The sequence below is a fragment of the Rhincodon typus genome, chromosome 30, assembly GCF_021869965.1.
Source record: "Rhincodon typus isolate 14 chromosome 30, sRhiTyp1.1, whole genome shotgun sequence".
NCBI classification, from domain to species: Eukaryota; Metazoa; Chordata; class Chondrichthyes; order Orectolobiformes; family Rhincodontidae; genus Rhincodon; species Rhincodon typus.
In genome coordinates this window covers 16,673,001-16,745,089 of record NC_063361.1, presented here as the reverse complement: position 1 = coordinate 16,745,089, position 72,089 = coordinate 16,673,001, and positions in this window count along the sequence as shown.

Below are 72,089 nucleotides of genomic sequence, written 5' to 3'. Positions count from 1 at the left end.
CCTTTTACCTTCTTTACCGCCTGCTGTACCTGCATGCTTACCTTCAGCAACTGGTGCACAAGGACACCCAGGTCCCACTGCACACTCCCCCTCTCCCAATTTACAGCCAGTCAGGTAGTAATCTGCCTTCTTGTTTTTGCTTCCAAAGTGAATAATCTCACATTTATCCAAATTATACTGCATCTGCTATTGATATTTCCACTCACCCAACCTGTCGAGATCATGCTGAAGGATCTCTGCATCATCGTCACAGTTCGCATCCCCCCCCGCCACCACCCAACCTGGTATCATTTTCAACCTTGGAGATGTTGCATTTTGTTCCCTCATCCAAATCATTAATATATATTGTGAATAGCTGGAATCCCAGCACCGATCCCTGTGGCATCCCACTAGTTACTGCCTGCCAATTTGAAAAGGACCCATTAATTCTTACTCTTTGTTTCCTTTCTGCCAACCAGTTTCCTATCCATCTCAATATTCTTCCCCCAATCCCATGCACTTTAATATTGCACATTAATCTCTTATGTGGGACTTTGTCAAACGCTTTCTGAAAGTCCAAATATATTACATTGACTGGCTCACCTTTGTCAACTCTACTAGTTACATCTTCCTAGAATTCCAATAAATTTGTCAAGCATGATTTCCCCTTCATAAATCAATGCTGACTCTCTCTGATCCTGCCATTGCTTTCTAAATGCTCTGCTATAAAATCCTTGACAAGGATTTGAGGATTTTCCCCACTACTGTTGTTAGGCTAACCGGTCTATAATTCCCTGTTTTCTCTCTACCTCCCTTTTTGAATATTGCAGTGACATTATCCACCCTTCAACCTGCAGGGACTGTTCCAGAATCTATAGAATCCTGGAAGATGACCACCAATGCATCCACTATTTCTAGAGCCATTTCCTTAAGTACTCTGGGATATGGATTATCAAGTCCTGGGGACTTACTGGCCTTCAATCCCAACAATTTTCCCAGCACCATTTCTCTACTAATATTGATCTCCCTCAGCTCTTCCCTCTCACCAAATCTTGCATCCCCTAACAATTCTGGTATCTGATTTGTGTCCTCCTTTGTGAAGACAGAACCAAAGTATGTATTCAGTTCTTCAGCCATTTCTTTGTCCCCAATTATACATTCCCCCATTTCTGTCTGTAGGGGACCTACGTTTGTCCTTACCAATCTATACCTCTTCACGTGTAGAAACTCTTACCGTCAGTCTTTATGTTCCCTGCAAGCTTACTTTCGTACTCTATTTTCCCCTTCTTAATCAATCCTTGGTGCTTCTTTGCTGAATTCTAAACTGCTCCCAATCCTCAGATTTATTATTTTTCATTGCCAATCTGTATGCATCTTTCTTTGATAGGATACTATCTCTTAATTCCTTTGTAAGCCCTCTTACCCATTCTGTTTCTGCGACAGACAGGAATAAACAGTTTTTGCAGTTCCCTCATGCGTTCCTTGAATGTTTGCCGTTGCCTAGCCACTGTCATCCCTTTAAGTAACTCTCCCCCATTCATCAAGGCCAACTCATGCCTCATATCCTCATAATTTCCTTTATTAAGGTTCAGCACCATGTCCTCTTTGCTTGAAATTCCTTTCCTAGGCCATAAGCTGTTCACTTTCCCAAGTACTCTTTATTATCTTTATTATATCACATTGCTGTAAAGAACTTTCAACTAAAGCCCGTATAGTTATTTTCTAGATCTGTAAGTCATTGCCCATTTGGAATATGAAAGCTTTGGATGATCGAGTTTCTTTAGAAAAGGTGTTGAACGTCAGTTTCATTTAATTGCTATCTAGTATGAACGTGCAGGAATGGGGTCTTTAACTGAGATAACTATGTCTCAGGAGATAAGCTTGATTTATTACACCTTGAATATAATACTCAGGGCCAAGGAGTACAGTGAATGCTACTGGTGATGGAACAAGTTTTCTTGAGTCAATTAGTGAGCTACGTAGGCTGTATCAATTTTTCATGGCTTCTAGGGGACTTGAGAATATAGCTGACACTGTAGGCCACTAAACCATTACTTTCAATCCCAATGCATGACTTAAATGTTGCTAGCAATTGGGTTGCTGTTCTCCCTAGACATCCTTCAGTAACACGTTTTGTTTTAATTTGTGCCGGTGAGTCTCTGTTGTTCACACTTGATTCTGGAATAGTTTCCTTTGTAGATATTACTTTCATGGCATATCTTGATGACTTAGCTTTATTGTCGTAGTGATTGTTTCCAGATAGCTTTGAGGTAGTTGCATCTGATGTAATATATGTTGATTCCACCGTTTCAAAGGAAACCTCCACAGAAGAGTTGGACATGATTGGAGCTGGTGCTGAGGATGATAAACGAGCATACGTATTTTGGAATCTATCAAGTTGTCCTAAGGTAACATCTTGTGATGCAAATAACATTTTGTCAAGTGCAGTTTCTTTGGAAGTGATGTTTGCATTGGATGTCACAGGGAACACGCCTAGTACACCAGTTGATGATTGTATGGTTGCTGCAGATTGCCTTGGCTGAGTATTTTTTTCAGGTGCTCTTTCAGCAGAGGGGGATGATATAAGCACAGCAGGTGCAGAAGGTGACTTGACAGCTATATTTTTGGTTTCATCGTGCATTGATGAACCTGGGTCAACTACTTTTGCTGGCAAGGAAACAACATACATCTGCGTTGCTCGAATCCATGCACGTCTGGTGCCTCGGTTAACTTTGGATTTACGAGGAGTAGGAACATAGTACTCCAGCATCTCATAGTTAAACCATTCATCGCCCAACGTTGCTTCAGAGCCTGTGCTCGGTGTGTGCTGGCAGCTGGTAGAAAATGATTGGTCATCACTGTCCTACCAGCAAAAATACACAAAGATGATATAAATAATCAACTAGTTGATGTCACAAATGACACAACATAAAGAAAATTTTAAGGAAGAAATCCAAGGAAAAGTAAATGATACAATATAAAGCTACATTTGGACTTAAAATCTGAAAGTCTCCTCATATTAAAAGGCTACAATGTTCCATCTCTAAATAATCTAGTAAACAAGCATGGTTGTCTTTATTTGGTGTGTACCTTCCTCTATGAAAAAAAACAGCATCAGTAGTGCACCTAAATTATTTTATCTTTAAAATAAAATTTTAAAATATAAAATTTAATGTGTCCCCCCACCCGACAGAAGATGTGACTATTGACAACTATTGCAGATATTTGCGAATTTACCTTTTCGGAGATGGAATTCCCTCCCTAAGGACATTGTGGGTCAACCTACAGCACATGGATTGCAGCAGTTCAAGGAGGCAGCTCACCACCACTTTAGTGAGAGCAACCAGGGATGGCCAATAAATGCTAACCCAGCCATTGATATCCACATCCCATGTATGATTTTTGTTTTAAAAAAACATGTCTCTGGAGAAGTGGGACTTGAACCCAAGCCTTCTGGCTCAGGATTAGCGACATTACCACTGCATCAAATTAACCTTTTGACAACTATTGTATAAAGGGTGGAATTGAAAAATGTATATAACAGTATGTGTGGTTGTTTGGTGAGTGGTCGAGCCGAGGCCTGCATATGTCACTTATCACCCTGGGTCTCAGTGAATCTTTAACAGGCTGGTAGTGCAGGAATCTCTTATTCTGGGAATTCTTGTTCTGATCCAACACCTTTATGGTCTTGTTTCAACAGCAACCACTTCATTAATAACAAAGTGCATTTACGTGGTGCTTAAGGGACCTTACAGAAGCATTACTGAACCAGCTCATGTGCTGCTGAAACTCTTATCCCTGCTTTGCTACCCCAAGACAGTTATTTTAACACTCTCTGGACCAGCTTCCCATATTGTGCCTTTCTGAATTGAGGCCACATACAGAAATATTTGGACAGGTGACCAAAAATTTGGGCAAAGAGACAGGTTTCAGGGATTATTGTAGAGAAGGAGAGACAGGTAGAGAGGAAGAGACGGTTGGTGAGTGAGTTCCATAACTTAGAGGCTAGGAGCTGAAGCCACAGTCACCAATAATCGATCAATTACAAAAGGGGATGTACAGGAATTGCACATTGGAGGAGGGTAGATATTTTGGAGGGTTATAGGGTTGGAGGAGATTTCTCATCCATACGGAACCCGAAGCTGTGAATAGACTTTAAATCATGGATGCAACTTCAAAATTGTGGCATTATTTATTTGGCTGCCAATGTAGCTCACCATGCGGTGAGGTAATGGAAAAACAGGATTTTGTGTGACTAAGGATACAGACAGCAGGATTCTGGATGAATTCAGAAAGTCACAAGATGGGAGGCTGGCCAAGAGAGTGTTAAAATAATTGTCTTAGGGTAACAAAGCAGGGATGAAAGTTTCAGCAGAACATGAGCTGGTTCAGTAGTGCTATTGAGGTGAAGGTAGGGAGGCTTGGCATTGGGACAGTGGTCAGAACCCTGCTTTGGGTTAAACAGGGTAATCTGTCTCTCTACAATAAATTATTGCTGGAAAACTGTCAATGTGGATGCCATGTCTGTTTGTGAGCAACAAGTACACCTACATCACTTTGATATTGGGCATATCACTCAGGAACACAGGAAACGGGAACAGGAGTAGCCCCTGGGACCTGCTACACTATTCATGCTTGATTTTCTACCTCAACACCATTTCCCACAGTATTCCCCATATCTCTTGACACTTTAATATTTAGAAATCTATTGATCTCTGCCTTGAATCCTCAATGACTGAAGCTTCCATAGCCCTCTGAGGTAGAGAAGTCCTAGGATTCAGTACCCTCTGAGTGAAGAAATTTGTCCTCATCTCAGTCCTACATGGTCCAACTCTTATTCAGAGACTGTGTCCCCTGATTCTAGTCCTCCAGCCAGGGGAAGCATATACAAAATTCCTGGTAATCTGTTGTATTGCAGGCAATGGCATTAAATATGGGACTAAGTATAACAGGTGGTCAGGTGCTAATATCTGTTTTACACAACGACATGAGATGAGTTTTTACTGACTTTGTTTTCAGGGTCTAGGAGGCAAACCGTTGGGAATTCCAATGGATCACAGAACCCATCAATCTCACCTCCTTGTTTCACAACAGGGCAGTAAAAAAACATCTTATCCTGTTCTGTACAATTGGACACAAAGGGACTGAGACGTGGCAGAACTAAGCTTGAACTCAAATTTAGGCCCCTCCCCAATGCCACCAACTTTATGCTCCCCCAACCAATGGGGTTGAAGGCAGGAGATGCTTATGAACTGCAATGGGTGACCTTACTGCTGTCTAAACACCTGCCTTGTTCTCTACTGAAGTTTTAAGAGGATAGCTCTCCCACCTATGAATCTACTGAGGTCCCTAAGTGGTTAATTCATGGCCACTTAAGGCCCCAGTCCTACCCTGACAAGTGTTTTGCCCTCTGGAAGAGCAGACCCATAACATGCAGCTGGGCTATGGCAAGTTGCAGTGGGATGGGGTAGATCTCCTTTCTACAGCCCCTGGGCCCATCAAAGACATCTATTAGCCCTACAAGTTCACCCTGCTGCTTTATCCTCTCACTTGTCTCTCAAACTACGGTTGACCCAACTAAATATAACTCTCCCCTACTTGAGTTGGGTCCAGGCTAGCCCCTACACTACCTAGATTTGCCCCTTGAGTTTGGGCTACACTTTGTTGAGACTAGCTGTAGTCCCAGAAGTGGCCACTGGTCCTTTCTAGTGCTGCTGAGCCTACAGAATTGTTAATCATTTGGTTTGCTGGTAGTTCTCTAAGGCAGGACTTACTGCGAGACAGAGGTGGTAATCTCATATTAAAGCAATCAACATAGCTCCCAGCATTAAACTAATGTGGGCCATCCATCTGGATTGTAGATAGCCTCACTACTTCCTTGGAGGAAAAACTAGTAAAACTTGTGAATGTCACATATTGGTCTGGCTCATCTTGTAGACTTCAAAATGGAGCACCAGTATGACAAGTAAATTCATTTCCAAGTATTACTTTTATTCCCTACCTGCCTTTGCCCTCTGTGGGACCTTTTAGTCTGGAGGTGGCTCCAGAGATACCAGCAGTGCATAAAATCTAGCTGATGGTGTCTATTCTTACACAAACCTCCCAGGGAATTAAACTTCAGAGAGTTTAGGGTTAGAGCTAAGAAAAAGTGGGAGATATAGAGGAGCCAGATTATATGACAGACTTTCACATGTATCCTTTCTTGGTGTGTGAAAAAGATTTGAAAATTTTATCTGTCATTGATTAATTAATTGCTCTGGGAAAGGATGTGAATTATAGAATCCCTACAGTGCGGAAGCAGGCCATTCAACCCATCAAGCCCGCACCTACCCTCCAAACAACATCCCACCTAGACCCACCCCATCCCTGTAACCCTGCATATTCCATGGCTAATCCACCTAACCTACAAATCCCTCAACACTATGGGAAAATTAGCATGGCCAATCCACCTAAACTGCACACCTTTGGACTGTGGGAGGAAACCAGAGCACTTGGAGGAAACCCACACAGACAACTTGCAAACTCCACACAGACAGTTGCCTAAGGCTGGAATCAAACCCGGGTCCTTGGTGCTGTGAGGTAGCAGTGCTAACCACTCAGCCACCATGAATAATGCGAGTCTTTAATCTGAAACAGACATATCAATAGGATTTGACGATAAAGAGGAACCAATGAAGGAAATGAATCATAAAGGAAGCCAAGATGCTGGAAACATTGGAAATACAGTTAATGGATGATCCTTCTACTTAGAGGGATCTAAAAGGAAGTAGTTAGGTTTGATCGAATAGCTGCTAATTGTTACATTTTAAAAAATGACTTGTCCAAGGCATAATACATGAATCAGCAAAATATTTAAGGCCTCTATAGGCACGGCAAATCCTCTCGAGGGTAAATTGCAGAGGCCTCGTGCTAAAAAACATATCACCATCACCGATGAGGTTATAAATATTAAGGTTATTAATTATTCAATAGCTGACAACTGCTTCCTTGCTCTTTGAAAATATCAGTGTCAATGCAATAGATAGTAATATGCATGATAATAGATTACAGAGTTAAATACAGGATATAAACAAGAATGACAACTACTTCATGAAATAATCTACTTACTCCGTTGGAAGGAACAAAACCTTTGTCTGTAGGTAATCTCTTGGCATCTAGGCTTCTAAAAAAGTTTGTTGTGTAGTTTCCCATTCCACCTAATTGAAAAAAAGAAGTACTAGAAAGAGAATCAAAGATAGTAGGAACTGCAGATGCTGGAGAATCCGAGACAACAAGGTGCAGGGCTGGATGAACACAGCAGGCCAAGCAGCATCATAGGAGCAGAGAGAGAGTACTAGAAAGAGCTCTGTCTCAAGAAAAAAGTCACCAATATGTGCTAATGTGAGTATCATTTCCATTTTTCACAAACATTCTGCCTATAGGTGGAATTTTTAATGTTGATTCCATCTCTCTACAACAGAAACTTTCTTTGTTTGGACAGCATTAAAAGGAATGAATGAATGGTTTTATTTAAATTTATATTTGTGTTTGAAATAACGCCACATAGGCTGGTATCTTGTCACCAAGTCACCCTTCATTTATATGTGCATAGCACTTCACACTGGTCTGGCTTCCTCAGAGCCAGCTCTCAGAGTGAACAGAACCTCTGACACCCCTGTTTATATCTGTCAGCCAGGGCTCCCTGATAGGACCAGATTAACAGCCCCAGTAAGGGAACTCATATTCTATGGGATAACAAGGTGTAGAGCTGGATGAACACAGCAGGCCAAGCAGCATCATAGGAGCAGGAAGGCTGACGTTTCGGGCTTAGACCCTTCATCAGAAATGGGGGAGGGGAAGGGGATTCTGAAATAAATAGGGAGAGAGGGGGAGGCGGATAGAAGATGGATAGAGGAGTGCAGTGGGAGAGAGATCCCCTGAGGTTTGTCCGGAGGGAGGAGAGTAACTTCTTCAGGCTAGGCATCCTTAGAAGAGGCTTCGCAGTGGGGTTAAAATTGTATCAGAGATAGTAGGAACTGCAGATGCTGGAGAATCTGAGATAACAAGGTGTAGAGCTGGATGAACACAGCAGGCCAAGCAGCATCATAGGAGCAGGAAGGCTGACGTTTCGGGCCTAGACCCTTCATCAGAAATGGGGGAGGGGAAGGGGGTTCTGAAATAAATAAGGAGAGAGGGGGAGGCGGATAGCACCTGCAGTTCCTACTATCTCTGAACACCTTGTTATCTCAGATTCTCCAGCATCTGCAGTTCCTACTATCTCTGATACAATTTTAACCCCACTGTGAAGCCTCTTCTAAGGATGCCTAGCCTGAAGAAGTTACCCTCCTCCCTCCGGACAAACCTCAGGGGATCCCTCTCCCACTGCACTCCACTATCCATCTTCTGTCCGCCTCCCCCTCTCTCCCTATTTGTTTCAGAACCCCCTTCCCCTCCCCCATTTCTGATGAAGGGTCTAGGCCCGAAACGTCAGCCTTCCTGCTCCTATGATGCTGCTTGGCCTGCTGTGTTCATCCAGCTCTACACCTTGTTATCTCAGATTCTCCAGCATCTGCCATTCCTACTATCTCTCATATTCTATGGGGTCTACCTGGTTCACCTCATTACAATCACTACAGTGTTGTTATAAATTATTTTTGTATGCAATTTTGTGCTGTTGGAGCTGGCACTTGGTAAATATTCTAACTTTCAAGAGGCTGACAGTTCCAGTTGTTAAATGTGAATGTTCTAAAATATTTGGTATACAGAATCTTGCCTAGCAATAAGGGTGGGGCTTGTTACAAAGTTTTCAGCAAATCACCCAAAACAGTTCAGGAGTCACAGATGGGAATGGTCATAGTTGGTGTGAGAGACATGAGTAAGCTCAATGCAGAAAAGACTGTTAAACTGTACTGCTAAAAAAGTAAGTGAACTAGACTGAATCTGTATAGTTGGGAAATCAGTGAGAAGTCTGGAAGGCTCTGTGCTTTTAGAACTTAGGAAGATGCTCGAGGAGTTAGTAGGCTGTTAAGTGTTGGTTTCAGGGCTTCCAAAAGTTGTGGGACTGTAAGGGTTCATAAGAAGTAATGTACCACTATTATTTCAGTGCATCAGTCAGTGAGGGTGAAATTAACCCATAAGCAGTGCTTGCTTTATGCAACTGAGCCAGATCAGAGCTCAGGAAACAAACACAGCAGCAGTACTGGCTTGACTGAGCTTGCTTTCTTTGTGAAAAACTGCAGCTGTGCTTGTAAGTAAGTGCTGGAATGTAGTTTCCATGAGTCCGGGGGAGTGTAGTTGCAGGAAAGGAGGGTAAGTGGCCAGAACATGACTAATCACTGGGACCGTCCACGACAGGATAGCTTTTGAGGGAGTTTCAAAGCCAGCTTGTTAAAAGTAAAGACTGGTAACCCCTTGTGAAATTTTATTGAGATTTAGTGATCCACAATGTCACTAATCTCTTGGTGGGGAATGTCTGGGAAATCTGTTTTGATTACAATTGCTATTTGATGTCTCCTGTGGGATGTTCAACCATGCTTTTTCTGTTACCCAAGTTTGCCTCATGTTAGCTTTGGGATGTTGAAATATAAGTCATATCAATCCTTGCTCAATGTAAACCTTTTTTGTCAATCATCATTGCTTGTTTGTTTGACAATATTTTGTTTAACCTGTTTATTCTTTGTGGTCTAAAGAAACCTGGCTAAACTGTTTCTTATAATAAACAAATCACAGTTTAAAGCTATATAATTGTCTGCAGCATCACCCGGTTAAATTTAAAATTTGTTGTGATCAGGCAAGGAGTGGGACGAGAGAGGAATTACGTACCCATCCAAAATAGGGTCACTGAACCCAAAATGTTAACTCAGCTTTTTCTCCACAGATGCTGTCAGACCTGCTGACTTTTTTCCAGCAATTTCTGTTTTTGTTACTGATTTCCAGCATCTGCAGTATCTTTTTTTAAACCGTAGTTATTTATCTAGGTTATATTTTCTGATTGCTCCTTTGCTAGAGTAGGAACTGAACTGATTGCAGGGGATTAGAAATGCACATTGATCCACACTGTTGTAAGTATAGCCTCCTGGCCATGCTGATACATTCTTACGCAAAAATGGGAAAAGCTTCATTAGGGTTAAATCGGCCTGAAACCCTTCAAGCATTATTCGACCTGTTTGCTTTCCCTAGCCTTAGCTCAGCACTATGTTGCAAGTACAGGACCACTTTTTCTTATACATGGGTGACCTCTAGGATTGCTGACTGTTATGGACCAGAACAAACCCCCTCAAAATATATTAAGAAGACAGCCTAGACTCTAACTTTTTCTTATTTTAAAGATGCAATTCAATCAGTCAAACTACCAGATTTGAAACAAAACATACTTTATTCAGAAAGAAAAACTACAGTTATAATAGAACAAAAGAAAAAAGAAGTTGGAATAACTTAGCTGTACTGGAAAACTTAACAGAATAATTGATTACATAACTACTAAATAGTAACTGTTTCAATACAGTAACATCTCATAAACACACCCTTGACAAAGACAAAGTCAGTAAAATAGATTGTCTGACAGGCAATTCTTCAGTCCAGGAGGAAAATCATCAAGAGAAAACCCCTGAGAGAAAGAGTAGAAGGGAGAGATGTACTGCAGCTTCCAAACACAGCTTCAAGACCCCAGCAGCTGCTACTGAAAGCTAAAATGAAAAATCCTTGTTCTGTGGGAGCTTGACCCCACCCATTCAGGCTGCTTTTATTGTTCCACCTTTAAAGAAAAACTCCAAGGCCTCACAAGCGGTTTGCTTTATTGTATTCAAATAGATAGCGCATCACCTGTCTTAAAACCTCTCCAAAAAAAATGACAAAATATATCTCTTAAAGCCACAGTATCATCATACAACTATAGTTGGATGGATTCCTGAAGGTTTTAGTCATATGACTTTCCACTTCCTATCACCCTGACCTTTCATCATTTGACTGTGATACCCTCCCTTGAGGTTCCTGACTTATCCACATCATTTGGAAAGGCAATGGATTTTTGCTTCTAAGATTAATGATTCATGACAGCAATCAAATAGCCTTTCTAATCATCTGTAATATTTGTACAACTAATAAGTAAGTGTCTAAAGAAACAAGAAAAAATATACCTCTTTTCTTAAGGTGAGCTGTGCCGTAATCTTTAGTTTGAAATGTTCTTGATGAAATTGCTATCACTGATTGCCTTAATTTAATTAGCTTCTGGGAGCTTCATGACAGTTAAGAAAGATTGGAGTCCTTAACTGCCACCTATGATATTGCTCGTGTTCCCTATTTCCCTGTTCCATCAGAGACCAGGAACCTGGGGCTGGATTTTGTCAGGGTAGTGGTCACTCATACAAAGGGCCAGAAATCCAGGGTCAATCGCAGCTCAGCTCTTTGCAATTGTTGCTCCTGCATTCTCTACCAATCTCTCAGCTAACGAGCTGCAGTTAGGGCTCAGATCCTGGGCATGGTGTTCACTGGGACCAGTCACTGGGAATTTGCCCAGCTGCAAGACTCATTGACGGACTCTGGCCTCCCAGCAAGGTAAGTGGATTTGGGGATCACCTGGGTCTTGTGAAAAGGAGGGACAGTATTGGTGATAGCAGGGGTGATGGAGGGACCAATTACCATGGGAATGACCACTCCATGGGTCACAGGCTGCCTGAGAAGGAGACTCATTGTTTTCTAGACAAACATAACAGCCAGTTTGTGTACCGCAATACCAACAACAGCAAATGGGATAGACAGGTCAAGAGTTTTTGGCTGTGTTGAATATTGATCAGCACATTGGAGAGCATACTGTTCCTGTTGGTTTTATTAAATGGCAGGACAGGCTTGAGGCACCAAGTTGGCTACACCAGTTCCTGATTCTGGAGATTATGCCCAGTTCATCTATCACAGCTTTAGTTCACCACCTCAGTTCAAACATGGAACGGCAAACACTACTTTGCATTAAAGAAGGGTAAACATCCCCTGCTTTGGAATCTTTTGCTTTGGATTCTCTTGCTTTGGATGTGATAGAAAAGGGCTGCAGCAATACAAATCAAGTTTCTCCAGTATCGTTAGCGTACACCAACAGACAGAGGACTTTGTAAACAGGTGCTTTGAACATGTTTGGACATGAAATAACAAGAATATTATACTGGATAGCAGCTTATTATACTCATTAATAGCTTAGCACTGAATTGAGCTGTGACTCTGCACATGTATCCAAGTTTTGGACTGAATTTTAAACTCCAAAATGTTGAAGCACAATATCTATTATTGAATCAAATTGAAAATGCTGTACGTTTAGAAAATAATTTTCCAAAATGTCAGAAATGTCAGGCTTCGCTAATCTGCTTTGCCCAATTTTCCATAGTGTCCTGCTTCATGGAGGTACATTGGAGTCTTTTGGTCTTTACTCATTCATGGGATGTGGGTGTCTTTGGTTAGGTCAACATTTATTGTTTATCCCTAATTGTCTTAGAGAAGTTGGTGAGCTACTTTCTTGAATTGCTGCCGGCCTTAAAGTGTAGGGACACCTGCAGTGAAGTTGGGGAGTTCTAAGATTTTGACCCAATGACTGTGAAGAAGCAGTGGTGTAGTTCCAGGTCAGGATGGAACGTGTAATGGATAGGAACTTCCAAATGGTGGTGTTTCCCACATTGGCTCCTGTTCATTCACATGATCATGGTTGTAGGTCTGGAAGGTACTGTCGAAGGAGCCTTGGTGAGTTACTCCGTAAATGATCTGGCTGCTAACACAAAGGAAAGGGAACAAATGAGCCTAGTATGTTAGAGTCCTTTTGGCCAGTTTTTACAGTTAAGGAAATGGACAGGTTGAAAAGTGAATTACTTAGCCTTCTATCATTCAATAATATTAAAATAAAACACAAGGAGATTTGGCCAGATAAGGAGGAAATTGGCCAGATATGTGAGAAATGGGAAAAACATAAAGATTACTCTAGGACTGTACAAATTTCCAACTTGAGGCTGTGACATAAATTGAGATTCAAAACTGTCCATTATTTATTACCATCAATTTGCCGGATCTCATAGTGAGTCTTTTAGGAAGTAGTCATGTAGGTATTTCAAAGTAAGTTTCCCATGTGTTATCTTTATTCCAAACTATCTCCGTATATTTAAAATCACTCAACATATCCATTTATCACTGAATTGCCTACAGAGCTCCGCTGGCTCGTTGTTCTGTAATGTGCACAAATAACTTTGCACATCCAAGCCTTGATTGTAACTCTATCTTTACGCAACCCACAGGACATTTATGCATTATATTGCAGTGAAGGAATCATTTATTAACTCAAACAACCCACGCCACTTTATTTCCTACCTATCCTTTTCTGTTACAACTTCAAATTAGTTTTCTCTGTCACAAACAAATCCAGTTAACTCTGCTTTGACTCCACCAAGATCAGACTCACCAACTGCATTTAAGTCTCATCTCTTCAAGTACGACCCTCACCCACTGTTGACTGTAATCCTGCTACAGTAATCGACTGGAAACACCCCATCTCCCATTTCTGCTGCCTATCTGTGTCAAAGTGCCCTTGACTCCCCAACACTTTAAGCCACTGAGGTGCCAACCCTCACCGCCATGGATCAGAAATCCCAAAGTACTGTGCATATATCAAACTTTTCATTCTAACCTTTTTTGTTCTTCAGAAAGAGGACTGTTAATGCCAAAAGTGGACTGTAGGGTTAAATTAAGTGACTGTCTAATAGAGTCTTGTGTGGACCCCTGGAATATCACACCTGTATAGAGCCAGGGAAACTCCAAACAGAAAGATTAATGAGGAAGAGATAACAGCAGGTTGACTATCAAACTCCTGTTAGAAGGAAGCCATACTCTGCAGATTATTTTTGTGTTTTGTCCTTCCAGAAAGATACAAAAAAAGGATTAAAAACTCCCTCCAACCACCAGGCACTGTGTGCCCATAGTCTGATGAGCCAGTATGTGGATAAGTGTGTTATGAATGTCACAGTTTGTGAACAGCCATTAAACACCCCTGTAAAATAGGTGAAGAAAGGAAAATAGATACCTCATTCTGAATAGTGCGAGCCAGCAGCCATTCAAAAGGAACCAGGACTAAAGAATTTCTATTAACCCTGCAAAGCCAAGAATCCTGAAATCAATTGCTCGATGAACATCAACTTTACTGGTATTATCTAATGTAATGACCATAATGTTCTACTTTTTTACTTTTCATGAGTGACTCAGAGGTTGATCGGTTTTTTTAAAAACAACTTTATCTTTGTTTGGACTCATTACTTATTGCTAACATGGGTGTATGTGTACTGTATTATTATTTTTTCTCACATTTAATAAGTAATCATCTCTTTTTTTTTAAACTCAAGAAAGCCTGGCTCCTTTAAAAACATAAATTCATTTGGTCTGGGAGAAGGGAAGGGATCCTTTAACATTAACCTTGTTGCAACCAACTGAGCAGAAGGGTGGATAAGTAAAGAAAAGGAAATTGTCCTCAACGATTTGAGGCATCTCATCTGGAACCAGAACAACTTGTGCACCTTGGCTGGGGAGACTGGTTGTAACACCTGTTAACTCTACTCAGGCAGCATAAACATTCCCTACTCAACAGAAAAATGAGCCTGTCAAATCTTTCTAAAAAAAATACAAGCAAGCTCTGGAGTGAAAATGCACCCAATCAAAACTTTTTCTCTCCCTTGCAAATCTCATATTGATGCATATTGGAGCCATAGTTTCTTTCTTTCTCTGTCTTCCTTGACAGAGTATTTCCACACCATTTATTTCAGCTAAGTATTCTGCAAACACATTAACAACATTATTAATCCTGCTCTGTATTCTCTACATGATGTAGCAGTTAATAAGATGTGAAAACTTAATTAAGATTATTACAAGAGATATTAAATGAATTATATCAACTTATTTGCTGCCATTAAAATTCGGCAGAAATCAACTTGATACACAAATGGTCTAAAGTAATGGGTAATACTGTTACGATTAAAGATGGCAAAAGGAAAATTAATTAATTTAGTTACAGAATGAAGTGAGCTGAGAAGCGAAAGTAGCCAAAATGCACAATAGTGCACATTGGGACCCCATTGCCTCAGTGTTTTGTATTGAAATAAACAGGCCTGAAATGTAACTTTTTGATGTTACCATTTAACTCTGAAAACAGTCATATATCAGTGTATGAAGGATATTAGGACATTTGATAAATTCAAATAGGGTGCTGTCATATATATGATTAGCCAGCAGATTTCTGACACATTTAGATCGGTGATTAAACTGGTAACATTTAGCTGATGCAGTGGCTATGGAATAGCATCATGTTAAGACTGCAAAATTCGACAATTCCTGGAAAATGTACTGTGATCACAATGCAAGATTAATCCTTGGCCAGAGCTTCTGATGCAGATGGTGCAAAAATTGGCAGGCTGATTTTACCATCCTTGCCACAGGTACAAAGATGGGGACATGCTAAATCTAGTGAAACAGCCTGCCTGTCTTCTACTCAACCCAGCTCCAGCCCCATTGCAATTCTAACGGTGGAGATTGATATATTGCTGATTACCAATGGCATCAAGATTTCTGGAGATAGTGTGGCTAAAAGACGTTGAAGTGTTTAATCAGCCATGATCAATATTAAATAGCAGAGGAGTCTTGATGGGCTGAATAGCCCACTCCAGGTCCTTTGTTGCTATGGCGATAGAGTCTGGTGGCCATTACCCTTCCTTAACCACTCTAGTGAGACAATAATGCTCATTTAATAAGTTTGTCCTATTGTTGCTTCTGGGACCAAACCAATAGTGAGAGAGATCCATGCCAAATGGCCAGCTCTGCTGGTTACCCTATCAATTACAGTTAAAAAGTTAGAAAAAGCTACATGACATTTAAACTGAAAGATCTAAGGTTAATCTCATTACATATTTGCGTTTTCATCAGGAACGTCAATCATCTCTCATAACTTTCAAAATGTGAGTTTTGCCTTCAATTTACAGGAACATTAATGACAATACCATGTTCCTGCCTCAGAGGGAAACCTTGCTTCTCATGTTCCAGAATTGACAATATGGCCTGGAATATAATATTTAAATTATGGTAGTACACTTTGTGTAGCTTAACACATATCCAGTTGACCTTCTATTGATCTCTTCTATGTTGAACACCACTTGGAGCAAGCACTGAGGGTGGCAAAGACCCAGAATGTTTCCTGGTTGGGAACCTCAGTATCCATTTGTAAGAGTAGCTCAAAAACACAACTGCTCAGTGAGGTGGATGAGTCCTTCATGACATAGCTGCTAGCCTGGGTCTGCGGCATTGATGAGGAACCAAGAGGAAAAAAAACCTACTTGATATTATCCTCAACAATCTGCCAGTCACAGATGCAGTTATGCTTGACAGCATCAGTAGGAGTAATGATGGCACAGTCCTTCTGGACACAAATTCCCAACTTCACATTCAGGAAACTCTCCACGGTGTTGCATGGTGTGACCAATGTCATAAATGGGATAGATTTCAAACAGATCTAACATTGCAAGAGTTGGCATCCATGAGGTGCTTCAGTCATCATCATCAGAATTGTCTTCCACCATAATCTGCAAATGATGGCCCAGCATTTCCCCCATTGTACCATTGCCATCAAGCCAGGGGATCAACCCTGGTTCACTGAAGAGTGCAGGAAGCTTTTCCAGGAGCAACCTTGGGCATGCCTAAAAAAATTAAATTTTCCAGGCATGACAATCCACAAATTATTTTTGTTTGACCTGATTTGCAAGTCACTAAACATTTATTTTCAAGGGAAAAGTTAATGCCAAGTTTGATTTTATATTTTGAGTTTTGTCTTATCCCTGCTTACTATCACTGTAGCTCCTACTAATGATCTTGAAATTGTATGTATTTAGAATGGAGGTTTATCACATTTTGAAACAGTTTCTGTTTTGGAGAGCTAGTGTCTGGCAAAATAAATCAAGTTTGGCCAGGCAAGTGTTAAAATAACATGCTGAAGAGAAACCTGTAGGATGCAATACCAAGCCTAAGGAGTTGGAAGGATCAGTGCGTGGTGGAGTTTGCTGGAGAACCGTGAACCATCGAAAATTTGTCACTCTTGAAAAAGGATCACATCGATGTCTCGTTGTTGTCAGTGAACAACGATACAGAGCAGCATTTATCTATGTTCAACATGAGTTCCAATGTCCAAATGTTTCTGACTCTGTGTATCCAGACTGTGGCTGCAAACAATCTTCGTATTCATTGGTGATGAGTCTGCACATCCATTATCTTCTTCAAACTCGAACAATAACCATCAATCAATCATCTAATACCATTAAACATTGGCTAATGCTGATTGTGAAAAGATCCTTTCTTTGTGTCTTCTTTTGTCATCTCTTATTCAAGCTCTTTTGCACATTGGATGTGCAAAATGCCAAGAAGCAGAATAAATGGGCTGCATTTAAATGTATTCTTTTTCTAAAAATCTTGCTGTAAGAAATCGTTCTTAAATATTTGAAGAGTTGTACTGTGGTGGTGTTTGATTAATATGTCTGAAAATGAATTTATTATTACAGAATGTACATCCATTTGTGCTATCAACTCCACATTCCTAACTGCCTCCTATAATCCTTGAGATAACACAGTGTGGAGATGGAGGAACACAGCAGGCAGGCAGCATCAATGGAGCAGGAAGGTTGACGTTTCGGATCGGGACCCTTCTTCAAAAATGGGGGAGGGGGAAGGGAGCTCAGAAATAAATAGAGAGAGGAGGGGTGGGGCTGGGGAAGGTAGGTGGGATGGTGATAGGTGAGTGCAGGTAGGGAGTGGTGGGGATTGGTCAGTGAGGTGGGAGGAGTGGATAGATGGGAGAGAAGATGGACAAGTTGTGTCAGGTCAAGGAGGCGGGGATGAGAGGGAGGGTTGGTCATTGGATGAGGGCAGGGGTGGGGAGATTTTGAAACTGGTAAAATCCACATTTAGGCCATTGGGCTGTGGGCTCCCGAGGCAGAAAATGAGGTTCTGCTCCTCCAGTTTCCAGGTGGCGTCATTGTGACACTGGAGGAGGCCCAGGATGGACATGTTGCCCAGGGAGTGGGAGGGGGAGTTGAAATGGTTCGCAACTGGAAGGTGTTGTCATTGGTCATGAACAGAGCGCAGGTGTTCTACGAAGCGGTCTCTGAGTCTCCGCTTGGTCTCACCGATGTAGAGGAGGCCACATCAGGAACAGCGGATGCAATAGACCACATTGACGGATGTGCAGGTGAACCTCTATCTGATGTGAAAGGTTTATTCGGTGCCTTGAATGGAGTTGAGGGGCTGCTACACTGGCACTACCCCCACCTCTTCCTCCGCTACATCGATGACTGTATCAGCACTGCCTCATGCTCCCATGAGGAGCTTGAACAGTTCATCAACTTTAATAACACCTTTCACCCCAATTTTTCTAATTTATTCCTGTGATCTATAATGTTGGACTATTTATTTCTTTACTTTTCTAAATTATTTTTGTTCCTAAGAATTAGATCTTAAGTATACCTTTGTACCTAAGATGGTGCTGTAATGCGGCGACTGTAAACTTTTCACTGTACTCATTTCAGTACATGTGACAATGAAGCTAATTCTAATTCTAATTCCTATTTGTTCCTTTCCAGTCACAGGGAGTTGTTCTTAATTCTGGCATCAGACTGGCAACACTTCCTTTGAGATTCATGTGATTAGATGTAGAGAACAGTATCTATCCCCAAGCTGTGCTGTGTTGTGCTAAAATATTCCTTTCCACTCACTCAACTTGAATGGCCTCCATTGCCACTGTGCTACGGTCAGTTCTCTCGTTTTCTTAACAACCTCTGCTTTCATTCACACAAGCTGGAAGAACTTTAATTCGTTGGAGCAGTGTTACCTTCTGTATTCCATACCTGCCTCATTCAAAAGCGCACTCTCCTGCTCCTGACACAGATCATTTAGAAAGAATTAAGGAGTGTGACTGGATTCTTGATCAAAGTATCCAGCGCACTGCTGTGTTCAAAGGTCAGACTACAGCTCAATTACCCCTGAGCCAAAATTCCTTGAGCTGCATACCACCAGGAAATATTACTGTGGATCATTCTGGTGTCTCTGAGTTCACACATGCTGCAGCTGCAAGACATCATATGCTCTATCATTGCAATTGTATTTTGTTTACTAATATGGGTTTCAAGTTTTTAAACATCATTCAATCATTATTTGTAGCCATGTTAAGTATTTAACTACCTAAATTATACAATTAATATGATACTTACATCCTTCTAGTTCTGATTTAGAGCAAAAAATGAGAAACTCACTTTCCAGTTCCCCACCTGTTCACCTCATCAATGCCTTCAGCCCTAGTTCTAAGGATGCCTAGCCTGAAGAAGTTACCCTCCTCCCTCCGGACAAACCTCAAGGGATCTCTCTCCCACTGCAACTCTCTCGTAATCCTCTTCAACCTGTTTGTTTCCTCTCCACCTATCCTCTCTTCTATCCCTCTTCTATCCGCCTCCCACTCTCTCCCTATTTATTTCAGAACCCCCTTCCCCTCCGCCTTTTCTGATGAAGGGTCTAGGCCCGAAACGTCAACCTCTCTACTCCTATGATGCTGCTTGGCCTGCTGTGTTCATCCAGCCCTGCACCTTGTTGTCTCGGATTCTCCAGCATCTGCAGTTCCTACTATCTCTGATTCAATTTTAACCCCACTGCGAAGCCTCTTCTAAGGATGCCTAGCCTGAAGAAGTTACCCTCCTCAAACCTCAAGGGATCTCTCTCCCACTGCAACTCTCTCGTAATCCTCTTCGACCTGTTTGTTTCCTCTCCACCTATCCTCTCTTCTATCCGCCTCCCACTCTCTCCCTATTTATTTCAGAACCCCCTTCCCCTCCGCCTTTTCTGATGAAGGGTCTAGGCCCGAAACGTCAACCTCTCTGCTCCTATGATGCTGCTTGGCCTGCTGTGTTCATCCAGCCCTGCACCTTGTTGTCTCTGATTTCTCATTGTTTTTTATTCCCGTTTTTGGATGTCTTGACTTGTAAAAGTCCAGAAAAGCACCTCTTCGCTCACTGTGTCAATTCCGTCACTCCCCAAGTTAGGCACTTCATCAAAGATTGCCTCCTTTGAGCTGGTCTCAGTGCTACTTACTCCTTGCTCTTACACCCTAAAGAACCAACTTAATTTTTAGAGCTTCCTTGAAGTGCTGCAAGTGAGTGTATAATAGCAGTGGTGAGTAATTTACCCAGCGGTCCTATCCATTTGTACAGATGAGGATGTCTTCGAGTGCAATGTTTTCTAAGCCAGTGTAGAAGATTGCAGAAATTACATTCAGCACTAGTCACGTTTCTGCAATCTTCCACAGGTTACACTAATAACAGGCAATTTGTGCCAAGAAGTGACAGTGTAGCCTCATAGGAACTGTAGGCTATTTTCAATGAACAAGAATTTGAGTTTGAAGGAAAGTATGATTTGCAATTACCTCAGGATGTTCCAAAGTGCTCTGCAGGAATTGGAGTACTTTTGAAGAGTAATCATTATTGTAATGTAGGTAATGCAACAACCAAATTGAGCATAGTGATTCACTACACTGCACTGAAGTAAACGATCAGATAACATATTTTAGTAATGTCGCTTGAGATGTAATTCCTGATCGGGATAACTGGCAAACTCTTCCACACTTCTCTGAATAGTACATGATATCTCTTATATCTACCTTATATGATGTTCAGGTTTGAATATGTCTGAATTACAGCTGGTCTGACAGTGCATAGAACTGGATTATATATCTCTAGAGTGATGCTGCCCCATTGACTTAAAGTAATTTTCTTGATCAAGATTGAAGTGTACATACTGATTAAGTTACTGTCTGCCTTAAGGTAAACTTTTGTTAAATGAAAGATTATCAGTGTAACTTTGATATAGCCTCTATATCTCTCTATAGTTACTGCTTTAGGACATTTGTCACCTTCATCTTCATGTCATTGAAGATACATGGACCAACTTGTTCATGCTTCAATTGGTGCTGTCTAGGGAGAGGGCATCTTTTTCCATCTTTTTTCCTACTATTTTGGTCTTGAATTCATAGCAAAAAGACATTAAGTCTCTTACATTCTTGTACATGTTTTGTACTGGTTTGTTTGCCAGTTTGAACAATTCAGTCCTAATTGCAATACAATGTTTATGACAGACCATAAGATACTTGTAGTGGGGAAAATAATTTTTCCAATCTAACTCAACTTGTGGATATGCTACAATATGTATTTTCCAAGCATGTTGGTTATAATCCTGATAGGCTTCCACATCTTCATTTTCCAAGATTATGTTTGTACATGTTTTGTGAACAATTGGAGTAATGTACATTTCCAAGGTGGCTGTTTCTCCCAATCACAGTTGCCCCATTTGGTATTGTAACTTTGTAGGATCTAGCCACAATACAACTTGTCTGAACAGACTACTTCACAGTTTGGTAATTACTTTCATTCACTTATTCTCTACTATTTCACACTCAGTTACATCCACTGCTATGTTCTCTTGTCACCTCAGTATTGAAAACAAGTGGTAAACTCCAAAATGTCTCAAATTTAACATTTACTTCTCAGGAAGTGCCACATCCCTGTAGTTTTGCTCAAGAATATATATCCAATAAAAGGCCGGATTTTCCAGATGGCAGGAATGGAGGCAGTGGGGGGCTCATTAAGATACCAAGGAGTGGTATTGGGATGGCACCCTGATGTAGTTCCACCTATGGGAAAGATTCCCAGTAATGGAAATGACAGAGGCCTGGTTGACTAACAGGAGGAAGGCAACCCATACAGAGTATTAGTAACCCAATTGAAGGCTAACTTCCTGGTCAGCTAGCATTTTGCCAGTGGCTGAGTGGAACCTGCTGCTTGGGCAGGCCGCAAGCTGCGAAGAGCCAGCTTCCCAGACACTTCTTGGGAAGCCATTGGACCTCCGCGGTGCAGGGAAGGAGATGCCAACTTCATAACATGCCCACACAATCCCAACACTGCTGCTGGACAGGAGTCCCGTCCACTCTCTGGGCTTTCCCACTTTGGCTCGTACAAACATTTATTTATTAATCACCTTCCTGAGGCTGCCTCAAAGTGGAGGTTCCCTCATGTTCTTTACATTGCCCCAGCAGCAGCCACCTCTCTTGATGCTATTGCTGAGGCAACAAAGTTGCTCTCTCACTCTCCTATGTGAGAGTGCCATGGTGGCTCAGTGGTTAACACTGCTACCTCACAGCGCCAGGGACCCAGGTTCGATTCCACCTTTGGGTGACAGTCTGTATGGAGTTCACGCATTCTCCCCATGTCTGCATGGGCTTCCTCCAGGTGCTCTGGTTTCCTCCTACAATCCAAAGATGTGCAGGCTACGTTGATTGGCCATGCTAAATTGCCTGTAGTGTCCAGGGATCTGTAGATTAGATGTGTTAGCATGGGAAATGCAGGGTCACAGGGAAAGAGTAGGGGGATGGGCCTGGGTGAGAGGGACTGTGTTCGGAGGGTCAGTGTGGACTTGTCGGGCCAAAGGTCCTGTTTCCATATGTAGTGATTCTATGATTCTATACCTGAAAATCTAAAAAGGCCAAAAGACTAAATAGATCAGAGAGTGTAGACTTGATTGTTCTGCCCAGATGTGTTCAGGGGTGTGAAATAACTGCACAGAAGCCAGTATCCCTTCACCAACACAACCTTTATTTACATGTGCACAGTACACTGGCTGTGGCCAGCCAGCACAGAATCAGTCCCTGAATTAAGCAGATTCTGAATCTCCGGTTTATGTCTGTCAGCCAAGGCTCCCTGATTGGCCCAGGTTAACAATCCCAATCAAGGATTTCATAGTCAATAAGATTCATCTGGTTCCAATCACTAGAGGGGGCAAATTACTACACCAAAGTCAATGATCCAGCATGAAGCTGTCTCATTACAATCTAAGTAAAATAATTCCTTTCGGCAGGATTAATTTCTTAAAACATACTCATATAAATGGCAAAGCTTTTGAATGAAACAGTCAGGTTTGACACTGGGTTCACTTCACAAATGCAACACTAAGATGATTCAGATTTCACACTGAAACTAATAACAAGTTCCTTGGGGTTTATCCACTTTCGAGGCTTCTCAAGTCAAGATTGTCAATCGCCCTAAATCAAAGTACAAAAGCAGAATGATAATGCTGATAAGCAGATGATCATTCAGCTGAGTTCTGAGTTTCTGCCTTAACCATGTGCAATTTGTACAGAGAACAAAACCCCCTTGAGTGACTTAAGTTGATGATTAATCACCTTGACTGCTTTTATCAACAATTTTTTTCTTGTCCTACAGTTCGATATTTGACAGTGACAGACAGTTTCCATTTTAACTTGATCTATTTGAAAACTACAAAACAAGAACTGAGAATTTTTAAGATTCTGTCTCTGCTGAGTTTACTGCGGTTTTCCAAGGAGAGCCTTCTGCCTTGATCAATTCCCTCCGCCTTGTGTTACGTGTTGTGTGGAGAGGTTAGCATGATGGAGCCTGCTATTTCCAGAGTCATCACAAAAGTTAAAGATTTTATCAAAGTATGCAAAATCCCCCTATTTACTTGTCATCTTGGAGCCAAGCTAACAGAAAACATTGACCAGGTTTCTGTACTTTTTATTACAAATAAATAAATTATAGCCACAGGTAAACAGTTATGAACTGCCAACATGTAACTCTGCTAGTTAAAATTCTTAACCCCATTTAAAAAAAAATCTGCACAGACATAAAGACAGACAAAAACAAATCATTGATAGTGTGTGTGAAAGGAACAAACGAACAAAGCAGTTCAGTGGTTCCAGTTCTCAGCATTCACTGAGATGAACCTATTTTCTTTTCTCCTTACAGGAGACACAGGTATCTGTACATTAATAGCAAAGTCTCTTAGTTGCTGGTTATAAACCATAACAAACAGCAACTGGTGAGGGAAACTAAACTGGCTGTCTTCAGTCTTTTGCTGTTTGTTACTGCAGAGAGAAAGAGAGAGAGGGGGGGTGGGTAGAGAGAGAGAGAGAGAATCTCCCCTTCCAGAGGTCTGAAGACCTCCAGCCATATCATTCACATCCATAAGCTGTTCAAATACCCAATACACAGTTGTTGGTAGGCAGTTGACCTTTGTCATCTATTGCTGAAGACTATTCCACAAAAAAAAAGCCATTCAGTCATTGCTGCTGGATAAATCTGACTTTGTGCATTATCTTTGTTGCAACCAAACTCCCCCAATGCTTGAACAAAGCAGAAAGGTGAACACCACAGATTATGAATTTCAGTATTATAATTTTAAAAACAGCAGCAATCCCTTCCACAATCCTTGGTTTTAGAAACAGTCCTTTTCCTATTTGAGCCCACAATCAAAAACACAGAAAAATAACGAGATATGATCTTTACACGTGTAGAAATTTTTTTTGGAAGTGCAACCTATAGTGATTGTAATGAGGTCAGCCAGCTGGACCTCATAGAATATGAGTTCCCTGGTTGGGGCTGTTAACCTGGTCCAATCAGGGAGCTCTGGCTGACAGACAAAAACAGGAGTGTTAGACATCCTGATACTCTGGGAGTTGACTCTGACGAGGCTGTCAAGAATTTTCAATGTGTAAATAAAGGGTGACTTGGTGACGGGATACCAGCCTCTGTGGAGTTATTTCAGTGGTGATGAGAGTAAAGCACGTCCTGAAGAAATTTACACGCAACAGTTGTCTTTGAGTTGGGCCAAGCATTTCTGGCATCGTGTTGTCATTTGGGAAGCTTGACTTGTTCACCCTGCTGGGCCCAGTTTGTGAAAAGAATGTGTTATTTTTCCAGGCAAATGATATTGGGACAAATGAAAAGCAACTGTAATTCTCCTAAGAGCTTATGGACCTGCAGCTTTTTCGGTTATTAGGAACCTAACTTTCCCTGGGGCAGTGGATTCTAAAATCTTTCAAAGGCTGATAGATTTAGTTAAGGGATCTTATGACCCCAAGCTTCCTCTAATTCTGAGATGTTATTGCTTTTACCCAGCAATTTGAGAACCAGGGGATTTTTGACTAGTTTAAGATGACTGGCAGAGGCATGTGACTTTGGTTCAACCCTTAATGAGATGCTGAAGGACCAGTTGGTATATGGGATTAATGATGCAATAATGCAAAAGTTCCTACTAGCTGAAGCCCAACTTGACTTCAAACAAGCACTACGACTGACTTTATCATTGGAAATGCCGCAAGTGGAGCATATGAGTTGCAGGTTATTCCCACGGAAGTGGACACCCTTGTCAGTCCAACTGAACTTGCCTCACTCAGGACATATCCTGAATAGAGGGACTGTAGGTCAGCCCACAGAAAAAGCCCAAAACAAAGCCAAGCCTCGAACAAATGGTTAAAATTTTCTTCATGATCTGGGCCGGTAAGCCATTGTAATTGCTGCTGTTACACAGACGAGACAGAAAAGGAGTCCCACTAGACCTAAATTGAATAAGAGAACTCATAGGCCAATATCCAGGAAAATGCACGCCCTGGGAAGTCCACCTACATCTGGTTTGGAACGCTTGAATTGCTTAGCAAAATCCAAATCAGAACCAATCAAAGTAAACAGCTGGTTTAATCGTCATCCAGCTCTAATGGAGGTTAATACTGGCGCAGCTGTATCAGTGACTGCAGAACCAGTCTCTAATAATATTCACTCTGGACTCTAACTGTTAGGTTTGCACAACACCTTGGCCAGGCTGACAACTTATTTCATAAAACCTTTCCAGATTCAGGGTACAACTTTGGTTCCAGTCTCTTATAAAAAGCAGCTGGTTATGTTTGGAGTAAAAGGCTTGGGCCCAAGCTCGATGGGGCGAAATTGGAGAGAAAGATTTACCTAGATTGGCTCAACATTTTTTTGATTAGAAAATGGCTGCCTGATTGATGTCCTAATTAAATACCTGGAAGTTTTTCAGGAAGGTTGAGGGACTATTGTAGGAGCCGAGCCCACCTTGCATGTTGACCAGGAAGCAATTCCCTGATTCTGCAAGTCCTACCCAGTGCCGTTTGCCTTACAGGCAAAAGTAGAGGCAGAAATCAGAAGGCTGGAAAGCGAAAGAATCATGAAACCAGTACAGTTTTCGGAATGGGTGGCAAATGTGAACCCCAACGGAACAGCTCATCTTTGTAGGGATTTTAAACAAACAGCTTTTCGCAGCTGGATAAATGAGCAATTGCATGCATAGAGGATTTAAAAGCAAAGCTGGCAGGCCAGCTGTCCTTCATGAAGCTGGACATGAGCCATGCGTACTTGCAACTGCGAATAGAAGAGGATTGCCAGAAGTGTGCTACAATGAATATCCATAAGGGTTTGTACCACTATACGAGACTGCCATTTGGGGTATCATCAGTCTGTGCAATTTTTCAGTGGATGATGGAGAACATTTTACAAGATCTACCCCAGGTCACCGTTTATCTAGCTGAAGTGCTAATACAGGGAAGACCAATAAGGGGCATTTAGAGAACTTGGATATAATCCTTAGACATTTCTCCCAGGTGGGTGTATGTCTTAGAAGTTAAAAATGTGTGTTCCAGGCACCCCAAGTGACCTAGTTGGGCTACAGAGTTGACAAGACAGGGTTACACCCATTGGAAGATAAAGTGAGGGTGATCAAAGATACCCCAGCTCCCACGTCTGTTCAAAAGGTTAGGTCTTTCCTTTGGCTGGTGAATAATTATGGAAAGCTCATATGTAACCTGGTCTCTATCCCGGCACCTTTGCATCAACTCTTAAAAAAAGATCACCCTTGGAAATGGTCACATAACCAAGCCATTGCTTTCAGGGAAATAAAGAAACAGCTAGTGAGATCTGGTATTGAAATGCAATGCCTCCTAGTATGGCATTGCAGTAGTATTAGCTCAGAGGTGGCCCAATGGAGAGGAACACCCGATAGTGTATGCATCCAGGAGTTTGTTAATGCAGAGCCTGAATATGCACAGACAGAGAAAGAAAGTTTGGTGGTCTTATTTGGAGTCAGGAAGTTCCAACAATATCTTTTTGGATGAAAATTTGTGATAATAATGGACCACAAATCCCTACTAGGTCTACTTAAAGAAGACAACGCAGTGACACCCATAGCTTCAGGCTGAATTCAGCAGTGGGCTCTAATACTGAGTGTGTATAATTACAAGTTGGAACACCATCCGGGAGGCCAAGTAGTGAATGTGGATGCATTGAGTTGCCTCTCCCTGGCAGATACACCACCAGTGGTATGACCACTGGAAGAGTCCATAATGGTTTTAAATTTTCTAGACACACTTCCAGTCACATCTAACAATTTCAGACTTTTAATGCTCAAAGATCTGGTCCTAACTAAACTGAAACAGCTGGTGATGTTGGGGGAAACCAAAGGACCGTCACAACCAGACTGAAACCTTTTTGGACCCAGAGAGACCAGGTCACAGTAGAAGATGGCATATTAATATGGGGAACAAGAGTGATTGTCCCGAACAAATTCCAGCAGGTTTCTAAAGTGAAAATGTTGGGGAGAAGTTATGTCTGGTGGCCAGGGTTGGATGCAGACATAGCTACATTGGTGGGGCAGTGCCCAGAGTGCCTTCAGGGACACAAATTACTGCCAGCAGCTCACCCACATTCGTGGGACTGGCCGGGCATACCTGGACTTAGTTACATGTTGACAATGCAGGCCCTTTCACAGGCTCCATGTACTTAGACATTATAGACACCCATTCAAAATTGTTGTAGATGCATTGAGTTCATTTGTCAAACACGGGGACGACGATAGTCAAACTGCCCTTATCTCTTGCACTACACAGACTCCCGGAAGTGTTGGTTGCAGATAATAGGCCATCATTTGCCAGCAGGGAACTTGAATATTTCCTAAAGTCAAATGGCAATCGAAATATATGGACAGCTCCATACCATCCATCGTCCAAAGGTCCGGCAGAATGAGCAGTTCAAACTTTGTAGGCAGGCTTAAAGAAATGGTCTACAGCTTCACTAGATACCAAACTTTCCCTGTTCCTATTTGATTATAGGACCACTCCTCATTCAACTACAAGGATTGCTCCTGCAGACTTGCTAAGGTGGAGAAGACTCCACACCAGGTTAAATCTAATTTTCCCGTACCTGGGGGCAGGGTGAAACAGCATTAGGAATGCCAGTGCCAGACACAAGACCCCACTAAGCAACCATAAGAATGGCGCTGCATGGTTAGAGGCATGGTTGATGTGAGGTCCAGTCCAGTGACATGTAAATTTCAGGTAGGTGCGACAGTCCTGAACGAACATGCGGACCGTATGAAAGCTGCAAACTCACAAACAGGGTGGGAGCAAAGTGTGCCCGGCTCCTTGGAACAATATGAAAGGCCTGAGAGCCCTGGCTGACAGATAAAAACAGAAATGTCAGACATCCTGACATACTGGGAGTTGACTCTGACAAGGCTGTACCAGAGTCAAGGACTTTCCACATATAAATAAAAGGTGATTTACAGACAGGATACCGGCCTCTGTGGAGTTATTTCACACCCTTCTCCCTGTGACCTCCTTTCTTCCTGTCACCTATTTAGCTCCCACTGAGATTACTGTCACAATTGTCCTCATTATGAAAGGGATCAGTTTCTGAATTTGAAAGGCTCATCATTAATTCTTGTGTCTGCCATCATAATAACTGTAAAATAGCACCAAATTGCATAAGCTGAAAGAGTGATATGATTAACACAGAAGATGATGGATAGATGCCAAAATGTTACAAGACATTAATGCAATAAGTGTTTTACGAAAGCTACCAGAGCCCTGAAGTGAAGCTGCTTGAAACAGAGTGTAAATTATTTGTTACTGTCCCTAATATAGTCTTCATATTTTTGCATCAGGCATATTGATAATGGTATGGTTGATGTCACATAACTGGGAAGATATTAATTCTGGTTCCCTTTTGCCACATATATGAACATATATTGTTGGCAATATAAACGTCTGTATTGTCCTAAAATCCTTGAACTTGAATTTCAAATGTGTCAATTGTCAGTGCTGCAATACCAGCTGTTTTAATGTCCTACCATGATACAAGAAACTAAAGTACTATTTTATTAAAACCTTCTTCTATATTTCTGTTCACCCTCCAGACCTGACTAGTCCAGCTCGTCCCTGCCTCCCTAACCTGTTCTTCCTCCCACCTATCCCCTCCTCCCACCTCAAGCCGCACCTCCATCTCCTACCGACCAACCTCATCCCGCCCCCTTGACCTGTCCGTCCTCCCTGGACCGACCTATCCCCTTCCTAACTCCCTACCTACACTCACCTTTACTGGCTCCATCCCCGCCTCTTCGACCTGTTTGTTTCCTCTCCACCTGTCCTCTCCTCTATCCCTCTTCTATCCGCCTCCCACTCTCTCCCTATTTATTTCAAAACCCCCTTCCCCTCCCCCTTTTCTGATGAAGGGTCTAGGCCCGAAACGTCAGCCTCTCTGCTCCTATGATGCTGCTTGGCCTGCTGTGTTCATCCAGCCCTGCACCTTGTTGTCTCGGATTCTCCAGCATCTGCAGTTCCTACTATCTCTCCCATTCCAATCCCTTCATGGCTGGCATCCGACCTTCAACAACTTTAAGCCCTTCCAGAACTGTGCCATCTATATTATAACCCACACCCAGTTCTACTCATTCATTAACCCTGCACTTGTTGATGGCCTACCATGTCTTAATATTTGACATTCCCACGTGTTCAAATCCCTCCATTGTCTCCTTTTGTCTGTAACCACCTTCAGCTCTATAACCCTCCTGGAACTCCTTCAATTCTGGCCTCTCGGTGGATCTTTCACTTGCTTTACTCTATTGTTAATGGATATGTCTTCAGGTGCCTAGACTTTAGCATTTCCTCTCCAAGGGTCTTTGCCTTCTCTAAGGCATTATTTAAAACTGCCTCTTGTTCCTAGCTGTCCAAATATTTTTATGCTTTACTCAGTGCAGCTTTTGTCTGATTTAGTTCCTGTGAAGTGTTACACCGCAAATCAAATCCCACCATTCCTGTAGCATCTAGAAAAGGTAGAAACATCATAAAAGTATGCAAGTTTCCCAATTTACTCATCTTTTGGATCCAGGTTGACAAAAAGCACAGAGCGTGTTTCTGTATGTAACAAGAATTACTATTTATTACAAATGAATACTTTCTACCTTCAGATAAACAGTTATGAACCATTGGCATGCAACTCTACTGGCTAAAACCTTAACCCTATTATGAACTCCCCTTACACACATGTACATACAGACACAGACAGAAAAAAAAACATGGTTGTCATGGAAGGCATGGAAAACTGGGAAAGCAGTTTAATGGTGCTTGTCCAGAGGGTTCACTGAGATAATCCTTTCAGCTTATCATAAATTGCTGCTCCTCTATCTTCCTTTTTCATGTACTTTCTGGTTCACACCTAAAAGGTCTCTGACTTATTAGTTAAAGAAAAATAAGCTTACTGCAGCTAATGAAGGAGATAGATTAGCTTTCTTTAGGCTTGAGGTGTTTTTTTTTAACTGCAGAGAAAGGAAAAAGGAGGCCTAAAGGCTTCTGCTCAAATATTCATACCCACAAGCTGTTCAACTACCCAGGATCCAGCAAGAAGAGGCTGTTGTCATCGACAACCAGTCACAATTCCCCAGACCAATCCATTACTTTTAGCAGCTGAATCTCCATTGATGCACCCTATCTTCCCCTGTTTACTCCATCTTGCCTTCAACTAGACTTCCCCCACTGATTGTACAAACAGCAGTGTAAACGCTACTTCCAACGAGGCTCAGACAATTTGCTTTTAGAATCTGCATAAATCTCTTCACAATCCTTTCAAAAAGTTATTTTTTCACTTCAATCCATAATCAGAAATGGAGAAAAAATATACAGTCTTTACAGAAGCACTTTGCAATATTTTCCTCCATTAAAAGTACTATTTTGTTGCAACTCATGGGTTCCATGTTTTATCGATTGGTGGCATTTTTGCCTCAGCTTATACTTTCTGAGAAAACCTCAATTTTTTGGAGAGGCAGTAATATAGTAGCAATGTCACTTGACTAGTAATCCAGATCCCTCTGGGGCCCATGGGCTCAAATCCCACCATCACAGCTGGCAACATTTAAGTTTGACAGAAATATAGAAATAAAAAATAGCCCAAACCTCGTCTGGTTCATTAATGCCTTTTAGGGATGGAAAATCTGTCTTCTTGATCTAGCCTACATGTGATCCTAGATCTACAGCAATGTGGTTGACTCTTAACTGCCTTCTGAAATTGATTCAGGTTCAACTTTGCAGCATATGAGAAATTGTATTGTCATCTATCAATCTTTGGAATATTAAAATCCTTAAGTTTCTTGAAATTGTGATAGCTGTCAATGCTTCAATAACTTTTTTTTTAAGTCCCATCATTAAAGCCACTCAGATCAAGATGTTAATTGTGATGGTCAATAAATGCTGACACAGCCAAAGTTGCTCACATCACGTGAATGAATAAGGGGTAAAAGACTCTCTCTCACCCTGTTTATTCTTGTAGGTTATTTAATACGAACTCTGCTTCTAGGCTGGACACTGTGGGTTTAATTGTGGAAGGTGATTCATGATGTGGTTCAAATTGTTTGGTAGTCCACCTGTTAATCCTACCAAGATATCCCCATCATCTCCAAAAAGAGGAAAAAGCATGTGCAAAGATATAAAAACAGAACCTGTTTGCTCCAATCTCTTCACACATTAAATGCCCACACCAATTATTATTCATTAGACTTAACATTAGAAACAAATGTACTTATTTAAATTATAGTTTTCTTTTGGTTGCAAACTATTCTTTCAAGCTCCAAAAGTGGAAGTATTTTGATATTTGTGCTTTGTAACTAGTTGAGATTTATTATTGTTTCATAGAATCCCTATAGTCTGGAAGCAGGCCATTCAGCCCATCGAGTCCACACCAACCCTCCAAAGAGCATCTCACCCAGATTGACCCTATCCCTGTAACGCTGCATTTCCCATGGCCTGCACACTACAGGCAATTTAGCATGGCCAATCCACCTAATGTGCACATCTTTGGACTGTGGGAGTAAACCCACACAGACACAGGGAGAATGTGCAAACCCCACACAGACAGTTGCGTGAGGTGGGAATCAAACCTCGGTCCCTGGTGCTGTGAGATAGCACTGCTAACCACTGAGCCAACATACTACTCAAGCTGTTATTTGCTGTTATTTCCTTCTTCCCTATTAACTTGATATATTGGCACTAATGTGAAGTTATACTACTTGATTGAATGAATTCTGTTGTATTGGCATTATTTCTAGAATTAAAAAATGGTACTAGAAAATTAAAAGAGAAAAAGAATACTTGCCTGTTAGCTTACAGAGAGAGTTTGTTTTTTTGAATGGGAGTGTAAATAATGAAGGAACAATATATAAAATTTATGTCAATGCAAGTCATGAATTGCCTTGGGATGTTTTACAACATGGAAGATGTAGTTTAAATGCACGTTAGCAACTTGCTTTCTTGAACTTTCAAATCCTGGTTTAATTTTCTTACCATTGACTTTCCTGTCAGTAGTAATAAAGTAAATATCAAACCAATGCTGGACAGTCAACTAGAAACACATTTTCTTTAGGAGTGTAATGATAATCCGACCCTTGCAACTTCCCATATCTTATTTTGGTTCTTCAATAATTTTAGAAAAACTAAAGTTCAGGAAGAAATCATTGACTGAAGAATATCGACAGCAGAATGGTCAGCCTTAATACAACTGGGAGTAACAGCCTTTCTGTGTCAGAGTTGACAATCAGATTGATTAATCATTCTCTAGGTCAGTGCTACTTTTTACAAAGTGTAATAGAAAAAGAAACAGTAAAACTTGGAAGTGAATGTATTGGTTGGACCAGTCCTCCATTTTGTCGTATATGAGGCAGGTTAGACCTGTCTGTCTCATTCACTGATAGTATCCTTCTAGACATTTCCTCGGAAACAGTATTAGACTGGAGGGTCAGTGAGAATGTGGACTTGTCTCTGAGCCTTGGAAAGCTGGGAAGGAGGAGGACTAATTAAATCTAACAGCTGGAGCTCATTGGAACTTTCTAGCTCTTGTTTTCTGTTCAGTCAGACTGAGAGGTAGGCAGACTACTGGGCAGGAAAACCTGCTGGAAAAGGCTACTGCCAGGCTCAGGCCCCAGCAATCAAGCTGTCTGGCAGTTTGTTATGGAAAAGTGAAGAGGTTATGGGAGAGATCATGGAGAAGTTGGAGAAATGGAGTAGATAGGGGGAGAGATGGGGCAGGGAAAGCAAATGGTGGAGAGACAGATGGTGGGATAAAGAAAAGGAGATGGCAGAGAGTGAGATGGCACGGAGGGAGATGGGAGGAAGAGATGAAAGTGGAGACTAATTCCACAGGTAAGATAAGCCGGGAGGGGTCATGTGATTCAGTGGAGGAGGAATTGAAAAGGGAAAAATTGTGGGGAGTGAAATTGTGGGGAATGAGAGATCATGAGGAAGGGAGCAATCATGGGAAGTGGGAAACAAGAGCAGAAGGTGAACTTGAGAATCAGGAGAAAGCATTTTTGCTTCTTGTGGACCGCAAGCAGTGCTGGAAAATGTCTTTTCTGGACCTGACAGCTACTGTCTTCCTTTAGCTGCTAGCTATCCTGAGCAGTAAGAGATTTAGCCCCACGTGCATTATATTCAAATTGTGACTAAAATATGGGAATACAACTTCATTTGGATATTATAATTACTGACCTGCCTTTTGAATTTGGGTTACTTGGCTGATCTCAAACTCGTCCCAGAAAGCATGAAGCAATTACGTTCAGAATGGATTGGGGTTAGGATTCATACCTTCAGCAATTTAAGCCATACTCTCAATTCAGTCTGATTTGTCTTGCCAGGCTAAAATTCCCCCTTGGTAGTCCTGAAGCTGTATTGCAGATTCTAAGGTAGGCTTCTAAGTGATGGTTAAAAAATGAATGAATTTATTACTGACGCTAAAAAGTGGTGAAAGTATTTCAAACGATGATATGGTGAGGATTTCTCCTTTAGTTTCCTGCTGCACCATTTCAGGGTTTTAACCATAAATCTTCCCTTCATCCATGGAGAATCCCAGATATTCCAGTGACTCAGAATCCTAAAAACTGATCAAAAAATATCAAAGAACTGCGGATGCTGGAAATAAGAAACAAAAACAGAAATTGCCTGGAAAACTCAATCGATCTGGCAGCATCTGTGGAGAGAAAACGGAGTTAACTTTAGAGGTCCAGTTACCCTTCCTCAGCATCGACACTGTTCTGAAGAGGACAAGGTCAGAAGTCACATGACACCAGGTTATAGTCCAACAGGTTTATTTGAAACCACAAGCTTGTGGAGCGCTGCTCCTTCATTAGGTGACAAAGGAGCTCCATCTGAAAGCAGCACTTCGAAAGCTTGTGATTTCAAATAAACCTGTTGAACTATGACCTGGTGACATGTGACTTCTGACCTCATCCACCCCAGCCCAACACCAGCACCTCCACATTCTGAAGAGGAGTTACTGGACCCGAAACATTAACTCTGCTTTCTCTCTAGAGATGCTACCAGACCGGCTGAGTTTTCCTAAAAACTGGATGTGGCTAACTACATGACCAACTCATTGTACAGTGGGTGAAAATCCCTAAGTGCAGCATGAATGGTGTCACTCAATCAACTCAGTTTCTTCTGTTCCCAGTACAATTCTTGAGTTGGATCACCTTCACACCCCTGTTCCAATACAGTCCAGGCAGATTTTGTTAAACATTCTGGAATGCTCAGTTCCCAGTATAATAGTGAAATTGACTGATGGTCAGCCTGCTCATCTAATAAAGGCAGGACTCAGTGATCAGTTGATCATAGTAGGAAAATATAAGAGTGTTTGGCAAGTGACAACGAAATGAGGATTCTGTTTGTGCTGTACTGAACAGGACAATAGGAATAGCAGAATGAATGAAATGTGTATGGCTGTCCAGTGCTGAGGGGGCTGATGTCATGCAATTCCTATTTGATTTATTTTGGCATCAGGAAGAAACGTGTTTGCTGATATCTTCCTTAAAATTGATGTTGATCCAAATTCAAAGAGGATTAAATATACTGAGGCATATACAAGGCAAAGTCACCAGAATCCTATCAGATCACAGAGCTACTCTGTCATCAGAGGCTGAGAGAGATAGCTGGTGGTGGTGTAACCTGAGGATCACCAAACCTCAGGCCGGGGAGAAGGAGCAGGAGGGTCCATCATAGTAACCTCAGCCAGTGCAGAAATTGAACCCAAACTTAGCATTACTCAGCCATACAGCCAACTGAGCTAACCAACTGCTGCTGCAGCATGTATGGACCAGTGAGAAGTGGGATGGTTTGTCAGGGGAGAGAATATTTCTATGGGGCGCTTTGGAGTCATAAACATACTCCTTATTAATGACTTTACAATTTTACTGTAAATGGTGCACAAGAGAAGCTCTCCCCATTGTTGTGCGGTCTCCATAGGCCAAATGTTTATACTGTCTTACCTTTGAGTGTTCTGATTTAATTCATACTGCTATGAGATTGTTGTTTCCATCGTTGTTTCAGTTCATCAAGGATAGGTTCTTATTCATTAATCCTAAAAGCAAAGTTGCAATGTTATTGTTGTGACATAAAAGATTTAATAATTCTCAAGAGTTGGATCAAATTTAATCATGATTGCTGCTGGTAATAATTATCTATCACTCAAAATTCCAAGGTCAGGTATGATTCATTAGGTATAGAATATATTCTTATGCAGAATAAATAACTACAAGTAGAGCATTCACTTTCCGACTCCAAGAATTTAAAGAATAGGCTGAGATCATCAAAACCGATTTGTAATTATTATTACAAACTTGGATGTGATTAACCCTGTAATGATAAGCTCAGACATTGCAAAATGCATTACACAGGAACAGAAGTGGGCTGTTCAGTGCCTCCAGTTGATCCTTCACGCAAGAAAATCATGCCGATCTTACTGTAACAGGTTTATACTTGAAACAAAAATACCAGAATGAACTAGATATGAACAGCATCTGAGCAAGAAGATTTATCTAACTCTTTGGGGAGAACCTGCATTCAGAGCTAAAAGATGGACCGGGCATGTCACTTTATAATGTTGTCCAAAGCTTTGACAAAGAAAGACAAAACCAGCACAATTCAAGGATTTAAAGACAGTGCCCAGTACCAAATATCTCTTTGTATTTCGTTAATAGTTATAAAAATTCAAACCTTGATAAAGAAATGGGGGAACTTCGACTATCCTCTCAGATTTGTAACAGTGAGCTCTATGTGTTTGATAATAAGCACAGCATTAGTATTTCCTCTTTTGGTTCCTCATGCAGAGGCTTCTGAAATCTAAGAAAGAATAAAAAATATTTTCCATGAGTTTGAAATATTTTTAAGTAAAATCAATTCAATAGGCTCAGCCCATCGATCCAGAACAAACACCCAAAGATAAGACAACAAAGGGATGGTCTCAATTTTGTCCTGTGTGTCACTCTTTATGATTTACGAACGTAGCAAAAGACCAGGAGATAGCAAGAACTGCTGATGCTGGAGTCAGAGTCAATACAGTGTGGAGCTGGAGGAACACAACAGGTCAGGCAGCATCAGAGGAATAGGAATGTTGACATTTCGGGTTTACACCCTTCATCGGAACTGGGGAGGGGGAAGGGAGCTTGGAAATAAATTGGGGGCTGAGGCTGGGGGAAGGTAGGTGGGATGGTGATAGATGGATGCTGGTAGGGTGTGTGGAACTAGGTCATGGAAAGCGTGGGATGGATAGGTAGGAGAGAAGATGGACAGGTTGTGTCAGGTCAAGGAGGCGGGGATGAGAGAGAGGGTTGGACACGGGATGAGGCCGGGGGTGGGGACATTTTGAAACTGGTGAATTCTACGTTATGGCCATCGGGCTGTAAGCTCCCGAGATGGAATATGAGGTGTTGCTCCTCCAGTTTATGTGTGGCGACATTGTGATACTGGAGGAGGCCCAGGATGGACATGTCACCCAGGGAGTGGGAGGGTGAGTTAAAATGGTTGGCATTGGAAGGTGTTGTTGATTATAGCATTCAGAGCACAGATGCTCCATGAATCGGTCACCAAGTCTGTGCTTGGTCTCACTGATGTAGAGAAGACCACATCGGGAGCAATAGATACAGTAGATCAGGTTGGAGGTTGTACAGGTGAATCCCTGTTGGATTTGGCAAGATTGTTCGGGGCCTTGGATAGAGGTGAGAGGGGAGGTGTAGGGGCAGGTGTAGCACCTCCTGCATTTGCAGGGAAAGGTGCTGGGTGTGGTGGGGTTGGTGGGGAGTTTGGAGTGGACCGAGTCACGGAGTGAGCGGTCCCTACAAAAGGAAGAAATGGGTGGGGAGGGAAATATCACTTTGGTGGTGGGGTCAGATGGTGGTGAAGGTGGCGGAGAATGATGTGCTGAATGCGGAGGTTGTTGGGGTCCATCCTGGGCCTCCTCCAATGTCACAATCATGCCTCATGTAAATTGGAGGAACAACACCTCATTTTCTGCCTCGGGGGGTTACAGCCTGATGGTCTCAACATAGAATTCACCACTTTCAAAATCTCCCCATCCCCGGCCTCATCCCATGTCCAACCCTCTCTCTCATGCCCGCCTCCTTGACCTGACACAACTTGTCCATCTTCTTTCTCACCTATTCACCCCACTCTTCCCATGACCTATCTCCACAACACCCTATCTGCATCCACCTATCACCATCCCACCTACCTTCCCCCAGCTCCATCTTCCCCCCACCCTCTATTTATAAAAGACCAGGAGGTCTGTCTAGATTGTTCTATTCAGGACTCTTTTTTTTATTACAGGTGAACTGAGGGCACAAATGATTAACGATGATTAGCTCAACGATTATGAAGGTGCGAAAAATTTCTCCAGCTCACACATGACTGAGGTCCTCAGAAGAGTCTAGCGGAAGTAGGGAAGTAGATTGTCCATGAGGCGGTTGTGAACAATAGCAAGGAGAATCTTACGTATTTGAAATAGTCCTGGAATGAAAACTCTAACTCCTCTTGACCTGCGCTGTAAAGCCCATGAAAAGGGTTTGAATGTACCTTTTAGCCAATAGATTGTAACAATCAAAGAGTATGGGGAGAAAACAGGAACATGGTATTGAGTTGGATGATCAGTTATGATCATATTAAATGGTAGAGCAGGCTTGAAGGGCTGAATAAACTATTGCTCCTATTTTCTATCTAATCCCTTTGAAACCTGTTGACCTGCCTGCTAACGATGGAGTAATCACTTATGCATTATTCTGGTGTGCACATTTGTGATCAGACTTGCACAGTTGGCCTGAATGGGTTGTAAACACCCATCATGTGCGTGCAAAGTGGGCTAACACCTTCTTAGGCCTGTTTCCTGGATGCCCAATATGGTGTGCTGCAGGAAGCAGAACACACTGCACTCTGTGACACCCTTTCCTATAAAATGGACATAACAGCATTTACTTTTTAGGCACTCGGATGCTCAAGAGCTTTATAAAGAAATGCAATACATCCATAACATTCATTAGATGTAGAGCACAGAGAAAATTTTGACACAGGCTTGGATTTCCCTCTGGCACTGCCAGGCCAGATTAAATGATTGTGCTGCCAATAATTCATTACCACTCAAAGCATGGACCAGATGAATTGAGGAAGATAAATTATCAATCTATTTTCTAAATTTTCAGCTTTTAAAATTCAGCAGAGAAAAGGCTTTCCAGTGTTTCACCTCTTTCTCATGCGAACATTGTTTTTATACAAAAGGAAAAAATAGTCACTTATTGGTGCAAATGAGCCACATTTATCACTGGTACAAAGTTCACCTCTCAGTATATAGTGGCCATATTTGGAGCCTGAGTCCCAATGAACAATTATTAGAATATTTCGGTCTGCTGATCAGCAGTGAAAATGCAAAATACCCATGATTGACTGTTAAATATCACTGATGGTAATTTGTTATCAGCTCACTCTGAGGAATATCTCTTCCTTGCATTTTGGTTCTGACAGCCTGTCAACGAAACCCATGCTATCTCATTATAATGAAGCCAGTCTCGCTAGAGAGCTCAGCAGGTGCAACATTACAGTGTAATGGTTCAGGTTTTAAAGTTACTCATTATACCTGGCCATTCCCCTCCAGGTCACCAGCTTCACTATACCCACTCAATTCTGTTCTGCTTCCTCTTTGGATTAATATACATTACAGTCAATGACTTGCAAACTTATTGTAGCAAGATATCCATATTAAAGATTCCTTGAGGACATGTGAGAACCAGGATCTATTTTGTCAGGCCATATTCAATATATATTTCTTTCTTTCAATGGATGTGCAATGTCTGAGCAAGGCCAGTGTTTGTTGCCTATCTGAATTGTTTACTCAGCCATTTCAGAGGGCAGACAGATTATTGTGGATCTGGCGTCACATATAGGCAACACGAGGTAAGAAAAGCAACTATTCTTCCATAATTGTTATTAGTGAACCTGATGGCTTCTTACAACAATCAACAATAATTGTCTTGGTCACCACTATTGAAACTACCTTTACATGCCAGACCAATTAATAGTATTTAAATTGCACCAGCTACCATTTGAACCCATTTCCCCAGAGCATTAACCTGAACTTCTGGATTTATAGTCCAGTTTTATAACCATGACACCACCTTCTCCCCCAACTGAGCTTGAGCTTCTAGATGACCATACGAGTGGGAAATTATACATGGACTGTACACTTTTACTGGCAATGCTGTGTGTGCCCATGATAGTATAAAGCACAGACATTATATGCAAAGAGACATTTTAGCCTTTCAGGCAGAGATTAAGTAGACTCCATAGAATTTGGCAGACTCCATTGTGGCCACGTTGTCATTTTCTGTGGGGTAAGAGATGTGATGGATCATGCCCAAGCAGTGAAAAAAAAAAGCCACCCCTACTAATTGTTGTTATTTTCCAATTTGGAATTTCTGAGACCTCACTGTGTGCTATTGTCTACTGTTCTTATATCAGCCCTTTTGTAATCAGTGTAAAGTTGTGTGCATTGCAAGACTGGCCCAAAATAGAAAGAAATAGGATGCTTCTTTTCAATGAATACAGTTGTTGTTGTTATTCTACCAAAGATTCCTTGGGATACTCTAAACTTTCTAATTTTTCAACTTAGCATCACAGGGATGAATCGATGCATTGAAAAAGAAGCCGATGCTTGCATGCTGCATTGATCTATTGCCAATGGACCTGTACGTTTGTGGGCTGACAATTAAAAATGGTCCAAATTTTCTGTTGTTTCCATTGCTCTGAGCTGCATCTGTCAAATCATGGTATGATTTTTTCTCATGTATTCAGGGTAAGGCTATAGCAACTTGATTTGGATCAATTTTTAATTCTGTTAGCAACTTAATTAGCTAACATAGTGTACTGTGAAAAGCAGCGGTGCTTGATGACTGATTCATTAACTATGTGCATAAAGAATTAGACACTGCACAATCTCTGCTTCTGTCGGTCTGAGTTCCAACTGCACAAGAGAAATTCCAAAAACTTTTCACAATTTTGACCGTGGATAGGATTATATGGAATTACATAGTGTAGGATTTTCTTTTCAGTGACATGAAACAGAGGTCAAAATGACACTGGATCCTGAATCTGTTCAGTGGGGTGGAAAATAGTCACTCAATGTGTCATGATCGTGGGTCAGAACCCCAAAGTACGGTGGGCATTTGTAACTTATTATTCTATAGTGTGTTTTTAAGTAGAGAGTGGTACGGCCCAAAATAGCTGAAGACATAATTTAAGTAGTCGTCTGGAAAGATCCATGGATTGTCACATCAGTGGATGAAAAGAGAACTTCAAGCAACAGCTCTATAAAGCTGGGGGATGGTGAGGGGAGAGTTAAGTCAAAATAGACTGAACTGCAATTACAAAGATATTGTGGGGCTGACAGGATCCCAATCAACAGCAAGCCACTCCTGTGGAGTATATCTCAAACTGCAGACATATTTTGTTTCTCCCCTTTAAAGAAGAGACAAGGACAAGGATTAAAAAGCCAATTACAACTCTACTGTTGTAATTAGAGCTTACAACATTCTTGTGTATACTATTTCGGGTTTGAATGTTAATATGCCAGAAAACCATAAGAAATAGGAACAGGAGTAGGGCATTTAGCCCCTCACGCTTGCTTGGTCATTCAGTAGGATCATGGCTGTGAAAGACACCGTTGAAGAACTGTCCTTAGCCACCCCTGTTTTGCATGTAAAGGGACTGTCTCACTGTGAGTGCTCAAAGTCAACTAGCCAGCAACCAAACTAATGGAAATAATGTCAACAAAAGGCATCTCTCTCACGCTGGATGTTGGAATTCAATCATGATCAAAAGGAATCCAAACAATACAATCTCAACCAATCTGCGAAACTAAGGATCGTGAAACCAACTGCTCAACCATCAAAGTCAACGCTACCAGTAATCTCCACTGCAATCGCCATAATGTTCAACTATCCACTCTTTGCTAACAACTTAAAGACTGACCCATTTTTGTAAATTTTTATCCTTTCAGGCTCACTTATTATTTCTAGTCCTTGTGTATGTATGTTGCATTACTAATTCTTTTCGCATTTGTAATTAATGAATTCACTCTGTTAGCTCAACAAAGGCTGGTAAAATTACCTTATTTTTAAATATAAATTCATTTGGGTCTGGGAGAAAGGAAGGGATTATTTTCTTAAATTAACCTCATTGCAACCAATTAAAGAGGTGGGTGAATAAAAAAGGGGAGAAAGTTCATCCCTTGTCCCCCAGGAGTTCAAAGACTTTCAGTTTCTCCTCTGGAACAGTAGCAAGAGGAGGAACCTCACCTGGGGTTGGTGTAATAATTGTGATGTTCGTGGGGGCGTGCCCCTTACTTGACCAGGTTACCAGCTGAGTAAGAACCCAGGCAGAATTTTAAAACTTAGCCAATCAGAGACCTTCAAACTTAAAGGTGCAGCAGGCTGAGGTAAAGGTTAATTAAGGGTGATGATTTTTCACAATGGAGATGTCGTCTCTCCAACTTTTTTTTAACCATTTAATAGTTAATTCCTGTAGCCGCACCACTGCTGTGATATAACGTAGGGTGGGAGCATTGGAGAAAACCCTCTACTGGGTAGCCAGTGACTGCTTTTGCACTGTAACAGGTTGGGAGTGCCTTTAGGTTTGCCTGTAGTGCAGGCCACTTGGTCTGGTACTGGGAGAATAGTCAGCCGCCTTTCATTGTTATTAACAGGCTCTTAATGACCCATGTCTGTTACCTGCAGCTCACTGGCCCTGTTGCCCTGCCCTGCCACTCAGTCCTGCTTCCATAGGAACAAACTGGAAGTGGGAGGCAGCTGGAGAATAGACAGACCAACTTTCCACTCCTGTAAATTCCAATCTTCCTCTATCCCAGTTTCAGTGTGTGTTTGAATTCCTACCTGTACAATCTAAAGTACAACTCAGCTATTTGGCCCGGCTGACCTATACCCACACTTATGCTCCACTCACCCCTCTTCATCTAACTGTAACTGGTCAACTTGGGTAAGATGCTGCTGTTAAGTATAACCACCAGGTTTAATCTGAGCCCCATGACATTATCATCAAGAAACTAATAGGGGGCTGAATTTAACACTTAGCTAATTTTGAGGAAAAAGTAGGCACAAGTAAAAAAGAGAAATTTCTTTTCTGTTCATGTCTATTTGAATTGGCGAAGGCAGACACTTCTCTGCTCTTTGTTGCTGTGCAATTTGTTACTTAAACTGCAGTATTGCAAAGCAGGAACACCTGAATATTTTCTGGTGTCCTTCATATTAAGGATACATTTTCATGTGGACCCTTGCCTCCAAATCTTCCAGTTTCAGTTGTAGCACTGGTAAGGGTCTTGTGATGCAATGGTAGTGTCCATTCCTCAGAGTCAGGAGGCCTGGGTTCAAGTCCCTCTTGCTCCAAAGGTATAACATAACATCTCTAAATAGGTTGTTTGGAAAATATCTCACTTAGAGTACTGTGTTTAGATAATATTTATTGAAAAGTTTATTAACCTTTTACTAAAAGGTTAGGGACTGCTTGCAACTGGTGACTTAGCATTGAGATCCACTGACTTCATTTGAGTTCCCTTGAACAGTGCAGCCATCAGTTAGCTTTTACTATTTCTATACCTCTCTTAGACACCTACAGTCAACACTGCTGTTCAAATAGAAATATTATCAACAGTGTGTCAAGTTGAGGCAGGACTTCCACCTGTGTAACTAACTCAACACTAAACCTGACAAATACCCCAGTGTTTGTCTTATGTACATTGTTCAAACGGGCTTCATGTGCCATTCACTAGGTAACTTTGCACTTTTCTTCCAAATACAACTATCTCCCCGTATTTCTCTTGAATTCACGAGCAGCTCCTTGCTGTCAAATTCCCAAGTAGATGTAAGTCATGGATGATTCAGGAATCAATATCAGGAAGACTTTAAATGGTTCCTTAGACATTGAGCAAAATACTGTTTTCACATTTTACTATCTATCCTTGTAACTCGAATAGACTGAGATAAATTGCATGCATGCTTGGGGCTGTATCTGACTCAGAGTTGAACTTCTCATTACAAATAACATCCTTCTTTCTCCACAATGTTGTTTTCATTCACTCTTTTCTCAGCTAACTTGCAACAAAACTCTTAATTGTGCCTTTACCATCTCCAACCTCGGTGTTGCCTCTAGCTGCAGTGAACTCTGTAACATCTAAACATCTGCTGCCCACACCCTGTGCTGCAGTAAGCCCTGCTCACCTATTCCCCACAATATTGCTTACCTGTATTAGCTTCCTATCTCTCAATGGAATCAATGAGGTAATAGTCTGGGGACCTGGGTTCAAATCCTGCCAGGGTAGGTGGTAGAATTTGAATTCAACAAAAATCTGGAATTAAAAGTCTAATAATGACCATGAAACAATTGTTGGAAAGCCCATCTGGTTCACTAATTCCCTTTAGGGAAGAAAACTGCCATCCTTACTACGTGTGACTCTAGACCCACACTAATGTGGTTGACTTTCAACTGCCCTTTGGTTGATAAATTCTGGCCTAGCCAGTGATACCCTCATCTGTGAATGAATTACAAAAAAACTCACATTTTTCCTGCTCCCAATTTAATCCAACATCAGTCTCTAGACCTGATTTCCAGCAATATCTTCTGATCTCCTGTGCATCTTCCCCCTCTTCATTCCACATTTGGTGACAGCATTTCCAACCAGCTGAGTTTTCACCTTTGAACCCACTTTTCAAACCTGTCTACTGACCCTCTTCTGTCAAAGCCTTTTCAAAACACAAGTCTTGGTTTAAGCGAGATAACAAGGTGTAGAGCTGGCTGAACACAGCAGGCCAAGCAGCATCAGAGGAGCAGGAAAGCTGACATTTCGGGCCTAGACCCTTCTTCAGAAAGCTTTCCTGCACCTCTGATGCTGCTTGGCCTGCTGTGTTCAGCCAGCTCTACACCTTGTTAACTCAGATTCTCCAGCATCTGCAGTTCCTACTATCTCTTGGTTTAAGCTTTCAGTTCTTTCTCCTAAATAGATTTCGGCTGTGTAACCATTCTATGTTTGATGGCTCTATCTTCTTTGTTACATGACATGACCTTTCGGTCATTTGTCAGTTAGTGCATGTTACAAAGGTGATTCTTTGAACATGGCAGAGGGATGTGGGAAGGTGATCATTTGAACACACCAGCAAGACACGTCAGAAAGGACGATGATTATGTAAGTAGAGTGACACTCATACCTGTACAAATGTCATTATCAGCATCATCACCAACACCAACCATTTAGCTCTGGAAACACCTTGGGAATTATCACAAATGTGGCTCAGTTAGATGTGACTGTCATCTGGTCATAAACACATTGAGACAAATTGGTGCGATCAGTCTGATAGGCTCTGCCATTGTGACTGCTAGTGACATATTTAAATGTTAATCAATATGTCACCAGCAACGAGAGCTAAACAAGGGGGAGGTAGTGGCTCAATGGGGCTATCACTGAGCTAGAACTTTAGAGGCCCCCAGGCTAATATGATGGGAATATGAGTTCAAATCTCACCATGGGAGTTGATAAAATTTGAATTCAATAAAAGAAGTCTGGAATTAAAAGTTAGACCAATTGTGTCTTTATAACCACTGTCGACTGTTGTAAAAGCTCATCTAGTTCACCATTGTCCTAATAAATGTGCCATCCTTACTTGATCTGGTCTACGCAAGACTTCAGACCCACTGAAATATGCTTGGTGCTTAACTGCCCACTAACTAGGTTAGTAAACATTTCTGTGCAAGAGTGGTTGGGGATGGCAGAGCATTGCTAGCCTTGCCAGTAATGCTCCCATCTCACGCAAGAATGAAAATAAATTGTAACCAAGTAAAACATACTCACACTGAAACATTGAAAAGTCAACATCTTAACATTAGAATCATGATCGCTACCTGTGCTAGGTTAAGAATATTTATTCATATTATCTACTGTTGCACACAAGGGTATTGTGAGTATTAATGAGACACCTCTGCATTAAAGACATCCAGGACCTCCTTTAAGTACAGTGTAAATGTCTTCTGAGATGCAGAGGGATATATGTGTCTAGTGCTTGAAACATAAAAGATTAAATGAAAGTACAGCAAGTAATTAGGAAAGCTAGTAGAGTGTTATTATTTATTGCAAGGGGAATTAAATAGAAAATTTGGAAGATTTTGTATCAGTTATACGGGGACACTGTTTGAGACCATATCTAGAGTACCATGTCATATCTGTAAGAAAAATGTTGTTTATCACTTCACTCAGTAAAATCTGCCAGAATTGTAATCATGTTCCACTGAGAATATAACAGATAGCAAAAGTAGAAACAGGTAGTGTGGTACTGAACCAATAACTTTCTTGGAAAACTGTGTCCTCTTGTGAGATGAAAATGAACATTCTCATTCTGTTGTCGAGTTTGTAAATTAATTTTGGACCTTTTTGAATCTAGTACAGCGATTACAATGTGAGCCAATGTTCTAGAACATCAATTTAAAATAGTGCTGTGAATTCAGTGCATCCTTATTTCTTTCACTAAAATGAAACTGGGCATGTGGCCTTAATGTGAGATAATAATTCATTCCATGGTGACGATAAAACTTGTTACTTTAAACACACTACTTGAGAATCCAGCCCCTGAATTTGATTAAATCCATGCACAAAATTGAACTAAAGCACATCTGATTAGGTGTCACTGACACTCCGAATTACATATTAGATATGTTCTCAATTTAGTCTGTGGGAATTATGATCTATGTCTGATTTGTTCTTTCATGGAATGTGGGTGTCTCTTGAAAAGCCAGCATTTGTTGCCCATCTCTAATTGCCCTTGAAGAGAATACCTCGCGAGGTCACTTCAGAGGACAGCTAGGAAGGAGCTAACTACTTTGCTGTAGGTGGGGGAAGGGAGTCTCATGTAAAGGACAATAGTTGCTTTGTTTTCCTAATATAGACTTAATGGTCTATCTGTTGATAATGTGTTTAAAATGTTCTATTATCAGTCTAAAAATGTGAATTATGCAAGAATATTGGTTATAATTTAGTTATTAGTGACTTCTGGTGTTTCATGTAGAATCCTGTTAGCAATTATCCACACTGTTTGAATTTTGAAGGAATTTGGTCTTTAATGATTCCCCAAAGTTCTCTGGTAAAGACATCACAGTGTTTCAAAGCAACTTTACACTCGCAGAGTGTGTTTCATTTGATTTTTGAACTGCAACTTTTTGTAGAATTGCATATTTTAAATAGGAAGAAATACTAAAACTACTAAATTAGATAATAATGAATGACCATTCTTCGTTTTCCATGGAATACAATATTCCATTGTCATACAGGCCAAATGAAAAATCAAGGTGTAATGAATTAATTTACTGCTAGAGGGCACCAAACACCACAAATAACAACATAATTGCAAACAAACACATCATTGAAAATGAACAGCAGGATATTTTGTGATAACAAGGTGTGGAGCTGGACGAACACAGCAGGCCAAGCAGCATCAGAGGAGCAGGAAGGCTGACGTTTCGGGCCTAGATCCTTCTTCAGAAATATTTTGTTTTGAGTTTGTTCAGCTGCATAGAGATTTCATTATTGGAGGTTGTCTGCTCTTCTGGATTTGAGTGATTTGATCTAGGTCCATTAAACTTCCATTCACCTTCAGTTTCTGAAACTCAAATCATGGCAATATTTAACCAATGTGATCAGAAATAAGCCCTTGCACCTCCAGCCTCAAAATATTGTCTCCATTATAGTTTCTGTTCTCACTGTCTGACCTCTTCCTGTGCATTTCTCCATTTCATGATGCAGCATATCCTGGCAATTTACAGATACATAAGCAGCCCAGAGTTTTCTATCTATTAACATTAACAGATGGAAATCAAAAGCTGTGCCCATGAAGTATACTCTTTAGAAGCAGCAGCTTCTCTGGGAATGTCACATTGCTAAATTGTACTTTATATTTCATCCAGCTAATTTGCTGCACTGAACAATTTTTTATTTATACATGGCTCATGAGCATTTATTGAGTTTCCTGAGTTTCCGTGGGTGCATGACCAGATGACAGTCATATCTAACTGAGCCACATTTGTAATAATTCTCAAGGTGTTTCCACAGCTAAATGGCTGGTGTTGGTGATGGGGCTGGTAACAACATTTGTACAGGTATGAGTGTTACACTACTTGTCTTATCATTGACCTTTCAGCTGTGATCAAACAGTACAAAAGAGGTCCTTCAGCCCATCAAATCTGTTCTGTCAAAAATATACAACTACCTTCGCTCCACTTTCCCCCACTTGGCTCATAACCTTTAATGTTATGAAACTTTAAATGCTCGTCCAGTACTTTTTAAAGGTTGTGAGGTTTCCTTCAACGACCCTGCCAGGCAGTGCCTTCTAGACCACCATCACCCACTGAGTGAAAATGTTTTTCCTCAGATCCCTTCTAACCCTCCTGACTTTCACTTTAAAATTATGGCCTCTTGTGATCAGGCCTTCAACAAAAGGGAACAACTGCTTTCCATTCACCCTGTTCATGCCCCTCATAATCTTATATACCTCTATCAGGTACCCTCTCAACCTTCTCCACTCCTTCTGTGGAGAAGGTGGTGTTGAGCTGCCTTCTTGAAGTGCTGGAAAATAATTTCCTTCTCCTCATTCCAAGGTGACGTTACACTAGTCTGCAGCCACAGTCTTTGTAGCTATTTTCTCATCAACTTGTCCAGCGATGTTACTAATCACCTCTGGAACAGGTTATATCAGGATTCATCTCCTAGTTTCTTCTCCCGGATTTTTTTTTGTCCCCAAGATCTCTAAATTGTTGAAGTGTCTCTTTCTTCGATCTTTCACTTAAACACAATTTACATCCAGTGACAAAACTGCCCGCCCACTGTGTGAATGCCTTCAAAGATGACTGTGTTTATTTAATGGTAGTGCTCTCTCTTTGGCGGATAGATTAGGTGATCAAGATATTATTTAAATGGAGAGGGACAGTGGAGTTCTGTACTACAGTGAGAGCAGCATGTGGAAATCAGACAAAGTTTGCATGCAGGTATAGCAATTAATTAGGGGAGCAAATGGAACGCTAGTGTTTATTGCAAGAAAGATGAAACATACAAGTATACAGGACATTAGTGAGACTACATCTAGATTACTGAGTACAATTTTGGGCTCCCTGTTAAAAGAAGGACAAACCTGTGTTGAAGATAGTTTAGAGCATGTCATTCCATTGATGCTTGGGATAAAGTTGCCACAGTGCTACCTGACTGCTCTCTTATTAGAGAGAGATGTCTATTAGTTGTTTAATCTGAGGGTCACCACACCTCAGGGAAGGGGAGAAGTTGAGAAGGAAATTCCTTCATGATAATCTCAGCCAGTTGCAGGAATTAAATCCACGCTGTTGGCATCACTCTGCATTGCGAAACAGCCATCCAGCCAATGGGGTTCAAAAGTTTGCCTGAAGAGAGAGGTTGAGCAGGTTATGCCACTGCTTATTGGAGTTTAGAGGAATACAGGGTGGTATTATAGGAACATACATGACTCTGAGGCTTTATCAGGGTTGATGCTGAGAGGATGTTTCCCCTCATGAGGGAAAGTAGAGACAGGGCTATAGTTCCAGAATGAATTAATTTAAAATGGAGACCAGGAGGAATTTCTTTTCTAGGAGGGTTATTAATCTTTGGAATTGTTTACCCCACAGGTTAGGACATTGTATATATTCAAAGATGGCTAGCCAGATTTTTGATGTACAATGGATATGAGAGACAAGCAGGAAAATGCAGTTGAGTCCATGATCAGATAAGTCATGGTTTTATTGAATTGGCAGACCAATGGCTGAATGTTCTACTCCAGCTCCTATAATGGTCTTGACACTATAACTTGAAGCCAATTCCAGAGATGGCAATAAGTAATCTAGGCACTCATGATAAGGTTCAACAGTGACAAAGCTGTGCTGTTTAATAGTGTGCCAATGTCTGTGTAATACTGGCTGCTTGGGTGAGAGTTCTTGTGCCTGCAGAACAAAAGACATGCAAGGGGTTAATGTCTTCAGGGCACTAGTGGAAAGAAAAAAAATGGCACAGAGAAATCACTGAAGCAGTGGAGAGACTTAAAGATATGAGTTATGGATCTATTCCATATTTCTGCAATCCTCTATGTCTGTGTAAAACATGTTTAGCTTTCATACCTGCATTGATAAATGTCAATCAGAATTTGAATTAATTACAGAGAGCAAAGTGAATTAGACAGCTTTATAATTTCATTTCATTTCTATGATTTTCAACTGTGAACTTAGTGATTAGATGAGAACCATATAATCTCTAAACTTCTTTTTCTCATATGCTACTAGATCCATAGCCAGCAAACTGCGTGCACTGCTACAGCTGCCAGGGTGTAACTTTGAAACTTTCATCTGCCGGTCAAGAGAGTAGATTTTGCCAGGAGGGCATTGACATAATGTTGGGAGAACATTGATTTAGGCTAGACATGATGGGGTAGCCTCACTTCCTGGGAGAAAACACTCCTTCAGAGAAGGGAGAGAAGTGTAAAAGGGGGGGCTTTCCTCATGTCATAATGCAACACATAATGGTTTGGCTTGGGATGGTTACAGAGACTACAAACAAGAAGGCAGAACCCTTTGATTCAGTATGATTAGAGCAGTATTACACAGGATGGGGTGCAATGTCATTGTGTGGGGGTATTGTGAACCACAAGTTACTTCACATATTTTAATCTTCAACCTTATGCACATAGGTTCTTAAGAGGGTATTAGCAATTATGGTCACAACCTCCATGCTTTACTATTTCTGTACCTGCTTTGAGGTTTGTTTTTTCGATCTCTGAACTCTTGTGTCTGTTCCCCAGTTTTGTGTATTGGAGTTACTAGCCTTTGAGATCTAAAAGGGAAGTGGTTATATCCATTGACATGATAGGGGATATTTTTCACATTGTTAACTGGTAGAGTAGAGCTGTTTGGCAATGCATATTGGAATATTACATGCAAATAATAGTGTAGTCATTATGCTTCCTGTTTGATTTTGTCTCTGTAATTTAACAGGGTTTGAGATCAGTACCTATGTGCTTTGTAAGTGGGTGAGTTATTTTACTTGTCTGATATTCCAATATGCACTCCTGAAGTATCACCTTTGAGTTGAGGTTTTAGTAGATAACAAATTTAGCGTCATTCACATTCCAGCAAGTTCACCAGTTTGGTTACCTCTGGGTTCCCAATATTCAGCTTTCCACCCTACCAGATAAATGCCTGGACTGTTTTTGAACAGGGCAGGGATTCCCAAATTGGGCATCCAGACCCCCAAATGGGGAAACAAGCTGAGAATTTGGGGTTGTGAGCTCTAAGGCAGCGATGGTCAGTGTGGGTGTCCAACTGAGTTACAACTTAGGACTGAATTGAGGAGGAACTTCTTCTCCCAAAGGGTTGTGAATCTGTGGAATTCCCTTCCTAGTGAAGCAGTTGAGGCTACCTCATTGAATGCTTTTAAGTCAAAGACAGATAGATTTTTGAACAGTAAAGGAATTAAGAGTTATGGTGAGTGGATGGATAAATGGAGCTGAGTCTATAAAAAGATCAGCCACAATATTATGGAATGGTGGAGCAGGCTCAATGAGCCAGATGGCCTACTCCTGCTCCTATTTCTTACGTACTTATGTTCCAACAATAGTGATTTAGATCGAATTAATACCTGCTGTCACAGCAACCCACCGCCCTGGTTCTCTCAGCCTCCACTCCTCCATTTCAGGACTCCCCCAACCTCCACTTTCAAAGACATCTCCCCACTCCAGCTCATATAGACCTCACTGAGGGGTCTTAACAATTTTCAGGCCTGAAAATAGGGTCAGAGTCGGGAAAAAGCTTGGGAAGCACCGAGCTTGGTATTGCTCATACCAGTCAAAGCAGGTTGTGCATTGAGCTTGGACCAACACTGGGACCCACAGCTCACTTGTACCAACAAACCCCAAAGGCAGCAATCCCAACTAGCCATGTTGCATCCTGGTGCAGCTGAGAATAAAGTATGGTACAGAGTTACCCACAGACAGGGATATTTATTTTATTACTGATGATGCCTTTCTTACTGAAAGTTTTGAACCTAATTCAAAGGTACTGGAGGGAGAATTTATGTAAAAGCTCTGTCATGATAATCAGAGAAGCTAAAGAGTAAATCATTCAACAATTCTTACAACAAGACAAGATTCCAAGGACTTTCAGGTGTCCTATTTGTTACATTCAATCTGACGATAATTAGTAGAGGAGGGCAAACACTCAAAAGGTCGTCTGTGTTGAATTAATAAATAAGCACAGCTGACTGAATAAAATAGAAATTCAGTGTGTGGATTCACAAAGCATGGGCTCTGGATTGGAAGTTAAGTCTTGGCTAAACCAATGGATTTCGAATCTAAACCTTAACTGTTTAGGTAATTGCAGGAGTCCATATTAGAAGCAGGCTTCACGCTTCTGATAACCCCAATCTTGCTAAAAACTAGGAATATTTCTGCATTTCTCACAGTCATGCAGACCAAAGTTTTGAAAGAATCAAAATCAAACATCAGTATCTCTTGCAGAAAAATGACCAATGGAATTGTTGAACTCTAGCATTAGATCATAAACACACACAAACCCAACAGTACTGAAAGACAACATAATTAGAATACCCAATTAGAAAGGTGCCACAGTGTCTCAGTACGGGTGGCACCATGGCTCAATGGTCGGCACTGGTGCCAGGGACCTGGGTTCGATTCCACCCTTGGGGAACTATCTGTGTGGAGTTTGCACATTCTCCCGTTGCCACTGTGGGTTTCCTCCAGGTGTTCTGGTTTCCCCCCACAGTCCAAAAGATGTGCAGGTTAGGTGGATTGGCCATGCTAAATTGCACAGTGTCCAGGCATGTGTAGGGAAATAAGGGTTGCAGGGATAGGGTAACGGGATGGGTCTGGGTGGGATGTTCTTCAGAGGACTTGATGGGCTGAATGGCCTGCTTCCACACTGTAGGGATTTTATTCCATTCAAAGATTGGTAAATGTTTGGAACTGTCTTCCACAAATGTCAGTGGATGCTAGATCAGTTGTTAATTTTAAATCTAAGATAGATAAATTTTTAAAAACCGAAAGAACTGTGGATGCTGTAAATCAGAAACAAAAACCGAAATTGCTGGAAAAGCTCAGCAGGTCTGGCAGCATCTTTGGAGAAAAAAAACGTTTCGGGTTGAGAAATCCTTCCTCAGGACGGAATTTTGCCCATATCCCTTAATACGTTTGCTAAACAAAAAATTAAGGATAGATACATTTTTGTTAAGTAAAAGTATTAAAGGATATGGGCCAATGGCAGGTACATGGAGTTAGACCAGCTGTGATTTCATTCAATGGCTGAACAGAAGGTTCAAGGAGCCGAATGGCTTACTCCTGTTCCTATGATCCTACATAGGTAAGTATCCCTGTTCTTTCATAAGAATGGCTGAGTACATTTAACTATACTGATGATTTGCGCAGGACATTCTGTTTTTAAATACCATCTTCCAGGCATAACAATTCAGATCCAAGAAATGTAAAGAAAATCAATCCTGGCTTAAGTATTAAATTGTGAAAAGACCAAGAGAGGAGAAAGTGAACCAGCCTATTGTTCACTGCTTGAAAGTGGACTTGATTCAGCCAGCCAGTGACAGCAATAATAATTCAAATCAATCACCAGTTCCAAACCAACCACTTTCATTCACTATAAAGCTCCCATCTAGAAACTAACAAATACCAGAAAACCAATTTAAGGCTGGATTGAACTACGATTGTCATTTCTGAGCCAGATAGTTTGTACTCCCTGGAAATAACGTTTACGTCATACGACATTAAGAAAATCACGCAGAATAATTAAATTTTGTACATATTACTTCTATGTAATTTTGAATGTTTTCATACTTATGAAGTTATGACTAATTAATTTCATTGCAATGCTATTGACACTGATTCTGTACACAACAAATACATTACTCACAAATCACATTGTAAGAAAATGTCATTCTGGGTGTTGCACTTGATAGTAACTTTCATTAGTGGAAAGCAAATAATTATCACCCTCGTCTCATCACATAGTTCATCCCATGACCTTTACCATTATTTTCTGAATTTTCTATTAGGTGAGTGAAGATTTTGCATTAAGAGCATGACAGAAATATTCAACAATAATTACTTTTTGGGCAAATGCCTCACAAAATCTATCTTCAAAGTTAATGAAGAACAGAAAAGAGCTGTGGAATTTGTTAGGTACTGCCAAGAAACATAAATAATTTCCCTGTTAATTGGATGGACCACAGTGGTGTTCACATTTGTGCTAATCATTTTGAGGGACCCACACTGCAATAATGTGTAGGTCAGATTAATCCAATGGGATAATTATTCATTCACAATTAATGTGACTCTTTAACACTTGGTGTTCACTATGCGTTTTCTGCTTCACTAATCGTTTTTATCAGCAGATCTTGTTGACGGAGTGATTTTCATTGACATTAAGGAATACATTTCAAAGCATTTAATCTGAACTCTGCTGTTTTGCAAAGAATTTTAATCTTATGCATCTCTGATTTACTAAACTAGCCTTGCACAATGAAGCTTGAGATAAATTAACTTAATTATACCCTAATTTGCTCTAGACCTCTAATGAAAGTGACAGTCCAATAGACATCTCACATTATTTAAGCTGTGTAGGTGCTTTGAACATGATTTGTAGTCAGGGCACTGCTATTTGATCAAAAAACAAGGCAAAATACTAGTGGTGGGTGTTTTTAAGTTGTGTCAACTATCTACGCCATAACAGACAGGATGGATTTTATGAATTTCCTCTGTGTGCTAAAGTAAGTTAGATTTTTTGAATTAATTTTCAGTCCATAAATGAAATAACCAGTTTTTGATTGAAAGGCTAGTTATTTTATGACAAAGGCACTAGTTTGGATGTAAGTTATTTGGGTGGAGTGACTTGGAAATTTAAAGTTCAAAACCTTGAAAATTAATTGGAGTGACGATTGACAATGGGAAAATAATCTGGAGCTGTGTCCTTTAATTGTAATGACTGAGGGTACAGTTAATGATGCTGAGGAAAGTTGCAAGGAGCACATTAAATTTGTGAAAACAGAGGCATGAAAATTTCTGGATCACAGACAAATAGTTTGACATCAGTAGAAGATTGTATCATTAGCGGCTGAAGAATTTTCATGCAAGTTTTCACCTTGCAGTCAGTGGTCAGGCACAAAAGTGACAAAAAAAGTCTCAAGTGCTTGAAGATCTGTGGAAGAAACATCTATAAGTTCAATTGCATTGCATGCACCAACCCCTACCCCACTCCACAAACCCCACCCGAGGCTGGAGTATATTGAAAATGCAGCTAAGTGTTACTTGTTGGAAGTTTCGTGGAGAGATTTCTCTCTGTGAGTTTGAGCATATTTTTCCCCAATCCATTTCCATAGCTGTGCATCACATCATTATGGTGCCCCACTCGAGCTTTCATGTGCTCAGAAATGGTGGAATTATTCCAGCACCATCACCATATTTGAACCCCAGTCATGCCCATAAGGGACTGTCCCTCATTGTGACATATGGGAGGAGAATAGAAAAGAAAAGCTTCTGAGGGCATTTTGATGGCGTGGGTGTCATGTCATTGCAAATACAAGTTCACATTTTTAAATTAATTGCCATTTTAAATTATCACCTGTCTGTTTGACTGTTCTTGTAACTACTGATAAAAACAAAAACGGGCAACACGGGCCAACTATTCACAGCATCAGCTGACGTTGTAACCATATCTAAAAGAATGCTACTCTTTCTCTAATGCCCGGAGTATCATAATATCATTTTATTGTTCATTCTGGGAGCATCACATGTTGGAAAGCCTTCAATCAATTGAAAACTTTTATTCAACATTAAAGACAAAGAAAAGCTGTGTTTGCTTCTGGGAACAGACAAGGGCCATTGTACTTTTGAGAACTGACTAATTTACAGTCAATAAGTCATAGACTCATAAAGCCTAGAGTTAACAAGGAGAGGCAAATGGCCTAGTGGTATTATTGCCAGAGACCCAGGTAATGTACTGGGTAGACAAACAGGAGGATGGAAGAACACAGCAGGCCAGGAAACATCTGGAGGAAAGGAGAAGTCATCGTTTTGGGTTTTACCCTTCTTCAGGACTGAATGCGGGGGTAGGGGGAACTGCAGATAAAGAGAGGGGAGGTTGAGGGGTGTAGGGGAATGGTGGTGATAGATGGACACCAGTAGCAGGTATGACCTGGTTGGTCGATAGGAGGGATGAATCCAGTTGGTGGCTGGATGGAAGGATCGGTAGGTGGAGTGGAAAGATGGAGGTGGGGCTGGAAAGGGAGCTGGGGAATGGGTGGAAGGGTAATTTGAAATTAGAGTGAGGTTGAGTGCTCAATATTTAGTGCCCTGGGCTGTAGGATGCCCAAGCGGAAGATGAGGTGTTCTTCATCAAATTTGTGTTCTAAATCGTTGTGGCACTGGAGGAGACCGAGGATGGACATGTCAGAGGGGGTGGGGCGTGGTGTTGGGAGTTGAAATGGGCGGTGACCGGGAGCTTAGGCTGGCCATTACGGGCCAAGCGAAGATGCTTGGTGAAACGGTCACCTAGTCTATGTTTGGGTTCACCAATGTAGAGAAGACCACATCGGGTGACACCGGATGCAGTAGACTGGGTTGGAGGAGATGCAGGTGAAGTTCTGTCTCACCTGGAAGGGCTGTTTAGGGCCCTGGCGGTGAGGGAGGTGGTGTGTGGGCAGGTGTTGCATCTTTTATGGTTACAAGGGGAAGGTACCGGGCGGGTTGGAATGGTTGCTGGGGAGTATGGCACAAACGAAGGAGTGGCGAAGGGAATGGTCCTTGCAGAAGGCAGAGAGGGTTGGGGAGTGGGAAGTGTTCTGGGTGGTGGGGTCTGATTGGAATTGGTGGAAATGTTTGAGGTGGAAAGTGAGGACAAGGGGACACTATCTTTATTATGTTTGGAGGGGGCTTTGTGTGTTTAAGAGCTGTGGAGCAGGGAATGGAGGAGGCATGGTAGAGGGTGGTCTGGATGGCAGAGTGGGGAAAAGAATATTGTTTGAGAAAGGAGGATATCCGGGCTTGGGAATGGAATGTCTCCTTGTCAGAGCAGATGCAATGGAGATGGAAGAACTGGGAAAACGGAATGGAGGTTGTGCAGGATACAGGGTGGGAGTAAGTATAGTCTAGGTAGCTATGGGAGTCTGTGGGTTAATAATAAATGTCGATCTGTAAACTGTCGCCAGAAATAGAAATGGAGAGGTCAAGAAAAGGGCGGGAGGTGTCTGAGATAGACCAAGTGAATTTGAGGGCAGGGTGGAAGATGTTAGTGAAGTCGATGCACTGCTCCAGTTCACCCTGGACGCAGGATGCAGCACCGATGCAGTCATTGATGTAGTGTTCTGGATACCTTGGTTCGAATCCTGCCATGGCAGATGATGGAATTTGAATTCAATAAATATATGGAATTAAGAGTCTAATGATGACCGTGAATCTGTTGTTGATTGTCGGAAAAACACATTTGGTTCATTAACGTCCTTTAGCGAATGAAACTGCCATTCTTACCTGTCTGACATACATGTGACTCCAGACCCACAGCAATGTTGTTGACTGGTAACTTAGGGATGGGCAATAAATGCTGGCCTAGTCAGTGATGTTCTCATCCTGTGAATGAATAAAGAAAAAAAAAACTCATACAGTACGGAAACAGACTGTTTGGTCCAACCGATTCATGCCTACCAAGTTTCCCAAGCTAAACTGGTCCACTTGCCTGCCTTTGGCCCATATTGTTCTAATTTTTTTCCTATTCATCTACTTTCCAAATGTCTTTTGAATGTTTTAACTGTACCTGCATCTGCCACTTCCTCTGGAAGTTAATTCCACATACGAATCACCCTCTGTGTGAAAATATTTCCCCTCAGGTCCCTTTTAAATCTTTGTCTGCTCACCTTAAAAATATGCCCTCTATTTTTGAACTCCATCACTCTAGGGAAAAGGCCTTTGCTATTCACCTTTTCTATGGCCCTCATGATTTTACAAGCCTCTATAAGGGTTAACCCTCAACCTCCTATGCCCCAGTGAAAGAAGTCCCAGCCTATCCAGCCTCCCCTTCTAACTAAACTGTCCAGTCCTGGCAACATTCTAGTAAATCTTTTCTGAAGCTCTCCAATTTAATAATATCCTTCCAATAGCAGGGTGACCAGAACTGTACACAGTACTCCAGAAGTGGCCTTGCCAACATCCTGTACAACCTCAAAGTCACATCCCAATTCCTGAACTCAATGGTCTGAGCAATGAAGGCAAATGTGCTAAATGCCTTCTTAATGACCCCATCTACCTGTGATGCAACTTTCAAAGATATGTGTACCTGAACCCTAAGCCTCTGTTTGACAATACTGCCCAGGGCCCCACCATAAACTGTATAAGTCCTACTCTTGTTCACTTTACCAAAGTGCAATACCTTGCATTTATCCAAATTAAACTCCATCTGCCACTCCTCAGCCCAACGACCCAATTAATCAAAATTCCTTTGTAATCTTGGAAAGCTTCTCCACTGTAGACTATACCACCAATTTTGGTGTCATCAGCAAACTTTCTAGCTATTCCTTCTAATCTGGTCCAATCAGGGAGCTCTGGCTGACAGATATAATCAGGAGTGTCAGAGGCTCCGTTCACTCTGGGAATTGGCTTTGAGGAATTGGATCAGTGTCAAGGACTTTCCATGTGTAAATAAAGACTGACTTCTTGATGGGATACAGGCTTCTGTGGAATCATTCAGCCTCCAGTCCAAGAAACAATTCTCAGCCACCATCCTCTGTCTCCTACTGTCAAGCCAAGTTTGTATCCAATTGACAAGCTCTCCCTGAATCCCATGTGATCTAACTTTACTAATCAGCCTGCCATGCCAAAGGCTTTACTAAAGTCCATGTAGATAATACCTGCTGCTCTGCCCTCATCAACCTTTTTGGTTATATCCTCAAAAAAACAGCTCATATCTATTGGAATCAAGTGTCTGACGGATGCTGCAAAGCTCGATCATGTTGAACATGACGTTCCTTTGGTTCAGTGTCCTTAATTCCTTCCTGGGAAGACTTCTTTCGTTCTTCAGAATCCATCATATACCTTCTTTGCTGGTTCCCATTGCCCAGAGCACAACGTGCTAGGATAATGCCGTATACTCTGTCTAGAGTCAACTGCATTTCTACCCCACAATGATCCAAGAATCAGAACCTCCTATTCAGCGGGACTATCATCTGTTCCATGATGGCTTTGGTTGAAGAATGCATTGTATCTAAACTCAGGCCCCAGCAGGGGATTGTGTAACGGAGCCATCAGGCAGGATTGCAGAGGATAACCATCGTATCCCAGTAGCCATTTTTCCATGACATCCAAGCCTTGAAACAAAGCAGGGACATGAGAGTTCTCAGTGTTGATGCCATCCCATCAGCTCCGAGGGCACCTGATACAAAGTTCTAAGATATGATACCCTGGGCTTGTACATTGATGGAATGGAACGTTTCCCTGTGGATGAAGTCTGCTGCGTTATGATATGGGAAATCTGCTGTATGCAGTGACACTGTGCCTCAATCATTTGGAGAAACTCACATTGAGGGCAATAGACTTTGGAATAGCTGTACCTTCTCCATGTCTTGGGCTCTTCAACTGCAACTTCTTCATGTGGAGGCTGTTTGATTGGCAGGCACTGAACGTTGCTGCTGGTTCTTGGCTTTTTGGATCATCTGTTCCTCAATTTCCCAGCACCTTCGAAGCACAGCAGCCACTGTGTCAAACATCCCTGCTGTGGCCGAATCCATTGGTCACAGTTCCAATAAACCTGTGTGGAGAGTATCAGAAACAGAACTGGTTCTAAGTCATGTGAGCAGTCAGTGCTCACGTCACATACTAATGATGGTTTATATTAGTCCTCCATTCAGTTGGATGTGGAGGACTCTGACAAGGAGAGCCATGAAATGAATCTACATGGATATTTGACCTAGAGGATCATTCAATATATGCAGCACCAGTTATGTTATGCAAAGATAGGAGGAGATTGTAAGTGCTGTAGACTTACTGACACAGTAAACCCCACACCCAACCCCGCATCACCTCAGAAAAACAGCATTGCATAAAAGAGCATGTTGATGAATACTTAAGCATCAATGGGAAAGGAAATCAGCTTCAATCCCTTGTGCTGACTGAGATCTTAGATTGTTTTTGGGAAGTATGGGCTGCACCTGGGACATTTTAAGGAACCCAGGGATCAATTCTGCTTCACAGCAGAATTTGATTAATTTGTAATGACCAATTTACACAGTCAAGATTGCCAGGATTTCTATTCCACACAGTTGGTCACTGCATTCATTGTGCATGCAGAGTGCTATGATCATGGATATCTTCAATCTGTACTGTATAAGTTGTAATTAATGTAACATTGACATAGAATGTTGCCACAAAGCAACATGACCGTTGTCTTGACTGATCACGACTGGTGACCGTGACAAGTTGCCTGACTTTGTATCCGCTCTAAACAGCAAGGCAAGACAGATAGACTGTGAGCCTTAAGTTCTGAATGAAGTGACAAAGTGCAAAAAGGCAAGGCAGAAATGCAGTGAGCATTCAAGTAGGTACAAAGTGAGTGAGTGCTCAGAGAGAATCCAGGAACTCTGTAGTGCAGTCTAGACCATTACATGAGGGTCAGCATCTATGGAGGAGAAAACAGAGTTAACATTTCGGGTCCGGTGACCCTTCCTCAGAACTGATGGTGGCTGGGAAAACGTTAGTTTATATGCAGAAAATAGGGAGGTGGGTGGAGTAGGGAGTAAACGATAGGATAGAGCCCAAAGAGAGAGAAAGACAGAGGAAGGGTCACCGGACCCGAAACATTAACTCTGTTTTCTCCTCCACAGATGCTGCCAGACCTGCTGACCTTTTCCAGCAACTTTGTTTTTGTTCCTGATTTACAGCATCCACAGTTCTTTATGTTTTTACATTACATGAGGTTGATCCTTGTCCCTGCAGTGCAAAGTGTACTGGCAGTAGCATTGTTATGAAAGTTGCTCCAAAGTGCAGTATTGCCATGTAGAGGCGTATTATAAGTGAGTCAGAGATGTGCATGATGATATATGGTGAGGCTGGTGCTAATGCCAAACTCCTTGGTCAGGTGATTATAAGTGGATGCTAGGATGGATGGCCAAGATAGAGGCCCAGAGGAGCGAGTGGTGATTTGGAGTCACCAGGGACCTGCTTTGACTTTTGTGTCAGGAACTGTCTCGTTTCTATCTGGTATGTGGGAGACTGGGAAACTGCATATCAATGAGGTGAGATTAGATACTAATAGAATGCAAATACATTGAAATGGGCCTCTCATCATTCACCAGCAAGGTTCTTGTTTCTACATTCACAGCTTAGTTGCAGATTTGGACATTTTTTCTCAACATCAATAATTCAATTTTTTGATTTTGCCATACTTTGCAAAATTACTCAACATTTCCAAAGTTGTTCAGGGGCTGGGAAGATTGCACTCTCCCTCTTATAACTTTCTGTTTGGTTTTTCATCGTAACTTAGAGCTTCAGGACCTGAAACTTTCCTCAAAGGTATTATTTAAATATTTTCCAAAGCATTTGATGTGTTTTCAATGAGAGATATTAACAGTCCATGTAATAGCCCCTTGTAACCTAATCTGTAAGTATTATGGTTTTATGCATGGTTACAGTTGTTGTGTGAGGTAATGGTTCAGAAGGCGTTAATGTTCATCTTATATTAGCTCCACCCATTCTACTATGGTCACGTACTATCTCTGAGTGTAGACAAGGAGTTCAACTCTAGCTTTCAGAGGAAGCAAATATATCTGTAGCAGTTTCCTAAGGTCCTAATAATTACATCTGAGCAAATATAGTTGTATATATTGCTATAATGCAGTAAACCTTCCTTCTTATACCCTTCAGGAGATTCCCTCCACTGTTGCATCCTCCATTGTAATTACTAGATAGGCCGGAGGAAAAGGAGGATTGGTGACAGTAAACAACACTTGCCCAATACCACAAACTGGCAGAGGTGTCAAATACTGCAAAGTGCCTGTACTGGAAATTGTGAAAACACCACAACAGTGATCTGTTTTTATGTATAGTCTAGACTCACAAAGATATTTCCCATAATTGGCTATTAATTTTCCTGACAAGTACTTTTTATCTTGAAAATGTACTTTAAATTAATCAGAAATAATCACATCCAATAAAGTCCTTTCATTAACAGGAAGAGAAATAGGCAATTTAGCCCCTTGAACCTGTTCCTCTATTCAGTGACACCATAGTTGATTTGCGACCTGGATTCACACACCCACCTTGACTTGTATACTTAATACATTTTGATTAACAAAGTCTATCAGTCACAGTTTTAACATTTAACAAAAAGTCATCATAGTCCCAGAGGACCACAAGATTGCTCTCTCATTAGAGAGAGATGATTGGTGACAGTTTAATCTGAGGGTCACCACGTCTCACGTGAGGGGAGAGGTTGACAAGGAGAATCCTTCATGGTAACCTCAGCCAGTGTGGGAATTGAACTCATACTGTTGGCATCATCACTCTGCATCACAAGCTGGCTGTCCACCAACTGAACTAACCAACCTCCATTTGACCTGGCAACAATTGAACTTCGTGCGAGTGAGATCTAAACTTCTGTCACCCTTTGCATGAATAAATTATTTTTTACTTCAATTTGTTAAAAGTCTGACTCTAGCTTTATCAATTAGGGCCCTGATTCCCAACTCGTGGGAATAGTTTCTCTCAATCTATCCTGCCTGTTAGCCTTAATACCTCAAACCTTGACAAATCATGATGTTATAATCGTAGAGGCATTGAGTCATAGAGTTATACAGCATGGAAACAGACCCTTTGGTCCAACTCATCCATGCTGACCTGATATCCTAAACTGATCCAGTCCCATTTGCTAGCATTTGGTCCAGATCACTCTAAACCCTTCCTATTCATATATCCATCCAGATGACTTTTAAATGTTGTAATTGTACCCTCCTCCGTCTCTTCCACTGGCAGCTTATTCCATACATGCATGCAGTTTTCAAGCCCACTACTCCCAATGTTGCTATAAAAGTTAATAATGTAATCAAATCATGCTAAAACCTCTATTTACCTGTTGGTTGGAATCAAATTAACAGAAGACACTGACCAGGTTCCTAAAGTTAACAAGAACCACTGTTTATTACAAATGAGTGAATTCTAATCACAAATAAACAGCAATGAACTATCAACTCATGGCTTTACTAATTAAAATTCTCGTCAGCAATCAGGTGGAAGTCTTGTGTGGGACGTCTTTTAATGTGGGAAAGCTGTTGCACATCAGTAGACACATGGTTCTTGGCAGAAGGTAGATGTATTTCCAGTGACAAGGAAATGTCGACAATTGAGGAACTCCCTCCTAATGCAGCCTTCATCCACCATTGCACCCCTTTGATATTACATGAGTATCTTCCACCTGGATTGTTGTTGAGGACTTGTTTGGGATTGCGCTTTGAAATGTCCCTCCCCTCTGACCTTACCATCATGGGTGTCCCTGCCAGGAGATGAGGACTCCTGACAAAATTGCTTTTGGGATCAACAGAACACTTGTGCCTGTCCACCGCAGCAGGACGGCATATCACAGAAAGGAATTGTAACTCTAATCCCCTTTTCAAACCTCTACAGATAGACAGGGAGACAAACCAAACAAAATTAGTTTTATAGATGGAGTTAAAAAGAGGGAAACCTTAGTTCAATAGTTCAATCCACAGGGTTTGCTGAGATAATCCTTTTGCTTGCCAGGACTTTATTTTCTTCAAGCTTCTTTCTCCATGTTCTTCACTGTTTTGCAGGAGGCACAGGGTAATGACACACTAGCTATGAAATCATTTTAGTTACTGGTTAAAGGCAACAGCTTACAGGAACTGGTGAGAGAAAATAAAATTGGCTTTCTTCAGGCTTAGGTATTATTACTGCAGACAGAGACACACATGCAGCACAGGACTCAGTGTTTAGCACAGCTGCCTCACTGCACCAGGGACCCAGGTTCAATTCCACTCTCATGCAACTGTCTGTGTGGATTTGTACATTCTCCCCATGTCTGCGTGGGTTTTCTCCCACAGTCCAAAGATGTGCAGATTAGGTGGATTGGCCATGCTAAATTGCCCATGGTGTTCCGTAATGTGCAAGCTAGATGGATTAGCAATGGGAAATGCTGGAATACAGGCATAGGGTAGAGGGGCTGGGTCCAGGTGGGATGCTCTTGAGACAGTTGGTTTGGACTCAATGGGCTGAATCGCCTGCTTCAACATTGTAGATATTCTATGATTCTATGCCTCCTGTTTGTCCAGCAGCTTTTCATTGCTATCATCCACCCACATATGCTGTTCAGCTGCCCAGGAACCAATCAGAGTTGTTGTAAGGCTGATGATCTTTACCATCCATGACTGGTCACCGTTACATAAGCCAATCAGCTTATTGTTACCATTCAAATCTCATTCCGCACAGACACCTGAGTGCTGGGCCATCTACCAGTAGCTCACTGCTTCAATAAAGCAGCATTGCAACCACCACATACGAATAGTTTCAGAAACGTGTTCTTAAAAGTGCTGCAATCCCTTGCACAATCCTTGTCTTAAAAATGTCCTTTTTCCATTTTGCTCTTCATTCAAAAGTACAGAAGATAAAAGACATGGTCTTCACAACCTCTGAGCCTGCTTTATTCTGTGGAAGATGACCCTGGTTTGTTTATTCTCTTGTTGTGGCTTATCCCTTGAATCCCAAGTAGCATTCTAGTAAATCTACTCTGCACTCCATCCAAGGCCAATGTATTGTTGTGAAGAAGCTGTACCCAGAACTGCTTGCAGTAACCAGGCATGGTTTAACCAGGGCTTTACATACTTGAAACTTGCTTTTTGGCCTCTATTTATTTTCTATTCCTTTCGATGTGAAGGGCAAATCTCCATTTGCCTTTTTGATAATTTTCTGTACCTGCTCATAAAATGATCATGACTTGTGTCCCTGGAACCTGATGGAGCTCTCTTGTTTGTAGGTTTTTTTCACAATTTAGAAAGTGCTCAGTTCTATCCTTTTGTGGTCTAAAGTGAACGACTGGACATTTGCCTACACTGAATTCCTTTTGGTGCAGTTTTTGTCATCTGTATAATCTATAATATTTCATTAAACATTTATGTTTCCTTCCAAATTGCTTACAAACTGTCTATTGTGATGATTTCAGCAGATTTGAGTATGTGGCTTTTTATTCCATCATCTAAGTCATTAATGAATACAATCAATATTTGAAGCCCCCACATGGAGCATGGTGGGATATTACTGCTCACTTGTTTCCACGTGGAGTACATGCTCATTATTTCTACTCTGTCTCTTGCACAGGCAAGTTCCTAATGGGGTCAGTAATTTACTTTCAGTTGCATGACCTTCAGCTTTATTGAACACCCTTTTGTTAGTAAAAACAGGAGTTGCTGGAAAAGCTCAGCAGGTCTGGCAGCATCTGCGAAGAAAAAAAATCAGAGTTAACGTTTCAGGTCCAGTGACCCTTCCTCAGAAAGGTTCTGATTTTTTCTTCACAGATGCTGTCGGACCTGCTGAGCTTTTCCAGCAACTTCTGCTTTTGTTCCTGATTTACAGCATCCGCAGTTCTTTTGGGATTTTTTAAACTCTTTTATGAGTGCTTTAAAAAAAGATATAAAGAAATGCAAATAAATAACATCCATACACAATCCCCTATCCATTACTGTACTCACTTCTTAAAAAGAACTTCAATCACACTTGTCAGCCACAAACTTACCTTTTTACAGATCCATGTTGGCAGCCTGTGATCAGTGGAACATTTTCAAGATGTTCAGTCACCTTGTCCTGAAATTTAAATTTGAGCGATTTCTAGCAACAGATGTTAGACTAACTATAATTCCCTGGTTTCAATCACGTTCTTAAATAGTTGAGGGACATGCACAATTTTCCAGTCTAAAGAAACATTTCTTAATCAACAGAGTTTGTGTATGAAAGCACCATTAATTAACTCAGTCAGCATTTCCCATACTTACCGTATTTGTGCAGAGTTAAACATGCACCAGAAAATATGTTAACGCTACCTAACTCAATATTACTGTCAATTTTCAGATTAGCAATAAGTCAGTGCAAAATTTATTGCACCATTGCAAAGACCTCTTCAGACTTAAACACCAGTCTTTTCGCCATCCCAAATACTAGGCTGTAAATAAAACTCAGACATAATTTATAATCTAAAACCTGGATCATGTATACACATTTTAGACACACTACATCATCTTAGCCGAGCCAAATAAGATTCACTGCATAATTCATTTCTGTATCAATGCTTCAAGTTCTCATTAGTCCTGACTGCTGTACATAAGAAAAATCAATTTCTTAATTTTAATATTGACAAAAATGCAACTCGTTATTTTACTCGTGCTCTGAGATTAATTTCTACAATTCAAATTTCTGTGTGATATCTTTTGAAAGAAAAGACATGTTTAATGAGTGCAGTACGAAGAAATGATATATGGTTATTAATAGTTAAGATGCTACCTAATCATATTGAAGCCAGCCATTCAGGTACAGCTGCAGGAAATGAATTAGGATTAATATGCTTCCTTAAAGTATAGCCATTCATTTTCATTTTCATTCCAGCAGAGTACAGATTGCTGTAAAATAAATATATAAGGTTATGATGAAGTGGTTACATCAGGCTTCATGCTTTTGGATTATTAATATATAATAACCGATGTCGAAAATTTTCAGAAAAATAAAGAACTGATAAATTTGTCTTTGAATGAGAAAAGGCAGAAAAGAGATTGGAAATGAAGCAAAAAGTATTCATGATGGCACCATGAGACACCCAGGAGAGATTTGCACTGAAGCTGTTGAGTAGAAATGAATCTGTATGAACAGGATACTTGTGATAAAAATCTTGTGTCTCATTCCTGAGGTGCCTATTTCTGGATGGGCGTACAAAGTAGTGGCTCTGAAAGGGTTAATGTTGGGCATGCATTAGGGTACACCCAACCTGATGATGTCACTCAATCTTGGGTGGAGAAATGAAGGGTCTAGCTCCTGATCACAATTGGGTCAGTCATGTCAATGCTGGCTCCTGATAGGTTTAGAAATTAAAAACCAAAGAACCAAAGATGCTGGAGAAACTCAGCAGATCAGGCAACATCTGTGGAAAGAAAGCAGAGTTAATGTTTTCGGTCCAGTGCCCCTTCCTCAGAACCCCTTTAGTAACTTTAGGAACTATGTCCAATTAGGCAATGTAATTTACCTATTGCTGACATGAAATGAAATACATCTTGCTGTTAAGGCAAGTGCCTCTTCTCATTAAGGTTCATTAGTAGCTCAGCCTTTACTACTATTAACTGAACAAACCCTTAAACCCCATGTAGAAAGGAAGATTGATGGCCACACTTTTTTTGCAAACCATTATCTAGCAATGGCTGGTTTTCAAATATATGACACAGAAACATAGAAAACAGGAACAGGAAAAAGCTATTGAGACATTTCACCCAACTCTGCCATTCATTAAGGTCATGGCAGATCATCCAACTGATTAGCCTATTCCCACATTTTTTCTCTTTCCTTTGTTCCCAGTACATTAAGTGCTATATCCCATTTTTTCTTGAAATGTTTTGGCCTTGCCTGCTTTCTGTGGCAGTGCATTCCACAAGGTCACCACAATCTGGGTGAAGAGATTTCTCCTCATCTCAGACCGAAACGGTTTACCAATCCTTAGATTGGGACCCCTAGTTCTCGAATCCTTTATCATCGGGAGAATTCTTCCAAAATCTACCCTGTCTAGTCCTGTTAGAATCTTATAGATTTCTATGTGATTTCCAAACCCTAACCAATACCCCCACCACCCCCAACCATTCTTCTGAGCTCCAGCCCATTATGCTCCTAACCGATTGAATCTCTCCTCATATGTCAGTCCTGCTATCCCAGGAATCAGTCTGGTAAACATTTGTTGCAGTTCCTTCACAGCAAGAAAATTTGCCTCAGATAAAAAAAAACAAAAATGCACACAATATTGTAGGTGTGGTCTCACCCAGATCCTGTAAAATTGCAGCGAGACATCCCTGCTCCTTTACTATAATCCTCTTGCTACGAAGGCCAACATACCAGTTGTTTGTTGTACCTGCACACTTACCTTCAGAAACTGGTGCACGAGGACACCCTGGTCTTATTGCACTTTCTCTTCTCTCAATTTATTGCCATTCACATAATAATCTGCCTTCCGTTTTTTGCTCCCAACATGCACACCCTCACATTTATCCATCATACTGCATCTGCCATGCTCTTGCCTACTCTTTCAGCTTGTCCAAATCACACTGAAGAATCTCTGCAACTTCCACACAGCTAACCCTCCCACCCAACTTTATGTCATCTACAAATTATGAGGTTTTAAAGCTAGTTCCCTCATCTAAATCATTAGTATCTATTGTGAATAGCTGGGGTCCTTGTACTGATGCTTGCAGTACCCACTAATCATTAAGGAAAAGACCCAATTATTCTTACTCTTTATTTCCTGTCTGTCATTCAGTTTTCTATCCTTCTCAATACACTACCCTAATTTTGTAGAATAATCTCTTCTGTGGAACTTTATTGAAAGCCTTCTGAACATTCAAATAAACCATACCACTGGCTACAAGATGTGCTGCAGAAATTCATCAAAGATTCTCGGACGAGACTTTCCAAACCCAAGAAAATTCCATCTAGAAGGACACGAGCAGCAGATAACTGGGAACAACACCACCTTCAAGTCCCCCTCCAAGCCACTCACCATCCTGACTTGGAAGTATATCGCTGTTCCTTCACTGTCAGTGGGTTGATATCCTGAAATTCCCTCCCTCAAGGCATTGTGGGTCAACCCACAGCAGGTGGACAACAACGGTCCAAGAAGGCAGCTCACCACCACCTTCTCAAGGGCAACTAGAGATGGGCAAGAAATGCTGGCCAGCCAGTGATGCCCACATCCTGCAAATGAATAAATTTAAAAAAATTCTACTAGTTTCATCCTTAAAGATTTCCAGTAACTTGTCAAGCACGATTTCTCTTTCATAAATCCGTTCTGTCTCTGTCCACCTCTGCCACTATTTTGAAATGCTCTGCTATTGGATCTTTTGTAAAGGACTGTAAATACTTTTCCAACTACCTGGAGATCACTGGTGTGATTTTTGCACAAGTACCTCGAGGTAACAACAGTGAAAAGAATTTAATTGACCCAGGACTATAAAGTTTCAGAAGACAAGTGAGTTCACTACTTTAAAGACAATTCCATTTTAAAATTACACAGACAGCTAGCCACAGCAGCTGCAAACACCTGAATTGAAATGCAGTCTGTAAAACTGTAAATCTCCATTTTTGGTTTCTAATCAGCCTTATTTCCATGTTTTCTTTTAGTATTTATATGCCTATAGAAGACTTTGAGATTTCCCTTTAAGTTGACTTCCAGCCTTTTCTCATAATTCCTCTGTGCTTCTCTAATATCTTGCCTGGAATATAGTCATAGAGTTATACAGCATGGAAACAGACCATTCGGTCCAATTCATCCATGCCGACCAAGTTTCCCAAACTAAACTAGTCCCACTTGCCTGCGATTGGTGCATAATCCCTCTAAACTTTTCCTATCCAAATGTTTTTAAATGTTGCAACTGTACCTGCATCTACCACTTCCTCTGGCAGTTCATTCCACATATGTACCACCCTCTGTGTGAAAAAAATGACCCTCATGTCCCTTTTTAAAATCTTTCTCCACTCACCTTAAAAATATGCCCCCTGGTTTTGAACTCCCTCACCCTAGGGAAAAGGCCTTCGCCATCACCTTATCTATGCCACCCATAATTCTTTAAACCTGAATAAGGTTTAACCCTCAACCTCCTATGCCCCAGTGAAAGAAGTCCCAGCGTATCCACCTTTTCTTATAACTCAAACCTTCCAGTCCTGGCAACATCCTGGTAAATCTTTTCTAAACCCCAATTTAATAATGTCCTTCCTATCGCAGGGTGACCAGAAGTGTACATGATGCTTCAGAAGTGGCCTTGGTAACGTCCTGTACAACCTCAAAGTCACATCCCAACTCCTGAACTCAATGGTCTGAGAATGAAGGCAAGCATGCTAAATGCCTTCTTAACCACTCTGTCTACCTGTGACGCAACTTTAACAGAACTATGTACCTGCCTCACTTCCCCTCTGAATTTTTTGTATTCCTCTATTCCTCTTGGTATTGTATTCTCTACCTGATACCGGTCATAAACACATTTTTCTTGTTTATCTTAAATCCGGTCTCCTTTATCATCCAAGGAGTTCTAGACTTGGTTAGCCTACCTTTTCTCTTTTGAGGGAATACACCTTGATTGAATTCAAACCACCTCCTCTTTGGAATTAGCCCATTGTTCAGTTAGTTTTCCTGCTAACCTTTCATTCCATGCTATCCTGCCTAGCTCTGTTCTTGCACCAAAGTGGGCTCACCAACAATTGATTTTTCTTTCTCTGGATTTTTTTTGTCACTTTCCACCATCACCTTAAACCTTCTGATACAATGATCACTGTCCCCTAAAAGTTTTCCCACTGACACATGTCCACTTGGCCACATCAATTTCAAGAACCAGGTCTAACAGTGCATCCTTTCTTGTTGGACTGGATACGTACTACTGTAATAAACTATCCTGAACATAATCTAGGAACATGTCTCTTGCTGCCCCTTACACTACCAATATCTCTGGGTAATTAAGGTCCTGCATTACAATTACTCTATAATTATGGCATCTCTCCGTAATGTTGCTGCAGATTTGTTCTGTTACATCTTTCCCACTAGTTGGCAATCTATAGATGACATCAAGTGGTTGAATTGCACCCTATTTATTCCTTAGCTCTAGCCAAATTGATTTTGTCCTTGAACCCTCTGAGACATCCCCTTTCTCCAGCACTGTGATAGGCTCCTTAACTGATACTGCCAACCCCTTCCTTTGCTTTTTATCTTTTATGAACACCTTATATCCAGGAACATGTAACACACTGACTTGCCCTTCCTTGAGTCAGGTCTCTGTTATTGCCATATTTCCACTTGGCAATCTGTGCCTGTAATTCCCCAGTCTTATTTACTAAACTCCATGCATTTATACACATCACAGGAACCCTAACTAAACCCTGGTATTCTTCTCTAATATTCTCTCTTGATTCCCACACATCTGCTGATATACTTTAAAATCTTCCCAACTGGATGGGCAAATGCCCCACAAGGAACTCAGTTCCAGCTCTGTTCAGGTACAACACCTGCCTGTGTGGGTGACATCTTCCGCAGAATCAGTCTGAGTGTTCCAGGAATCTAAAAGCCCTTTTTCCAGCCATGCATTCGTCTACGTTATTCTCCTAATTCTGTACTTATGTGCCTGTGGCACTGGGAGCAATTTGGAGATGACTACATATGAGGTCTGGCTTGCTAATTTTTTGCCGAACTCACTAAATTCTGATCCTAGGACCATGTCCCCTTTCCTATCTAAGTCATTGATATAAATATGAACAATGAACTCTGTCAGTTCACCCTTCTCAGAATCATGTCCTTCTGCTGCTTCATTACATCCTTGACACTGGCACCATGGAGGCAACAGATCATCCTGGAATCATCTCTACTGCCACAGAATTACCTGTCTGTTCTGATAACGAATGAATCCCCTATTACTATCACTCCTCCTTTTCTTCTTCCTTCCCACTTGTACAGCAGAGCCTCTAGTGGTGCCAAAAGTGTAGTTCTGGCTGCACTCCCTTGAGGAACCAATGCTCTCATCAGTTTCCAAAATGGGCAAATGATTTTGAGTGGGAACCCAGGGCACTGCTGTATTACCTGCCTGTTTCTCTTGGACTCCCTGGCAGTCACCCATTTATTTTCTGCCTCCTGAATTGCAGAGTGACCACTTTTCTGAATGTACTATGCATGTAACTCTCAGCCTTGTGGATGTGCCACTGTAACTCTAGTTGCTGCTGGCTGAAACTCCGTGCTCATGTTTCTGTAACTGGCAGCACTTCCTATAGATGAGGGTCCCTGGGACATTAGTAGGTTCCCTAACTTCCCACACAGGCCACACATTCCACTTAACCAAGCTGAGTTATCATATCTTGCCCCTACTTCCCTTGTGTTAACTTCATTCTGCTTTTGATTCCTTGCATTGTTTTACTGTATTGGCTCTAACCTTGCCTTATTCCTGGTATTTCCCAGTTAAATCCAAGAATGGATACTCCTTTAAAAATAATGTGTTTTGCTAATTTACAGCAATTTAAAGACAGTCCCTAATAGCAGACTTTTCTTAAATCAACTAATGAAATTACTGAGAAAGAGTAGAAAAAACCTCCTCACTCTTCAGCAAACTCCCTGCTCAGCATACTTTACTTCTTGCAGTAAATATTATTTTCAAGTGCTTCTTATGTCTATGTAGCATATCCCAGGAAGAGTCACTTGGCCTCTGCCTCACTTAGGCCAAGTCACAGTCACATTAACAATGTGCCTTTATTGACTGTACTTCAACAATCCC